This window comes from Silene latifolia, chromosome 2, assembly GCF_048544455.1.
Source record: "Silene latifolia isolate original U9 population chromosome 2, ASM4854445v1, whole genome shotgun sequence".
Lineage (NCBI taxonomy): Eukaryota > Viridiplantae > Streptophyta > Magnoliopsida > Caryophyllales > Caryophyllaceae > Silene > Silene latifolia.
In genome coordinates, this window is record NC_133527.1 from 109,627,879 (window position 1) to 109,699,967 (window position 72,089).

Here is a 72,089-nt window from a genome sequence, read left to right on the forward strand (position 1 = left end):
TCAAGGATCATCGAAGTGCAACCCTTGGTGTACCATTCCACACTCCCATCTTGAGTGTAGTTGCACCATCGGTGACTATAGAAGATGGTGTGCTCATCAATCAAAGTCCTCCCTTCAAGAGGAATATAGGCCCCTCGAGCATTGAACCCGGGACAAAGGTGTTTAGCCAAAATTGTAATTAGACCTCCCATCACGAAGGTCTTAAGTTGAGATGTCCCTTGAGCAAAGTCATGGAACCTAGTGAGTATCTCAAGTGGCGTATTGAAGTTATAACGCCTCACCGCTCGAACATTCAAATAAGACTCAAGAAAAGTTAAGTCGATGAGAGTACACCGATCTTGCTCGTACCTTCCATTGATGCACCCGGCTATAAAGCGTTCGGTGAATCGAATCACCGGATGTTGGATAGCAAATGTATAGCAACGCTTTATATTGGTAAAGTCCCTCCCGGAGATAGCTTTCCAAAGAAAATCCACATTAAAATTATCGGGCTTTTCGGTATAGGCGGTGGGTACTTGAAGACCAAAAACATAGGCAAATTCCTCAAGAGAAAGAACATGGTCTCGGTTGCATAACCTAAACTCCATGCCTAAATTGTTGCGGGCATCCGCTATAATGCGAAGGCTACTCAAGAACTCAAGGGTGAGACTAAGGTAAGTCTCTTCATGAGCATGGAAAAGGTCCTCAATGCCAAGGCCATTGAAGAACATCTCGGTAGGGTACCTTATCTTAAGGATTTCCAACACCCTAGTGTCAACAAATTGAGTAGGTTCGTATTTCTTACCTAGAAGCTCGACGAATTTTTCGCGGTGGTCGTCGGATAGGAAGATCACTTCTTGGAAGTTATTGAGTTGTTCAATACCTCCCCTCATTATCACATCTCGTGGTGTTGAAGAGGATGATCCCTTGCGCCTCTTCCCGATCGATTCAATCAATTTCTTGGCCTTTCCCTTGGAACTCATGTTGGTGATGGGGGTGATGTGGGTGTTTTTGAGGATATGAAGGTGATTTTGAGGATTGATGAGAGTGTTTTAGGGTTTGATAAGATGAGGAAATGAGGGAGAAGGGGGGTGTTTATATAGAAGAAGAAGGGAATCCGAACGGATAGGGTTGGACCTAACCCGTTTTTCTCGCGTGAACAGTGCAATCCGAGCGGATTGCAGTTGGGACGGGCGGATTCTCGATGGGGAAGACGGGCGTCTTCTGTAGAATCCGCACGGATTCTAGAACAGAGAAATCTGTTGGTTGAGAAGCAGGGAGAGGACGGGCGGATTCTGTACGGGACGCACGTCTTGATCAGGACGGGCGGCTTCTTGATAATCCGCACGGATTTTGGCACAGATTAAAATCTTGCTTTTGGACGTCATACGGGACGGGCGTCCCGTGAAGAGGACGGACGGATTGTCTGGGACGGGCGGATTTCTTTGAATCCGCTCGGATTCTTCCTCAGTTTCAACTTTTCTTTTCCGCGGGCCCTGGACGGGCGGATTTGCTTGGATCCGAGCGTCTTTGCTTCATTTTTCTTCCTCTTTCTTCTGTCGTGAAATGATAGACCCCTTTTTCACTGATTTTCTCTTTTTCCTTATCCTTTTCTGAAATTTGCTTAGGAAACATGTAAGATGACTCTCTCTCTCTTCTCTCTCATGCAAGAAATTAAATGCAAAAATAAAATGTACAATATTATACAAAATAAAAGGGTTCAAGAAATATCTTACAAATGGTGGTTTGAGGTAGGACTCCACCAAACTAGTTCAAATTGTAGAAATTCTTGTCCATAGAGCTCAAGGCTCTTAGTAGAAGATCAAAAGCTTGTGAGCAAGCTCCAAACAAGCATAAGTATGGGTTGCTCCACTTGAAGATGAAATTTGGCCAAGGAAGTTTGTCATATATCCTTTCTTTCACCTTGTCCTTGGCACTAGAGCTTTCCCGATGCTTCAAGTAAATACATCCATGATTCTTGTTAAGATTAAGCATGAAGTGTGGTTCATTTCCATCCGGGGACTTCCACTTACCAACTTCTTCTTCAATTTTGGTGATGACGATAGCATTTTGATTTTTCAATCCTTCCAAGGTGGAAGGAGAATTTTCATGATTTTGATGATCAGATACCATGGGAGTTGATATTATGGGTGCCAAATCTTCACAAGTAGCCTCACGAGCAATTTTCTCTTTGAGCTTTTTCACCAAATAACTCTTGTAAGACACTTTGGCTTTTTGAAGAAGATCTAACATATCCTCTTCAATGATCATTGGCTCCATGATAGGTGCCAAGTGGTCTTCATGAAGGATAAAGGAAGGACGTTCTTCCTCATGATATGGTATCTCAAATGTCTCAAGGATAGGCTCCTCAAGCAAGGTGATTTTGTGAATCCCTCCTCTAGGTTCATCATCATTGTTGCTATCGTCACGTAAATCATGAATGGGGGCTTCATCTAGCTCTTTTTTCAACACCTCAATGTTCACATCAAAGGACACACCCTCATACTCACAAAGGCTAAGAACATTTGGTTTGCTCAACCTCATATCTTCCTCATCAAACACAACACTCTCATAGTCACAAGTGCTCAAGGAACTTGGCTCCCCCCACTTCTCATCTTCCATATCAAAGGTCACTACTTCAAACTCACATTCATGGTCAATGTCCAAGGAGTGGTGGGGGGTGGTTTCTTGGGATTCTTTCATTTGGGCAATTTGAATCTCCAACTCCTCACATTGGGCAACAATGCCTTGAAAAATATTGTCCCTCTTTTGGCTCTCCTCTAGCATTTGTTTTATGAAGTTTTGTTGATCTCCCATCATTTGGAGAATCACATTTTCAATGGGTTCATCTTCTTGTTGTGGGTAGGTGTGCAAGTGGTTGTATTGTGGCATTTGGAATTCATTGTGAAGTGGGTATTGGGTGGGTGGTGGTTGTTGATATTGGGTGTGGTGATTTTGGTGGGAAAAATTGGGGTAGTGGTTAGAATTTTCATTGTATGAGTTGTAAGGTAGGTTTGTGTTGACTTGCTCCTCAAACTCCCCATACCCATAATCATACTCAAAAGATCCAACATATACTCCATGTATCAAATCTTGGGTCATCATAGCTAAGACAAGGAAATAACTACAAGCATAGAAACTACACAAAAATGGTAAGAACAATCCTTGAGGAACAAGTTCCTCAAGGTGAAAGCACAATTACAATAGACAAACAAATAAGAACTTAATCACATAGCACCATCCCCGGCAATGGCGCCATTTTGATAAGAGTGTCGTTGGGGCTCTCAATCAAACACATTTATAATACTCAACATACAACTAGTTAGCGGTAAGTCGAGGTCGATCCATGGGACGGTGTGCTTTGGGTTCTAAGTCTATCTATCTCAATTTATGCTAGTGTCACGATTTGTTTGGGTTTGTAGTTGTGTCTAGACTAATGCAAACGATAAGGTAAAACAAGCAATAAAGGGAAAGATGTAAACAAATGATTAAAAGTGCTAGGATATCATGGGGTCATAGGGGATTCATGGTGTTGATCATACAAACATGTTTACAAGGTTGCAAGCAATTAATGTTGTGGAGGAACCGAGTTGGGTTATATCTTACGGTCCTTAGGAAGAGTTGGGTCCCGGAGCCGAATCGATTAGATTGTACAACACCTACAAGTCGACTTACTTTCCTCCTAATCAACTTCTATGCATGGTCTAACAAGACTCGAGTTGGTTTATATCTTACAAGTCAATTTGAGTAGATAAGAGATGGTTGTAAATGCAAGGATTCATAGGCTTAGCATTTCATCAGACATAACATGTGCATAAAGTTGACATCACAACAAGCAAGCAATTTAATCATGTGAACATATTAGATTAAGCATGAATCAATCCCATGTTGGTTTCCCCTAATTACCCACTAATCCTAGCAAGAGACTACTCACTCATTATCATGGGAAACATGCCATTAATGGTGTCAATCATCACAACAAGTATAAACATGATAATAGAATGAAGAAATGAACAATAAAGATTAAAGAGTAAAGGAATTATACCAACTTAAGATGATCCAAATAATAAAGCAAAGAATAATAGAAGAACTTGATGATTGATGGAAGGTTGTCAATCTTCCAATAATAACCCAATAATCTTCAATTACCCAATAATAAACTTGAATAATAAACTTGAACAATAATTAAGGAGAGATTAATGTGTAATTTGTGGAAAGATTAAAGAGTAATCTATTCTAATCTACTCCTAATCTAATCTAAAGAAGGATTTTCTACCCAAAAACAACATACATGATTAATTACAAAGATGGGGTATTTATAGTGGAAATTAGGTGGGATGCATTAGGTTAACTAAGGGCTAAACTAGTAATTACACTTTTTAAGTTGAGCAAGGAGACTCCGGTATTTTCTGAGGAAGGGAGTCTTTCTTTGAAGCTTGGAGAAGACGAAATCATGCTGTGAAGGAATCCGTGCGTATTGGGGTCGGGACGGACGGAATCTGGCAAAGGAATACGAGCGGATTCAGGGGAATCTGGACGGATTCTAGTGAGGCAATCCGAGCGGATTAATGAGCAGGACGCTCGGATTGTTTTGTGGAGACGGGCGGATTTGAGACAATCCGCTCGGATTGTTCTTCAGCCGTGGTTCTTCTTCTTTTCTTCCCCTTTTTGCTCATTTCCATTTTTATTCTTGCGAGATTGGTCTTTAGTCCTTGCTTCCTCTTCATACTAGTCCATCTATTATCATCAATAAGCTTCCAAATGTGCACGAAAAGACGGGAATTTCCGCCTTATTATCTCCTTTTCTACAAAACATATGAAATGCGATAGAAAAGCAAATAGGAAGGTTTTGACGGATAAAATGGCCATAGAATGTTATAAAAGTATGCAAAATAGGTTCAATTAGGGGACTAAATGTGCGCAAATAATGTTCACATCAGAGCACCTAGACCAAAACATAATATATAGCTTCACAAACAACTCTACAATTAGTAAAGAGGCAAGTAAAGGTCGGATCCCATGGGACGGGAATTGAGATGAGATTTCTATTGCAACTAGTGGTGTCTTAGGGGTGTCACAATTTGGGTTGATGTAGAAGGTCACTAAACTAAATAGTAATGAAAGTAAACAAGCAAGATGAATTGAAAAAGGGTTGTAAACAATTGATAAAAAGCACTAGGATATCATGGGGTCATAGGGGATTCATGGGAATTGATCATACAAACATGTTCTCAAATTATAAGCAAGCAATTATTGTTGTGATGGATTGAGTTGGGTTGGTTTATGTCTTACAAGTCTCATTGAAAAGATAGGTGATGGGTAAAAAATGCAAGGATTCATAGGCTCGCATTTTATCAAACATAACATGTGCATGAGTTGAGATCATAACAAGCAAGCAAATAAACCATGAAAGCATATTAATTTAAGCATAAAATCATTCCCCATGTTGGTTTCCCCTAATTACCCATTAACCCTAGCTATGGAACTAGTCACTCATTATCATGTTGAACATGCTAGCAAGGTTGTCAATCATACCAACAAAGTGAAACATGATGAATAAATGAAAGTAATTAGCAATAATTAAAAAGGGATTAAGAGAATTATACCTACTAATGATTTCAATAATAAAGCAAAGAATAAAAGAAGTACTTGATGCTTGATTGAGAGGTTGTCAATCTCCCAATAATAACCCAAATAATCTTCAATTACCCAAAATAAAGGATGAACAAAAGAGAGATTAAGGAAATAAAACTTGTATTAAAACATGATTAATTGTTGATTACAAAATTAAAGAGAGATTTGATTGATATTAATTACACTAGAGATTGCTAAGAAGAACATGCTCTTCTAATTAGAATAATGGGGTATTTATAGTGGGGATTAGGTGTAGGAATTAGGGTTAACTAAGGGCTTAAATGACGATTAAGTCCCTACTTAGGGAAACGCCGGTATTTTTGGAAGGATGGGCATCTTTCTTTGAATCTTGAAGGAACGAAATTGTGCTGCCTTGAAATCCGTGCGTCTTAGGCACGGGACGGCCGGATTCGAGAGTCTCTGCCCGGGCGTCTTGGAGTAAAGAAGCTCGGATTATGGAGGTGGAGGCCGGGCGTCTTCAGGACAATCCGCACGGATTGCTGGACAGTCACACTTCTTCTTCTTTTCTTCCCTTTTCTTCATAAAATCCTTGGGGATTTCCTCGGGGATGCAAGGATCTTTCCTCATCATTGCCCATCTACTATAGTATGTACAAAGGCCTTCTAATCTTGTCTCTCCTTGATTCTTGGTCATTGAATTCAATCAATTTAGTCTCGTTTTGCCATGAAAATGCAAGGTTTGCACTCCTTTCCTACCAAGGACACAAAACCTCAAAGAAAATGCAAAACAAAGAACTAAAGACAATAAATGACTCAAATATGCACTAAAAAGCATGGGAACAAGGCTTATTCGGGGAATAAATATGCTCTAATTATGGTCACATCACTCATATCAGCTATGTTATTAGGTTAGTTTAAATAATGGTCCTAGTCTTTGTCACCTCTTTACTCGGGACGAGCAAAGGTTCGGTTTGGGGATATTTGATGTGACCATAATTAGAGCATATTTAGTCCCCGAATTAGCCTTGTTCCCATGCTTTTTAGTGCATATTTGAGTCATTTATTGTATTTAGTTCTTTGTTTTGCATATTCTCTGAGGTTTCGTGTCCTTGGTAGGAAAGGAGTGCAAACCTTGCATTTTCATGGAAAAATGAAGCTAAATTGATTGAATTCAATGACCAAGCATCAAGGAGAGACAAGATTAGAAGGCCTTTGTACATACTATAGTAGATGGGCAATGATGAGAAAAGATCCTTGCATCCCCGAGGAAATCCTCAAGGATTTTATGAAGAAAAAGGAAGAAAAGAAGAAGGAACGAGACTGCCTAACAATCCGTGCGTCTTCCCCTGAAGACGCCCGTCCACCACCCACAACCCGTGCGTCGTCCTCCACAAGACGCCCGGGCAAAAGCTCCAGAAGACGCCCATCTTTCCCTTCTGGACGCCCGTCCAGAAGCTGCCAAATCCGCCCATCCCGTGCTAAAGACGCCCGGATTCCCAGACAGTCCCATTTCGTCTTCTTCAAGCTTTAAGGAAGGATGCACATCTTGTTCTAGAGACCGGAATCTCCCTAGAGACCGGAGTCTCCCTAAGAGACCGGCGATTCCTCAACAAGGGACTTAATCGTCATTTAAGCCCTTAGTTAACCCTAATTCATGTACCTAATCCCCACTATAAATACCCCATTAGTCTAATTAGAAGAGCATATTCTTCTTAGCAATCTTTAGGGTAGTTAATATTAATCAAATCTCTCTTTAATCTTGTAATCAACATTTAATTAAGTTTTAATACAAGTTTTATTTCCTTAATCTCTCTTTTGTTCATCCTTTATTTTGGGTAATTGAAGATTATTTGTGTTATTATTGGGAGATTGACAACCTTCCAATCAAGCATCAAGTACTTCTTTTATTCTTTGCTTTATTATTGGAATCATTAGTAGGTATAATTCTCTTAATCCCTTTTTAATTATTGTTAATTACTTTCATTTATTCATCATGTTTCACTTTGTTGGTATGATTGACAACCTTGCTAGCATGTTCAACATGATAATGAGTGAGTAGTTTCCTTAGCTAGGGTTAATGGGTAATTAGGGGAAACCAACATGGGGAATGATTCATGCTTAAATTAATATGCTTTCATAGTTTATTTGCTTGCTTGTTGTGATCTCAACTTATGCACATGTTATGTTTGATGAAATGTGAGCCTATGAATCCTTGCATTTTTTACCCATCACCTATCTTTTCAATGAGACTTGTAAGACATAAACCAACTCGAGTCTCATTAGACATGCATATTGTTGAGCAGGGAAGATTAAGTCGACTTGTGGGTGTTGTACAATCTAATCGATTCGGCTCCGGGACCCAAACTTTCCTAGGATTGTAAGATATAAACCAACTCGATCCATCACAACAATAATTGCTTGCTTATAACTTGAGAATATGTTTGTATGATCAATTCCCATGAATCCCCTATGACCCCATGACACCCTAGTGCCTTTTATCAATTGTTTACATCCCTTTTAATTCATCTTGCTTGTTTACTTTCATTGCTATTTAGTTTAGTGATCTTCTAATTCAAAGCCCAATTGTGACACCCTTAAGACACCACTAGTTACAATAGAAATCTCATCTCAATTCCCGTCCCTTGGGATCCGACCTTTACTTGCCTCTTTACTAATTGTAGAGTTGTTGGTGAAGTTATAAATTGTGTTTTGGTCTAGGTGCTCCTAACGACAAGTACTGGAAGACTAAACCCCACGAGGGAACACGGCCAATTTGCTTTATTATTTGGAATCATCTTTATAGGTATAATTCTCTCTTAATCCTTTTTTAATTATTGTTAATCATCTTCATTTGTTCATCATGTTTTGCCTTGTTAGTATGATTGACAACCTCGTTAGCATGTTAAACTTGATAATGAGTGAGTAGTTTCCTTAACTAAGTTTAATGGGGAATTAGGGGAAACCAACATGGGGATTGATTCATGCTTAATCTAATATGTTTTCATAATTAATAGGCTTGCTTGTTGTGATTTCAACTTATGCACATGTTATGTTTGATGAAATGCGAGCCTATGAAAAAAACATAACATGTGCATAATGTTATTTACAATCAATGGAATATTTGTCTAGGATTCTTGCCTTCACTACTGATGTATTACCCTTCAACTTTCATTCCCTATGTAGCAAGGTTAGATTGCAGCATCTAATGTTTGCTGATGATTTGTTATTATTTTCAAGAGGAGATCAGAAGTCTGTTATGGTTCTGCTGAGGTCTTTTGTAACTTTCTCGGAAGCCTCTGGTTTGCAGATGAATAAGCAAAAATCCAACATCTATTTCTCTGGTGTTCAAAGACATATCAAAGATTTTATTATTGGTGTTTCTGGGTGTGTTGAAGGGCAAATACCTTTCAAGTACTTAGGAGTACCTATCACTGCTGGAAAATTGGGGAAAAAAGACTGCCTGGTGCAAATTGAGAAGATTATTGAAAGGATTAGGTCTTTTGGTGCCAGGAAAATCTCCTATGCGAGAAGGGTGGTGTTGGTTAAATCAGTCTTGACTTCCTTATTTACTTACTGGGCCAATATTTTCTTAATTCCAAAAGGGGTTCTGTGGAAAATTGATTGCCTTTGTAGGAACTACCTTTGGGATGGTACAAATATTTACATGAGGTCTCTCCTTGTTTCCTGGGAAAAGGTGCGCACTCCACATTCTGGGGGGGGGGGGGTTAGGAATCAGATGTAGCTTTGATTGGAATAGAGCAACTGTTAGAAAGTTAGTTTGGTGGTTGTATAGCAAGCCTGATAGCTTATGGGTCAAGTGGGTTCATCAAATTTAAATGAAAGATGGTAGCTGGGATACCCACTTACCTAAAGCTCACATGAGTGGGAATTGGAAAACTATTTGTAAGGTTAGAGATGTTTTTTAGTTTGGTTAAGTTAATGGGAAATGGCTTGCTGGGAAGGATGGTTACCCTGTTGCATTAGGGTATGAATGGATTCGTCATAAAGGGCAACATGTAGGATGGGCTAAGCTTCTGTGGAAGAGTTGGGCACTCCCAAAGCACAAATTCTTGTCTTAGTTGATTCTTAGGAATGCTCTCAATGTTAAGGCCAAGCTCTTCAAGCATGGTATATGTTCTGATGAAGTTTGTTGCATCTGTTATACTGGCCAGGAAACGATAGCACATGTTTTTCAGACTTGCAGATATTCCCGCCTGGTTATGGCAGGAGTGTGTGACTGGCTGCAGATTCCTTTACCTACTGTAAATGGCTGCATATTCCCGCCTGGTTATGGCAGGAGCTCCCTAAAGAAGAACATTTGTCTAGGTGCTCTCATAGCAGTGTATTATGTGCTGTGGCAGCAGAGGAACAAAGCAAGAATGGAAGGAGTTTTAACTAGTCCGTGTGTTGTCATTCATCAAATTAAGACAAGTATTAGGTCTATATTGACTAGTTGCAAAGTAATAGCTAATGTGGATATTGATTTGATCTCCTCATTAGTTTGATGTCCATCTAAATTATATTTCTTAGCTTGTAATAGTTGGTTTTGAGCTTAATGAGAACTTACCTTCTACCAAAAAAAAAAAGAAATGCGAGCCTATGAATCCTTGCATTTTTTTACCCATCACTTACCTTTTGAATGATACTTGTAAGACATAAACCAACTCGAGTCTCATTAGACCATGCATATAGTTGGATAGGCAGGATTATGTCGACTTTTAGGTGTTGTACAATCTAATCTATTCGTCTCCGGGACCCAAACCTTCCTAGGGATTGTAAGATATACACCAACTAGATTCCATCACAACAATAATTGCCTGCATCTAGTAGAAAATATGTTTGTATGATCAAATCCCATGAATCCCCTATGAACCCATGACACCCTAGTGCTTTTAATCAATTCTTTACATCTCATTTTAATCATCTTGCTTGCTTTCATTATTTTGTTTACATTGTTATTTAGTTTAGTTGATCTCCTACCTCAACCCAAATTGTGACACCCTTAGACACAACCATTTGCAATCAAAAATCCTACATCAATACCCATCCCTTGGGATCCGACCTTTACTTACCTCTTTACTGAGAGTAGAGTAGTTTGTGAAGTTATAAATATTGTTTTGGTCTAGGTAACTGTTAACGACAAGTAACCGAAATCCATACACCGACCAGAAACTTTTACTTGACCGCTCGTTTTAGGATGGTATCCCAAGCCTGTTCTATGTTGAATGCCATACTTTGTTAAGAGAGATGCAAGTTTCTTTTCACGGAAGTGTGTTCCACCATCACTAATAATTGCTCTAAAAACTCCAAACCTTGGGAAGATCACTTTTCTTAGGAGCTTGGTCACCGTTTTTGCATCGTCGGTTGTAGTAGCAATTGCTTCTACCCATTTCGATACATAATCAACGGCAACTAGAATGTACTTGTTGCCTTGGGACGATACAAAGGGACCTTGGTAATCAATTCCCCAAATCAAATATTTCAACCTCCCATATGCCTTGTTATGGCATCTCATTCCTCTAAGATATGTTCCCGGTTCTTTGGCAAGGATCACAATGAAGGATAAACTCTCTAGAATCTTCAAACATAGTGGGCCAATAGATGCCTGATTGTAGGACTTTCGCAACTGTCCTTCTTGCTCCATGGTGTCCTCCATATGGCGATGAGTGGCAACCTTCCAAAACTTCTTGAACTTCCCATTGTGGCACACACTTATGGTAAAGACCATCACTATATGCTTTTTAGAGATTGGGATCATCCCAAAAATACCTCTTCACTTCAAATAAGAATCTCTTTCATTGATTGTAGTTCAAATTCGGAGGAAGAACTCCTCCCACAATGTAGTTCGCAAAATCGGCAAACCACGGTGTTGTGTGTTGTTCGAGTTGTGTGCGGATGGCCATTAGAACATCATCGGGAAAGGAATCATTGATTGGCATATCTTCCCCATTGTTGTCAAACCGAATCCTTGACAAGTGATCCGCAACTACGTTCTCGGCTCCTCTCTTGTCTCTTATCTCTAAGTCAAATTCTTGGAGCAATAATATCCACCTCAACAAGCGTGGATTTGATTCTTTCTTCACCAAGACATGTCCAAGAGCATGGTGGTCCGAGAATACTATCACCATCGATCCAAGTAAGTAGGAGCGGAACTTGTCCAAAGCATACACTATAGCAAAAAGTTCCTTTTCTCTGGTACCATAGTTAACTTGTGTGGCATCAAGGGTCTTGCTTATATAATATATTGCATGTAAAGCTTTCCCAAGTCGTTGGCCAAGAACCGCGCCAACGGCATAGTTGCTTGCATCACACATTAACTCGAAGGCAACTCCTAATTCGGCAGGTGAATAAACGGTGCCGAAATTAGAGCTTCTTTGATCCTATCAAAAGCCTCAACACACTCATGAGTAAATTGGAATTGGGCATCTTTAAGCAAAAGTTTAGTGAGGGGTTTTGCAATTTTGGAAAAATCTTTTATGAATCGTCGGTAAAACCCCGCATGACCGAGAATACTCCGCACCCCTTTGACATTCACTAGTGGCGGTAATTTCTCTATCACCTCAACTTTAGCTTTATCAACCTCGATGCCCTTTTCCGAAATCAAATGACCCAAGACAATGCCTTCATTGACCATGAAATGGCACTTTTCCCAATTCAAAACAAGGCTAACATCTTCACATTTTTGGAAGATAAGAGATAAAGTATGCAAACATGACTCAAAATCTTTCCCATAGACAATAAAATCGTCCATAAAGACTGCCATTGTGGTTTCAAAGTATTCGGAAAAGACACTCATCATGCAACGTTGAAATGTGGCGGGAGCATTACATAGCCCGAAGGGCATTCTCATATAGGCAAATGTACCATAAGGGCATGTGAAGGTGGTCTTTTGTTGGTCATCCGGGTGTATCGGGATTTGGAAGAATCCCGAATACCCGTTAAGGTAGCAAAATAATTTGTTAGATGCAAGCCTCTCGAGCATTTGATCAATGAATGGGAGAGGGAAATGATCCTTTCTTGTTGCGGAATTCAACTTACGATAATCAATACACATTCGCCAACCGGTGATCTTCCTTGTGGGTATTAGCTCGTTCTTATCATTTTTTTACCATCGTGGTACCTCCGTTTTTTGGTACCACTTGAACAGGGCTATTCGTAAGGAATCCGATATGGGATAATGATTCCCGCATCAAGCAATTTCATAACCTCCGCTTATACAATTTCTTGCATATGGGGATTTAGTCTCCTTTGTCCTTGAATGGTAGGTCTATGGTCTTCCTCTAGATGAATCCTATGCATGCAAAAGTCGGGGCTTATTCCCTTAAGGTCATCTAGACTATAACCTATAGCCTTTTCATATTCATTCAACACACCAAGAAGACATTCCAATTGACATTCATCATGTTTTTCATTGACAATCAAGGGTTTAGTTTTAGACTCATCAAGGTAAGCATACTTCAAATTTGTGGGAAGGGACTTTAAAGATGGTGTTTGTACCTCAACTTCTACCTTTGATGGTTCATTGGGAATACTTTCCACCTCCATTACGCTTTGCACCTCTATTACACTTTCTACCTGATGTGATCAATATTTGAGCATATTTAGTCCCCGAATTAGCCTCGTTCCTATGCTTTTTAGTGCATATTTGGGTCATTTACTATCTTTAGTCCTTTGTTTTGCATATTCTTTTGAGGTTTTGTTTCCTTGGTAGGAGTGGAGTGCAAACCTTGCATTTTCATGGCAAAATAGAGCTAAATTGATTGAATCTAATGACCAAGCATCAAAGAGAAGACAAGACTAGAAGGCCTTTGTACATAATGTAGTAGATGGGCAATGATGAAGAAGATCCTTGCATCCCCGACAAAATCACGGGGGATTGTTGGAAGAAGAAAAGAAGAAAAGAAGCTGGACTGGGATCCAAGCGTCTCATCCCTCGGGACGCCCGTCCAGAAGCTCCACAGGACACTCGTCCAAACCGCCAGGCCGCTCGTCCAAGCCCTATACAATCCGCTCGTCCCGACCTTCTGGACGCTCGTTTTGTCCTTCAGAGATGCGCATATTTTTGAAAGACTAGCTAAAAGGATACCAGCATCTTTTCTTGAGAGGAGCGATTCCGCAAGGACTTAATCGTCATTTAAGCCCTTAGTAACCCTAATTTGTGCACCTAATCCCCACTATAAATATCCCATTAGTCTAATTAGATTATCATGTTCTTCTTATCAATCTTTAGTGTAATTTATATTATTCTAATCTCTCTTTAATCTTGTAATCAACTTCTAATCAAATTTTAATACAAATCTCATTTCTTTAATTTCTCTATTGTTCATCTTTTAATTTGGGTAATTGAAGATTATTTGGGTTTATTGGGAGATTGACAACCTTCCATCAATCATCAAGTACTTTTATTATTCATTGCATTATTATTTTGGAATCATCATTAGGTATAATTCTCTTAATCCCTTTTTAATTATTGTTACTCATCTTCATTTATTCATCATGTTTTGCTCTGTTAATATGATTGACAACCTTGTTAACATGTTAAACTTGATAATGAGTGAGTAGTTTCCTTAACTAAGGTTAATAGGGAATTAAGGGAAACCAACATGGGGGATGATTCATGCTTAATTTAATATGTTCACATAATTTATTTGCTTGCTTGTTGTGATCTCAACTTATGCACATGTTATGTTTGATGAAATGCGAGCCTATGAATCCTTGTATTTTTTACCCATCACCTACCTTTTCAATGAGACTTGTAAGACAAAAACCAACTCGAGTCTCATTAGACCATGCATATAGTTGAGTAGGGAGGACTAAGTCGACTTGTAGGTGTTGTACAATCTAATCGATTCGGCTCCGGGACCCAAACCTTCATAGGATTGTAAGATATAAACCAACTCGATCCTATCACAACAATAATTGATTGCTTATAATTTGAGAATATGTTTGTATGATCAATTCCCATGAATCCCCTATGAACCCATGACACCCTAGTGCTTTTAATCAACTGTTTGCATCTCATTTTAGTCATCTTTCTTGTTTACTTTTATTGTTATTTAGTTTAGTGATCTTCTTATCACAACCCAAATTGTGACCCCCCTCGACACCACTATTTGCAATCAAAAATCCTACATCAATACTCGTCCCTTGGGATCCAACCTTTACTTGCCTCTTTACTAGTAGTAGGGTTGTTCGTGAAGTTATAAATATTGTTTTGGTCTAGGTGCTCCTAACGACAAGTAACCGAAATCTAAGCTCAAAGCGGACCCGACCGAAAATGGCGCCGTTGCCGGGGACGGTGTTAACTTTATTTGATTTTCTTTGATTGTTATTCGTTGTGTCTTTCTTTGCCTTAGGGAAGTAAAACTCCTCAAGGTTTGTTCTAATTGTTTTCGAGTTGTTTGATATTTTGCATGTCTAGAAGATCACAAGGTAACTTGTTACCCATTGATCATGAAATTGAAAGGACTTTGCCAACCAATAGAAGACTTGCTAGAAATACTTTGAGAGGTATTGGTGAGGTTGTAGATATTCAACCAAATACTATTGAGTTCATCAACTCTTTTGCAAGATAAGGTGAGGAGAACTCAACACAAAATCAACCACACAATCAACCCACAATGCCTAAGTTTTCAGCACATTCCGTACTAACCGAGGAGAACCTACCCAATGGAACTCCCACACCACAATACTTAACCGAAAATTTCATTGCAAAATCCGCATTTATCCAATTAGTCAAAAGAAGCCAATTTGGGGGGATGCCTAGTAAAGACCCTCATTCCCACATGAAGACTTTTTGGTACTATTGTGATGCGATTTCACAAACCGGAGTGACTCAAGACCAAATTCGATGGGTCTTATTTCCTTTTTCTCTAATTGGTACCGCGAAACAATGGTTGAAGAGCCTTGATAAGGCTACTCTTGGAAGAAGTTGGCTCTATCTTTCTACAAAAAATTCTACCCTCCGGAAAAGACTAACAGGCTAAGAGCTGAAATTACGGGTTTTAAGCAGAGGGACGAAGAATCTTTGTATGAAGCTTGGGAGCGATTCAAAGGAATTTGTCGCTCATGTCCTCATCATGGACTTAGCGAGTGGTTCTTCGTACAACAATTTTGGAATGGCCCTTATGAAGACTCAAGAAACATTCTCAACATGGGATCAAATGGTATGTTCACCAAAGTTGACGATAATCAAACTTGGAACAAGATTGAGGAAATGGCGGTCCATAATTCACAATATAGTAGACCTCGCAAGGCTACTAGAGGAGGAAAGCATGATGTGGACTCTATTACTCAATTGGGTGCTCAACTTAGTGCTCATATTGATACCATTAATTTGGAGTTTGAGAAGGCTATGGCGAAGCTTGCAGAAGCCTCCAAATCGCCTAAGCAACATGTTAATGCCATGGTGGCATCTTCATCAATTCCAGGTGGAGTATGTGAGAGTTGTGGAACTTTGGGAAATGACCAAAGTGAATGTAGGGGAACAAGTGAACAAGTGAATGCTTTCCAAGCATACAAGAGTGGTACCCCTTATTCCAACTATTACAATGAAAACACCAAATTCCATCCCAACCTCTCATACAAAAGCCAAAGTGTTCAAAACCCTCAAACAACATACACCCCACCTCTAATGAGAAACCTAGCTCAAAGACCCTTTTTCAATCAAAACCAAGGTTATCAAAACCAAACTCCATACAATCAAAAAAATGACCAAGGTTTTGATGTTAAAAAAGCGGTCCTCCAAATGAAAAGAAACCAACAAGAATTTTTCACTCAAATGCAAAAGGATAGCCAAGCAAAGGACATCACCATTAACAACATACTAGCTCACACAAAGATGTTGGAGACCCAAATGTCTCAATTGGCATCTTCAAGTTCACAAAGACAAAAGGGACAATTACCACTTCAAGGTAATCCCCCAAGACAAGAATCGGTGAGTGTCATCCATTTGAGGAGTGGTACAAGGTATGAAGGGCCGAAGATGCCCGTTGATGAAGATGTTGTGAATGCTAGTGACAAGGAAAGAGTTGTTGAAAACTCTAAACAAGAAGAACCCACCATTCAAGAAGTTTCAAAGGAGAATGAAGAGAAGGCTAAAGAGAAAGAGCCTATTGTGATTCGGCTTCCACTTCCAAGTCATCAACCTAAGCCTAAGTTTGATGAACAACTTGGGAAGTTTATGGAGATTGTCAAGAATTTGGAAGTCTCAATTCCGTTTACGGAATTAATCAATCACGTTCCGGCCTATGCGAAATAAATGAAAAATATTCTTACAAAGAATAAATCCACCCGGAAACTTGAGACTATTGCTTTCACTAAGGTATGTAGTGCCATCCTACAAGGAAGTTCACCTCCAAAACTAAAAGATCCGGGAAGCTTCTCTATTCCATGTACCATTGGCGACACCACAATCAACAAAGCTTAATGTGACCTTGGAGCAAGTGTGAGTGTCATGACATATTCGGTGTGCAAAAGGTTAGGAATGGGATAGCTTAAGTGCACTAATATCACGCTTCAAATGGCGGATCGATCAACGAAGAAACCTTTAGGGGTATAGGAAGATGTGCCGGTAAGAATTGGCAAGTTCTTCATCCCGGTGGACTTTGTTATTGTTGATATGGAAGAAGATTCCAACATTCCTATCATTTTAGGAAGACCCGTCTTACACACCGCGGGAGCGGTGATTGACGTGAAACATGGAGAACTCACCCTTGAAGTGGGAGATGAAACAATCACTTTTAATCTTGACAAGATAATGAGAGCTCCCCGATTACATGAGCCATGTTTCATGGTTGATCATTATAGCCGAGAAAGTGATAGGAAAAAGTTGGCATCTCAATGTAAAGAACAAGCTATGGGTAAAAAACGACCACCCATATGGGAGAAGGAAATGGGTAATCTCCAAGATGCTCCATCCAAAGAGCAAGAATGTTTCAACAAGAATGAGAGCTTGAATAGCTCACCACCACTCATGACATGAGAAGAGGAAGGCCTCATTGGCAATAATGACAAGAAGAAAGGGGAGTTGTTCTCATCAACTCATGATACTATTGGGGAACAAGTGGACGAAGTATGCGGTCTTTGGGATGATGCGTTTGAAGGGTTATTCAATCCTTATATTGGTAATGCGATGACCCGAGACCACAATGAAGAACAACAAGTGAAAAGGTCTATTGAAGATCTTTATTATGACAATGAACAAGCTTTCGACTACTTCTTCAAGGTGTTGAGCAACATCAACACCTTGGCTATGCCCCCTTGACATCTCATTTATGGATGCCCCTTATTCCAACTATTACAATGAAAACACCAAATTTCATCCAAATCTCTCATACAAAAGCCAAAATGTTCAAAACCCTCAACCAACATACACCCCACCTCCCATGAGAAACCAAAATCAAAGACCCTTTTTCAACCAAAACCAAGGTTATCAAAATCAAACTCCATACAATCAAAAAAATGACCAAGGTTTTGATGTTAAAAAAGCGGTCCTCCAAATGCAAAAGAATCAACAAGAATTTTTCACTCAAATGCAAAAGGATTGCCAAGAAAAAGACATCACCATCAACAACATCCTAGCCCACACAAAAATGTTGGAAACTCAAATGACCCAACTAGCATCCTCAAGCTCTCCAAGACAAAAGAGGCAATTACCACCTCAAAGTAATCCCCCAAGACATGAAACAGTTAGTGCCATTCACTTGAGGAGTGGTACAAGATATGAAGGGCCTAAGAAGCAAGTTGAGGATGAAGTTGTGGAAGCTAGTGACAAGGAAAGAGTTGTGAAAAACTATAGGGAAGAAGAACCCACCAATCAAGAAGTTTCAAAGAAAAGTGAAGAAAAGGCCAAAGAGAAGGAGCCCATTGTGATTAGACTTCCATTCCCTAGTCGTCAAGCTAAGCCTAAGTTTGATGACCAACTTGGAAAATTCATGGAAATTGTGAAGAATTTAGAAGTCTCGATTCCTTTCACGGAATTGATTAATCACGTTCCGGCCTATGCGACGTACATGAAGGACATCCTTACGAAGAAGAAATCAATCCGGAAGCTTGAGACAATTGCCTTCACTAAGGTGAGTAGTGCCATCCTTCAAGGGAGTTCACCTCCAAAACTCAAGGATTCGGGAAGTTTCTCCATTCCATGCACTATTGGTGACACTACAATCAACAAAGCTTTAAGTGACCTTGGGGCAAGTGTTAGTGTCATGCCATATTTGGTTAGCAAGAGGCTAGGAATGGGATAACTCAAATGTACCAACATCACGCTTCAAATGGTGGATAGATCAACAAAGACACTTTTAGGGGTATGGGAAGATGTTCTCGAGAGAATTTAGAAAAGTCTTCATCCCGGTGGATTTCGTTAATTTTGACATGGAAGAAGACTCCAACATTCCTGTTATCTTAGGAAGACCTTTCTTGCACACCGTGGGAGCGGTGATCGATGTGAAACATGGAGAACTCACCCTTGAAGTGGGAGATGAAACCATCACTTTCAATCTTGACAAGACCATGAGAGCTCCCAGATTGCATGAGCCATGTTTTATGGTTGATCACTATAGCCGGAAGGATGATAGAAAGAAGTTGGAATTTCAATAGAAAAAAGAAAGTGGATGATGCTCCATCAAAAGAACAAGGAAATAGCAACAATGAGAGCTTGAAAAGCTCACCCATAACAAGTGAAGAAGATGGCCTCATTGGCCAAGACAACAAAGAAGGAGAGTTGTCCCCATCAACTTAAGAAATTTTTAATGATCAAGTAGACGAAGTTTGCGGTCTTTGGGATGATGAGTTTGAAGGGATATTCAATCCCTATATTGGTAATGCTATGAGCCAAGACCATCATGGAGAACAACAAGTGTAAAAATCTATTGAGGACCTTTATCATGTGATCCGGACGATGTCGTCACTCATCCAATCAAACACATTTATAATACTCAACAAACAACTAGTTAGCGGTAAGTCGAGGTTGATCCATGGGACGGTGTGCTTTGGGTTCTAAGTCTATCTATCTCAATTTATGCTAGTGTCACGATTGATGGGGTTTGTAGTTGTGTCTAGACTAATGCAAGCAATAAGGTAAAACAAGTAATAAAAGGAAAGATGTAAACAATTGATTAAAAGTGCTAGGATATCATGGGGTCATAGGGGATTCATGGTGTTGATCATACAAACATGTTTACAAGGTTGTAAGCAATTATTGTTGTGGGGGAACTGAGTTGGGTTCTGTCTTACGGTTCATAGGAAGAGTTGGGTCCCGGAGCCGAATCGATTAGATTGTACAACACCTACAAGTCGACTTACTTTCCTCCTATTCAACTTCTATGCATGGTCTAACAAGACTCGAGTTGGTTAATATCTTAAAAGTCAAGTTGAGTAGATAAGAGATGGTAAAAATGCAAGGATTCATAGGCTTAGCATTTCATCAAACATAACATGTGCATAAAGTTGACATCACAACAAGCAAGCAATTTAATCATGTGAACATATTAGATTAAGCATGAATCAATCCCATGTTGGTTTCCCATAATTACCCACTAATCCTAGCAAGAGACTACTCACTCATTATCATGGGAAACATGTCATTAATGGTGTCAATCATCACAACAAGTATAAACATGATAATAGAATGAAGAAATGAACAATAAAGATTAAAGAGTAAAGGAATTATACCAACTTAAGATGATCTAAATAATAAAGCAAAGAATAATAGAAGAACTTGATGATTGATGGAAGGTTGTCAATCTCCCAATAAAAACCCAATAATCTTCAATTACCCAATAGTAACAAACTTGAATAATAAACTTGAACAATAATTAAGGAGAGATTAATGTGTAATTTGTGGAAAGATTAAAAAGTAATCTATTCTAATCTACTCCTAATCTAATCTAAAGAAGGATTTTCTTCTAGATAAGAGAGGATTGTGTCTAATCTAATAAAACTTGATGGTTTGATTATTACAAATGGGGTATTTATAGTGGAAATTAGGTGGATGCATTAGGGTTAACTAAGGGATAAACTAGTAATTACACTTTTGAGTTGAGCAAGGAGACTCCGGTATTTCTTGAGAGAAGGGCTTCTCTTTTCGTAGCTTCAAGAAGACAATCCGTGCTGTGAAGAAATCCGTGCGGATTAGAGTCGGGACGGGCGGAATCTGGCAAAGGAATCCGAGCGGATTCAAGAGAATCCAGGCGGATTCGGGTGGAGGAATCCGAGCGGATTCAGAGCAGGACGCTCGGATTGTTTAGTGGAGACGGGCGGATTTGAGACAATCCGCTCGGATTGTTCTTCAGCAGTGGTTCTTCTTCTTTTCTTCCCTTTTTGCTCATTTCCATTTTATTCTTGCGAGATTGGTCTTTAGTCTTTGCTTCCTCTTCATACTAGTCCATCTAATATCATCAATAAGCTTCCAAATATGCACGAAAGACGGGAATTTCCGCCTTATTATCTCATTTTCTACAAAACATATGAAATGCGATAGAAAAGACAATAGGAAGGTTTTGACGGATAAAATGGCCATGAGATGCTATAATAGTATGCAAAATAGGCTCAATTAGGGGACTAAATGTGCGCTAATTATGGTCACATCAAATATCCCCAAACCGAACCTTTACTCGTCCCGAGTAAAGAGGTGACTAAAACTAGACCTTTATTTAAACTAACCTAATAATATAGCCGATATGAGACAATTAGCGGGTCTCACTCCGCCCCTTCAACTCACAACAAGACAACCATGAGGTAGGATGCCTTCTTGCAAGGCAAGGTGGGGCTTGCCAAAATGGCGACACATCCAATCATTAAGCACACAAAAACATATAATGGATGCATCTACAAAAAGAATAGCCACTCCCTCATCAAGTGGCGGAAATTATCTACAAGGGAAGCAATTCAAGGGTACACACTCCTTTATAGATGCAATTTCTTCAAACTACTAAGCCTAGAAGGATACCAATAAATCACCTCCAAGTTGTGTCAAGCTAGGGTACCTTTGTCCTCAATCGTTAAATGCTTTTGTCAAGAATAGACTCCTTATGGTGTTAGAAACACTGGAGGATCGCGGAATTCCCCCTCTTGCCTAGACAAGAAGAAGGGTCGTCCCCTCTCTACCATGCACAAAAATGGATACGTTGGATAAAGGGATCAATAGATATTTGAGTTTCACTTTGGGAGTTTGCTTTTGTTTTTGTTTTTCCCCCCAATTTCTTGTGGCATATAACATTTGAGAACACTTTCTTTGCCATTTCTTTTTTATTTTTGGCATTTCAATACTTGACAACTTTTTGCATTTCTTTTTGAATATTTTCAAAGTCACCCCATATGTAGTGAGGGTGGCTTATATTTGAAGCTTTAGGAGTTCTATTTTTGCTCCTCATTTCATTTGATGCATTTTTTGCAAACTTTCTTTCACTTTTCATTTCATTGAACTCAAATTGATTTCTTTTTGTGCCCATTCCCTTTTGTTGACAAAATGTGGTAGAACATGGATAATGGATGGATGGATGGATGGATGCATGGTTTCAAGGGTCACCTTGGAATAAACGGTAGCCAAGGAGTTATCACACCACAAGGTACTCTTGACTAGGCCTTAATCCATGGGTCAAAGGATACTAGCATGACACATCCTAGGGTGTTTTACAAGTATTCTAACAAGCAAAGTCTTAAGAATAAAAAGCATCTACTAGGGCCTATATACACTTGTCAAGCTTCCTAAATAGACGGTTTCACAAAATTTTTCTAACCATGCAAACTACATGCCATGATGCAACTAACATTTATACATCCTAATGCAAATGATTCTACCAACTAATATGCCATATAAACTAAATGCAAGTCCTAAGTTCACATTGTTTTTACCGCATCAATCAAAATAAAGCCACATAGTCATTAACATAAAGAGGAAAAAGGAGATTGGAAAGATCATACCATGCGGTCTTCAATATCCTAATGTCTCGGATGTGGCGTAGTCAATGAATGTGAACAAGGATGAACAAACACAATATATACAAAACAATATATACAAGTCTACACTACAAAGGAAATGAACTTGTTTTTGTATTTTTAAATTTTTCAAATTTTTATGGTTTTTGTTTTTATGAAATTAAAAGACATATTTTTGTGATTTTTCGAAATTTTTCAATTTTTATGCATTTTTGGAATATAAATTCCCATCCCCCACTTTATTTTGGACATTGTCCTCAATGTACATGTAGGAGTAGGAATGAAAAAGAAATACATGTTTTTGGAATTTTGATTTTATGGAAATTGAAGTACAAATGCAATGATATGATATGAATGAATGCATGCTCTAACTAAATGCAATTCTTTATATGACATATATAACAAATGAATGCAATCTAAACTATCCTATATGATGCATGCTTTAAACTATGGTCACTTATGATCAAACCTCCCCAAACCGATTTAAACACTATTTCTAGTGTAGAAAAGAATAGGATTGGTCATTAGTGACTATGCATGAATTCTAGTCTATATGCAACTATCTACATGAATTATATTACAATGCAACTATATTATATGAACTAACTAATGTAGATGCAATATGAAATATAATACAAATGCATGCAAAAGCTACACTAAATGCAATGTAAATATAAAAGAGAGAGGGAGAGATGGGTATCATACAAGTGGTAGCGGTGAAGTAGGCCTCTTTCACTCGTCATCCTCATTTTGGTCATAGCCATAACCATGAGAGCTTCCGGCTTGATCATGTCCGGGTGCTTGGCCCCAATATCCTCCTTGGTCAAAACCTCCTTCTTGACCCGAGTACCCTCCACCTTGGCTAGAATGCCCTCCATCGCCGCGACTCCAAGCTTGGTCCCCATAATTTGGGAACAAGAGCTCCGGTTGTGCCCAAGAGGGTTTAGGACCATTGGGGTCAATATACCCTTGTTGAGCCATGTTATAGTATTGGGGGTAGAGGGCTAAGTAGTTGTCTTCCCTCCCTTTATGCACCCCAAGGTCCACTCTATTCATGAGTGCCATCAAATCATTAATACCCGGGGTATTGGGGATTGCCGGCTGAAATTCGGTATATGGAGTGGGGTAAGGTGGGATAGGGACGTAGGAAGGTGGGCGCATTTGTATACCCGGCCCTTCACGGGGTGGTTGACGGTGTGGCTCTTCCCTTTGAGGGGGATTTTCAAGAATTTGGATATCAAGGAGGTAGCTTGGTGGAGGATAGTATGGACTCAATCTTGGGTCAATGCCCGGTATCTTCCATCCTTCAAGGATCATCGAAGTGCAACCCTTGGTGTACCATTCCACACTCCCATCTTGAGTGTAGTTGCACCATCGGTGACTATAGAAGATGGTGTGCTCATCAATCAAAGTCCTCCCTTCAAGAGGAATATAGGTTCCTCGGGCATTGAACCCGGGACAAAGGTGTTTAGCCAAAATTGTAATTAGACCTCCCATCACGAAGGTTTTAAGTTGAGATGTCCCTTGAGCAAAGTCATGGAACCTAGTGAGTATCTCTAGTGGCGTATTGATATTATAACGCCTCACCGCTCGAACATTCAAATAAGACTCAAGAAAAGTTAAGTCGATGAGAGTACACCGATCTTGCTCGTACCTCCCATTGATGCATCCGGCTACAAAGCGTTCGGTGAATCGAATCACCGGATGTTGGATAGCAAATGTATAGCAACGCTTTATATTGGTAAAGTCCCTCCCGGAGATAGCTTTCCAAAGAAAATCCACATTAAAATTATCGGGCTTTTCGGTATAGTTGGTGGGTATTTCAAGACCGAAAACATAGGCAAATTCCTCAAGAGAAAGAACATGGTCTCAGTTGCATAACCTAAACTCCATGCCTAAATTGTTGCGGGCATCCGCCATAATGCGAAGGCTACTCAAGAACTCGAGGGTGAGACTAAGGTAAGTCTCTTCATGAGCATGGAAAAAGTTCCCAATGCCAAGGCCATTGAAGAACATCTCGGTAGGGTACCTTATCTTAAGGATTTCCAACACCCTAGTGTCAACAAATTGAGTAGGCTCGTATTTCTTACCTAGAAGCTCGACAAATTTTTCGCGGTGGTCATCGGATAGGAAGATCACTTCTTGGAAGTTGTTGAGTTGTTCAATACCTCCCCTCATTATCACATCTCGTGGTGTTGAAGAGGTTGATCCCTTGCGCTTCTTCCCGATTGATTCAATCAATTTCTTGGCCTTTCCCTTGGAGCTCATGTTGGTGATGTAGTGTTTTTGAGGATGTGAAGGTGATTTTGAGGATTGAAGAGAGTGTTTTAGGGTTTGGTAAGATGAGGAAATGAGGGAGAAGGGGGGGTGATTATATAGAAGAAGTAGGGAATCCGAACGGATAGGGTTGGACCTAACCCGTTTTATCCGCATGAACAGTGCAATCCGAGCGGATTGCAGTCGGGACGGGCGGATTCTCGACGGGGAAGACGGGCGTCTTTGGTAGAATCCGCACGGATTCTGGAACAGAGAAATCCTTTGGTTGGGAAGCAAGGAAAAGACGGGCGGATTTTGTATGGGACGGACGTCTTTAATTAGGACGGGCGGATTCTTGATAGTCCGCACGGATTCTGGCACAGATTAAAATCTTGCTTCTGGACGTCATACGGGACGGGCGTCCCGTGAAGAAGACGGACGGATTGTCTGTGACGGGCGGATTTCTTTGAATCCGCTCGGATTCTTCTTCAGTTTCAACTTTTCTTTTCCGCGGGCCCTGGACGGGCGGATTTGCTTGGATCCGAGCGTCTTTGCTTCTTTCTCCTTCTTCTCTCTTCTTTCGTGAAATGATAAACCCCTTTTCACTGATTTTCTCTTTTTCCTTATCTTTTTCTGAAATTTGCTTAGGAAACATGTAAGATGACTCTCTCTCTCTCCTCTCTCATGCAAGAAATTAAATGCAAAAGTAAAATGTACACTATTGTACAAAATAAAAGGTTTCAAGAAATATCTTACAAATGGTGGTTTAAGGTAGGACTCCACCAAACTAGTTCAATTTGTAACAATTCTTATCCATAGAGCTCAAGGCTCTCAACAAAAGGTCAAAAGCTTGTGAACAAGCTCCAAACAAGCATAAGTATGGGTTGCTCCATTTGAAAATGAAATTTGGCCAAGGAGGCTTGTAGAATGTTCTTTTCCTTGCCTCCTCCTTAGTGTTAGGGCGTTCCCAATGCTTTAAGTAAATACATCCATGATTCTTGTTAAGATTAAGCATGAAGTGTGGTTCATTTCCATCCGGGGACTTCCACTTACCAACTTCTTCTTCAATTTGGGTGATGACGATAGCATTTTGATTTTTCAATCCTTCCAAGGTGGAAGGAGAATCTTCATGACTTTGATGATCGGATACCATGGGAGTTGAGATTATGGGTGCCAAATCTTCACAAGTAGTCTCACGAGCAATTTTCTCTTTGAGCTTTTTCACCAAATAACTCTTGTAAGACACTTTGGCTTTTTGAAGAAGATCTAACATATCCTCTTCAATGATCATTGGCTCCATGATAGGTGCTAAGTGGTCTTCATGAAGGATAAAGGAAGAACGTTCTTCTTCATGATAGGGTATCTCGAATGTCTCAAGGATAGGCTCCTCAAGCAAGGTAATATTATGAATCCCTCCTCTAGGTTCATCATCATTGTTGCTATCTTCACGTAAATCATGAATGGGGGCTTCATTTAGCTCTTTTTCTAACACCTCAATGTTCACATTAAAGGACACACCCTCATACTCACAAAGGTTAAGAACATTTGGTTTGCTCAACCTCATGTCTTCCTCATCAAACACAACACTCTCATAGTCACAAGAGCTCAAGGAACTTGGCTCCTCCCACTTCTCATCTTCCATGTCAAAAGTCATTACTTCAAACTCGCATGTATGCTCAATATCCAAGGAACGGTGGTGAGTGATTGCGTGGAATTCTTTTAATTGGGCAATTTGAATCCCCAATTCCTTTCTTTGGATAGCGATGTTTTTAAGAACATCTTCTTCTTTTCGGCTCTCTTCTAGCATTTGCTTGAAGAAGTTTTGTTGGTCTCCCATCATTTGGAGGATCATGTTTTGAATGGGTTCATTTCTTTGTTGTGGGTGGGTGCGAAAATGGTTGTATTGTGGTATTTGAAGTTCATTGTGAAATGGGTATTGGGTGGGGGGTTGTTGTTGATATTGGGTGTGGTAATTTTGGTGAGAAAAATTGGGGTAGTGGTTAGGATTTTCATTGTACAAATAGTAAGGTAGGTTTGTGTTGACTTGCTTTTCAAACTCCCCATACCCATAATTATACTCAAAAGATCTACCACATACTCCATAACTCATGTCTTGAGTCATCATAACTTAAGACAAAGAGATAACTACAAACAATGGAAACTACACAAAAATGGTAAGAACAATCCTTGAGGAACAAGTTCCTCAAGGTGAAAGCAAAATCAAAATAGACAAACAAGTAAGAACTTAATCACATAGCACCATCCCCGGCAACGGCGCCATTTTGATCCGGACGATGTCGTCACTCATCCAATCAAACACATTTATAATACTCAACAAACAACTAGTTAGCGGTAAGTCGAGGTCGATCCATGGGACGGTGTGCTTTGGGTTCTAAGTCTATCTATCTCAATTTATGCTAGTGTCACGATTGATGGGGTTTGTAGTTGTGTCTAGACTAATGCAAGCAATAAGGTAAAACAAGTAATAAAAGGAAAGATGTAAACAATTGATTAAAAGTGCTAGGATATCATGGGGTCATAGGGGATTCATGGTGTTGATCATACAAACATGTTTACAAGGTTGCAAGCAATTATTGTTGTGGGGGAACCGAGTTGGGTTATGTCTTACGGTTCATAGGAAGAGTTGGGTCCCGGAGCCGAATCGATTAGATTGTACAACACCTACAAGTCGACTTACTTTCCTCCTATTCAACTTCTATGCATGGTCTAACAAGACTCGAGTTGGTTTATATCTTACAAGTCAAGTTGAGTAGATAAGAGATGGTAAAAATGCAAGGATTCATAGGCTTAGCATTTCATCAAACATAACATGTGCATAAAGTTGACATCACAACAAGCAAGCAATTTAATCATGTGAACATATTAGATTAAGCATGAATCAATCCCATGTTGGTTTCCCCTAATTACCCACTAATCCTAGCAAGAGACTACTCACTCATTATCATGGGAAACATGTCATTAATGGTGTCAATCATCACAACACGTATAAACATGATAATAGAATGAAGAAATGAACAATAAAGATTAAAGAGTAAAGAGTAAAGGAATTATACCAACTTAAGATGATCCAAATAATAAAGCAAAGAATAATAGAAGAACTTGATTATTGATGGAAAGTTGTCAATCTCCCAATAAAAACCCAATAATCTTCAATTACCCAATAGTAACAAACTTGAATAATAAACTTGAACAATAATTAAGGAGAGATTAATGTGTAATTTGTGGAAAGATTAAAGAGTAATCTATTCTAATCTACTCCTAATCTAATCTAAAGAAGGATTTTCTTCTAGATAAGAGAGGATTGTGTCTAATCTAATAAAACTTGATGGTTTGATTATTACAAATGGGGTATTTATAGTGGAAATTAGGTGGATGCATTAGGGTTAACTAAGGGATAAACTAGTAATTACACTTTTGAGTTGAGCAAGGAGACTCCGGTATTTCTTGAGAGAAGGGCTTCTCTTTTCGTAGCTTCAAGAACACAATCCGTGCTGTGAAGAAATACGTGCGGATTAGAGTGGGGACGGGCGGAATCTGGCAAAGGAATCCGAGCGGATTCAAGAGAATCCGGGCGGATTCGGGTGGAGGAATCCGAGCGGATTCAGAGCAGGACGCTCGGATTGTTTAGTGGAGACGGGCGGATTTGAGACAATCCGCTCGGATTGTTCTTCAGCAGTGGTTCTTCTTCTTTTCTTCCCTTTTTGCTCATTTCCATTTTATTCTTGCGAGATTGGTCTTTAGTCTTTGCTTCCTCTTCATACTAGTCCATCTAATATCATCAATAAGCTTCCAAATATGCACGAAAGACGGGAATTTCCGCCTTATTATCTCCTTTTCTACAAAACATATGAAATGCGATAAAAAAGCAAATAGGAAGGTTTTGACGGATAAAATGGCCATGAGATGCTATAATAGTATGCAAAATAGGCTCAATTAGGGGACTAAATGTGCGCTAATTATGGTCACATCATCATGATAATGAGCAAGCTTTCAACTACTTCTTCAAGGTGTTGAGTAACATCAACAACACCTTGAACATGCCCCCTTGACATCTCACATTGGATGAGAGTTTGGTGGAGTCCTCCCTAAACCACCATTTGTCAAAATTCTTACTCCCTAACTTGCATTTCAATTATTATATTGCATTTTTGGATTTATACTTTTGTACCTTGATCAAGATATTCATCATTTTGAGAGAAGTGAGGGAGGGACTTATGATTTTATTGATGTGTAGTGCTTTACCTTAGTGTGGGGATAGCAATTTCCTAGGCTATTCATGCCTTTGTAGTGCCCCTACAATGAAGAACACGAGAATTGAAGAATGAAAATGACACGGGTTACGAATTACCCACGGATGGACCTGAATCCATGTGGTCAAGAGAGAATCGTAGCGGCCAAATGGACAATCCGATCATCCTGAAGAAACCCGAGCGTCCAAGTAACCAGACGCTCGTCTGGTAGAGCTGCAGAATACAAAAATCTGGTCTGACAAAGAATCCGAGCGTCTCAGCTGAGAATCCGCTCGTCTCATTCTGGACGGTCGTCCTTCATAAAAGACGCTCGTCTTTTGGCTGCAAAAAAAAATCTGGGATATTCTCTGTAAAGGAATCCGAGCGTCCAACCAGAAAGACGCTCGTCCCTCCACAAGTAATCCGCTCGTCTTTCCAGAAAGACGCTCGTCTTGTTGCGTCTTTTCCTGAGCCAAACATTGAAGAATCCAAGCGTCTCGACACCTGGTCCGCTCATCCTCCATTGCATTTTCAAATATAACGGGTATTTTAAACCCTCTTCTCCCTTTCATTCTCATTTCTTAAACCTACAAATACTACCCAAAAACCCCAAAACCCTTATCCTCTCCATCAACAAAATCAAATTTCCTCAACCAAACTCAACCAAATCAAATTCAAACTTCCTCACAACAAAAACTAATCCCTCCTTTTGCAACAACAAGTGATTCAAACACAAAAATCTTCAGGTTTTGAGTCGATTTTTAGGATACAAAACAACATTCATTCATCCTAAATCGATTTGGGTATCACTAAAAATTGAAGATTTCAATCCTTCATTGGTCTAATCAAGCAAAGGAGAATGACAAGAACTAAATGAGGCAACAAGGCACCCCAAAAGAAGACACTTTCCAAAAGGCAACTAGCTCTTCAAGGAAAACAATTGTCAAAGGCATTGGTAGTCCATGAGGCAAGGTTGGAGGTTCAACAACAAGATCCCCCTATAGAAGCTACAACATAAACAACTCCGGTCATTGAACAATTATCCCATTATCCGGAGGTAATTTTCACTTCCGACTCTCATAGGGAGAAATTCATTCTCTTTGCTAAGAAAACCATCATGTCTACTAAGTTTATTTGTGAAGATGCATTGTCAAAGTTGGGTATTCTTGAACAAACCAAAACCTTCTTTGAGTCTATGGGATTGGGTAAATTGTTTACAATGAAAGAATTGACATACCCCTCCCTCACCTTGGAATTTTTAAGTTCTTTGAAAGTCACAAGGGTGGAGACTCGGACCAACATCGAGTTTCGTCTTGAAAATGTTGATAGACGCATAACTTATGAAGAATTGGGTAAGATATTAGGCCTTAGTGATAACCCGAAATATACAAAGACTCCTATCAAGTATGACCCCGCTTCTCTTTGGATGGCAATTTCCGAAAAGAAATTCATACGCTTTCATGATTGTCGTGCTCTCTTAGTCCACCATCCGGGCATTAGAGTATGGTATAAGGTCATTGGGAATACTTTGATAGCTAGAAATGGCATAAATAATCTTACCAAGCTCGATTGTATTCTCCTTGAGTCGGCCTTGAACATTTGGAGGGAATTTACCAAGCCATACAATGCTCTAAGACTTTTGGTTGAATGATGGCTTAATGTCGATTGTGGCAAAGAGGCACTACCTTTATTGTCAATGGAGGACTAGTTACCCATTTGGCTAAGCATTTTAACTGGGATTTCAACAAAAACAACACTTAGGTGCCGGTTAAAGGAGGCCATCTTGTTGATATGGACACCATGATTCACAAGTTCAAGTGGGTCAAGCACGACACTCTTGACAACAAATATGGGTGGTTAACAAATGAAGCTAGATCCTTCACCTTGCCTTCCAAAATTTGCTGATTGAATATTCACCGACCGAACTACCTTCTCCCACTCTCCGAAGAAACCAAGTATATCATTCAACAACAAAGGGGCGAAGTTGCCGAGCCCTCCTCCTCCATTATCACCCCACCTTACCCATTTGAATACCACGAGTTCAAACCCAATGATGTCGATGTGGGAAATGATTATTTGACTCTAATCATGAGGGAAATGCATAAGCAAGCTTACAATGATAGAGTGGATGCTTACAAGGCCCAATATTCGCCCCTCCTACATCTAGCTAGGCAAGGACTTCTTGATCCGTCTTGTCCTTTGCCTAGTTGGGCGGATAGGGAAGTATTCTTTCCTAGCATTCCTAGTGGTGGTAGACCGGGTGGAGAGGAGATGGTTGTTGAAGAGGGTGGTGACCAAGAAGGAGAAGAAGAAGAGGTTCAAGAAGGAGAAGAAGAAGAAGTCCAAGAAGAGGAAGAGGAAAGTGAGGAAGAACAAGCAAGTGAAAGTGAGAGTGGACATGATTCCACATCTACGGAGGTTGATGATGCCTCAAGAGATGATGATGATGATGATGATGATGATACAATCGGTGAGGATTAGCAAACTTTGGAGGCTCCTACATTCTTACACCTCCCTTATGGTTTGTCTATTTCTCTTGTTTTTATTTTATCTTGATCATATTTTATTGGAGTCCTAGCAACATTGGAGGACTAACACCTTGGCTTCATTAAGGTGTTATTTATTATTGTTCCTGACTTGTAAAATCCAAAATGACAATCTTTAGTTTCATGCATTGCATTCCATGTGCATAAACTCCCCCGAAATTCATGATATTAGAAATAATGTCTATTTTGGTTTGGGGAAGTCCATGCATATGCATTGGGAGCTAATTTAAATTTTGCTCTCCGCCATAACAAAAACACATGCATCATGTAGTTTAGTTTAGTCTACTTTGCATTTAGTTTAGAAATCATGCATATTCGTTGCATAATTTCTTATCGTATTGGCCATTGAGGACAATGCTCATTCTAGTGTGGGGATGGGAAATTCTAACTTGACTTTTATACAAAATTCAAAAAAAATTTCGAAAAATCCAAAAATATTGAAAAATTGGAAATCCAAAAACAAGTTCATTTCCTTTGTAGTATAATTTTGTATATATTGTGTTTGTTCACCCTTGTTCACATTGATGGACTACGCCACATCCGAGACATGAGGATATTGAAGACCGCATGGTATGATCTTTCCAATCTCGTTTTTCCTCTTTATGTTAATGACTATATGGCTTTATTTTGATTGATGCGGTATAAACAATGTGAATTTAGGACTTGCATTTATATTATTTGGCATATTAGTTGGTAGAAGCATATGCATTAGGATGTATATATGTTAGTTGCATCATGGCATATAGTTGCATCTAGGAAAATTTTTGTGAAACCGTCTATTTGGGAGACTTTGCTTGTTAAGACTTTGCTTGTTAGAATACTTGTTAAGACTTTGCTTGTTAACATAGGCCCTAGTAGATGAATTTTCTTCTTAAGACTTTGCTTGTTAGAATACTTGTCAAACACCCTAGGATGTGTCATGCTATTATCCTTTGACCCATGGATTAAGGCCTAGTCAAGAGTACCTTGTGGTGTGATAACTCATTGGCTACCATTTATTCCAAGGTGACCCTTGAAACCATGCAACCATCATCCATCCATGTTCTACCATACATCTTGTCATCAAAGGGAATGGGCACAAATATTATTCAAAAATTTGAATTCAAGAATTGAAATGAAAAGCCAAAAAGTTTGCAAATGCATCAAAAGAAAAGAGGAGTAACAAAAAATGAAAACTCCTATGCTTCAAAAATAAGGCACCCTCGTTACTAATTGGGGTGACTTTGAAAATGTTCAAAAGAAAATGCAAAAAGTTTAAAGTTGTTGATGCGTGTCTTTTATATGATGTTTTACATCCCTTTTTACACGCATTTCAGAGCTCATTCATGTAGTTTATGCTGCATTTCTCCCTATTTCCGTCTACTTCGTATTTTGTACATTATTGCGTAAATGTGAAGAATCCAAATGAAATCAAGCTAAATCCGTCCCCGAGTATCCTGCATTGCATGTGACGAGAAGTATTTGCTTAAGGAACGAGCTTGGTGCGCATTTCAAGGCCCAAAAGACAAATCCACGAGTCTATAGAAGTCAAGTAGCAGCTCAAGCAGCCGATCGACCATCAATCGATCGATCGACCAATGTTCGGTTCCGAAGCTACATTTCATCGCTAAGCGATCGATCGACCAGTTATATCAGTCGATCGACCAGATTGCTATTTCAGACGTGAATTAAAAGACCGTGAATCTTGAAGCCCATGAAGTTTAGGTTTTGGAATAATTGTTACGCTTATTTACTATATATAACGTAACACAAACTTTCAGTTTAGGGATCTGAATTTTTATTCAAGCTTTATTATCAGAAATTAGATTTGGTTTTAGTTTACTAATTAGGGTTTGGAATATTGTGAGCATCGGAATTTTGTTCTTGTTCTTAATCGTTCCTCTGCAATCTTGGTATTACTCTGCCCTATTTCAATTTACTTTTATTTCCGTTCATCTTTATTGCATTCGTACAGATAGATTTGCTAGTTAGTTTCCCGAAAGCCGTAATTATCATCTTATGCAATTTCTTTATATCGTCAATTCAAGCATAAATTCCTTAGTCTTAATCTTTAATGTTGTTATAGTTTTCATCATTGCCATGAGTAGCTAAATAGTTTGTGCTAGGATGTAGGCGAGTTGTAGCATAGGCGGCATTAGATTAGACACGGCCTGAACCCGCGTGTTGGTCGATCAACCACCTTACCCGGTCGATCGACTGACCTCGTGAGCTTATTTCGGTTTAATTGATTTTAATTGTTGTATTTAACGAATCGAATGCATGCGACAAGTAAGGTACCTATTTTGTGACTGACCCATTAGATCGAAAGATAGGGAAAGTTGTTAGACCATCAATTGAATCGACTAAACTGTGCTAAGATCGAAAGATAGGTATAGTTTAGACCATTAGTCACTTTTCAGAACGAGAGTTAGTATTAGTGATATTAGGGACCTATAGCGAGATCGAAAGATGTTATTTGTTAAGAGTGGACTGAGAGGACCTCTTTATTTCCCGCCTCACCTGTGTTAATTCAGACCGACTTAGTTTGCTGCCGCCGAAGCTATAATGAACCGATCATCCTAGTACCCCTTCTTTATCTGTTTAATCCATCTTTTTAGTTTATTATCTTTGTTTACTGTTAGCTGTAGACCAACTCAAATCAACCCCCACAATTGCTACCTTAGACTGAATATAGATCAACTAGAATTTACAACTGCCTCCTTGTGGTTCGACCACATTACCACTAGCCTAGGTTAGTCTTAATAGGAGATTATAAATATTATCTTTGGTACTCACAACGACGGGTATCAAATTTTGGCGCCGTTGCCGGGGAGGCAATAGTCCTAATTTTAGTTGTTCTTATTTTTAGTCTTTCTTAGTTTAAGGGACTTCTGTTCCTTAAACTCTTCTTATATTCTTTTTGTAGTTTCTTCTTATGCGCAGGTCACAGAGTGGTGAACTAGTACCATTTGACCCTGAGATAGAGAAATCTTTGCACGAGTTGAGGCGAGCACGAAGGATACTATCAACAGAGGAAGAGCTGAGTACTCTGTCAAGCTATCTCGAGCACGATCTGTTCGAGGAAGACCAACAGTCTTCACCCGTCTCCACCTCTTCGGCCGAGACAGTTATTTTCCCAGAAATTTCGATCATGGCTGAGGAAGCGAGTATAGCTAGTCATTCTGAGCCGACAGCTGACAATTTATACAAGGGGTTCGAATTACCAGGAGATGCCAGGAAGTTCGAACCGAAGCCTTCTTACATCAACATGGTTGAAAGAAACCAGTTTGGGGGAGCTGCAAATGAAGATGCAGCTAAACACATGGAGACCTTTATTGATTACTGCTGCTCCATTCCCCCACCAGCCGGTGTGACCCAGGACCAGATCAAGGAGACCATGTTCATCTTCTCCCTTCGCGATGCTGCAAGGGAGTGGTATAGAGATCTGACCGAGCCGTTCATGGGATTACTGACTGGAATTCATTGGCATTGGCGTTCTACAAGAAGTACTTCTCTGCTTCAAGGACGATCGCTATTAGAGTTCAAATCACGGGCTTTAAACAAGGGCCAGATGAGAATTTCCACGAAGCATGGGTCCGATTCAAGAAGTTGGTGCGAACCATACCGCACCATGGGTTCGAAAAGTGGAGCTTGTGCAATCATTTCTACAATGGGTTGTACGACAATCAGAGGGCCATTTTGGATGCTGCAGCCAATGGAAGATTCGCTGAAAATTTGGGAGCAACCAAGGGGTGGAAGATCATTGACGATCTAGCTACTCACAAGGTCGAGTATGGAAATTCTAGAGGGAACCAGAGGAGAGCTGTTGAATCTTCCTCTGTTGCTGCACTTGAGGCTCTTACTGCGAGATTTGACAAGTATGAGCTAGGAGGAGCCTCTAAAGGTGGGATGTACCAGGTAAATGCTATGTCAGACGGTCCTTTCGTCTGTGAAAGGTGTGGAGGTGAGGGCCATGTCTCGAAAAACTACCCTAGTCCCTTTGAATCTTGTGCTGCCTTTCAACACTATAGGCAGACCAACACCTACTATAAGCCGAATACCCATCCGAACTTGAGTTGGAGGAGCCAAAATGTCCTAAACCCAACTCAAGCTCCGCCGCAGCAACAACCTTATATACCCCCTCATCAAAAGCAACAACAATATCAGAAACCTCCCTATGTGCCGCAGCAGCAACAATCACAGAATTCTGAATTCTCCGAGCTGAAGAACTTGTTGCTAAAGGAGTCCCAAGCAAGAGAGGCCGGGATGAAGCTACTAGAGAGCCAGATTGACCAATTGGCTAGCAAAAGCAACACTCGAGCTCCCGGACACTTGCCGACTCAAACCGACCAAAAGGAGACCTTAAATGTCATCACTTTGAGGAGTGGGTCCACTCTGGAGGGACCTGCCATGGTCGAGGACACTGTTGAAAAAGATGAGCCGGAAACAAGTCAAGAGAAAGCTTCAACGAACAAATCAAAGAAAAAGGCGTCTACCAGGTATTTCAGTCGATCGACTGAAGAACCTGGTCGATCGACTGAAGCACGAGTTACAGGAGCTTCTGGAACTGTACATCTCAGTCGATCGACTGGAGGCAGTGGTCGATCGACCAAGATCGCTGCTGATGTTGAGGAATTTCGTCCTTTAATGCCAAATAATCTGCGAGACCACTTGTTTCGGGGTACCACAGTCCCGAAGACTTTAGGACCAGACCCGAGTGCTGATGGGTCAGTCCCGGTCCCGAAGTTCGACCCAATGACGGTCAATGGTTCTTATTTGAGATGGTCTGAGGAGGGGTCTAGCTTTAACAAAGAGAAGGTGACGGACTTTCAGCCTAAGTCCACGGATGCCGGTGCGCGTGATTTGGAGGAGAGGGCCAAGGTACTTCTTACAGCCCCTTACCCGGAGAGGCTAGTGCCGACTAAGGAACAGGTATCTTTCAGCAAATTTGAAAAAGTTATCCGTAGTCTGAATGTACAGGTTCCTTTTCTCGAGTTAGTTAACCAAGTGCCCGCTTATACTAAATTTATGAAACAACTTTTGTCCAAAAAGCGGTCACTTGAAACAGTGCACACTATCGCACTTACTAATGAGTCTTGCTCTTATCTGTCTCACGCTGCACCCCTTAAGTTAGAGGACCCGGGCAGTTTTTCTGTTCCTTGCAACATAGGTACCTTCTCAATTGAGAAGGCATTGTGTGATTTAGGGGCTAGTATAAGCGTCATGCCCTTGAGTCTAGTTAGGAAGCTTAAGTTGACCCGGTTTGCTATCACAGACATGACAGTTCAGATGGCCGACCGATCTGCGGTCGAGCCTACAGGAGTCCTAGAGGACATACCCGTCCAAATAGGGAAGTTTTTCTTCCCTGTTGACTTTGTTGTCCTTGACATGCCTGAGGATGCCCATATACCAATCATCCTAGGTAGGCCGTTTCTGCACACTGCTGGTGCAGTTATTGACGTTGGCTCTGGAACTTTGACCTTCAAAGTTGGGAAACATTCTATCATTTTTGTCCAACCTGCTAAAAATAAGGACCCCATGTGGCCTGTTACATGTAATACGGTTTCTGAAAAGAAATCGTACTTTGTGCTTCCTGAATTGCCTGTCTCTATTACTACTCATGTGCTAACCCCTCCGCCCCAGATTGGGAGCAGAAAGGAGGAAGAATCTGTTGTTTTAGACATTGCAGGAGCTGGTTTGGGGAAGGATGAGCTGCAGGTCACTCTAGCTGCGACAAAGCCTATCATTCAAAGAGGAGGTCTTGGTTGCCTGAGCTATGGAACCGATGAGGAAGTTGATGATGAGCCGGTCAAGGCCATAGAGTCTGATTTGGATTCCGATGAGCCCAAAGAGATCCTTGATTGGGGAGATGACGAAGTTGATCCGTTGAGCTCTCCGACTGTTGAAGCTAAGAAGGGTGCAGCCGATAAACTGAGCACCATTGAGGCTACCTCTAGTAGCCAGAAGCCGACGAAGTGGGCCATACCGTGGTCCTTCTTGATCAACTATTAGTTGATCGAGCTCGTTATAAACTTCATTTTATTTGCTTTTGTTAAAACAATTTTTTATTGCTTTTTTGTGTGCGCGAAAACTTCGCATTTTATTTCGCTTGTTTAGGATTCTTAAGTACTTTAGACTTTATTCTGGGTTTTGCGCAATTTTGGGCGCGTATTATTGTGTACTTGCAGGTATTTAGAGCTTGTTAGCTCAAATCATTGAGCAATTACGAAGAAATAAGGAGTACAGTAGTACTTTCAGTCGATCGACTGGCCATCATGGTCGATCGACTGAGTTGCGCTTTCCAGGAGCTTCTGTTCCTGTTCATCTAGTCGATCGACTGCCCCTATAGGTCGATCGACCGTAGGCACTGATGTACCTGATCACGACCTCTCCCCTGCTGTGTTTAGTCGATTTGCGGACTTGAGGAAGTTTTCTACTCCACTTTATCTTCCGTCGTTTTATTTATTTCTTCTGATTTTCTCATTTGTACACAATTTTACCGCTTCATTATTGTCTTTCTCGGTTTTTTGCGTGGTTTTTGTCTGTCTTTCAGGTACTTATTGGTAGCACTGCTGGCTACTAAAACCTCCTAGCTCACGCTGGTTTGGGGAGGTTTCCTTTGCGCTTAAAGTCTTGTGAGTTCCTGATTTCTTTACTTCATGTCATATTTATTTCCTTTCTCGCAAATTCCCATTTCTCTTTTCTTCACTACATGATTTTGCACAATGGGGACATTGTGCGATTTGGTTTGGGGAAGGGTTTTGCGTCGCATATCATTTGCTTGCATTCACGTTTAATTTTGTTTTGCATTGTTTCATTTCATTTCTCTTATATATACAAAATTCCAAAAAACTTGAAAATTTCAAAAAAATTCCCATAAAATGCACGTTTATTTTAGCATAAAGGTCGAGTCGGAACGGTAGTATTTCAATGATGACATTGCATTTGCATCTGTTTACGCCTGAGCCTTGCTAAATTAACATGTTATTAGTAGAATCGTTTATGCATATCTACGAGTTTTCGGTAATTATCTGCTGGACTTGAGACTTGACTTTAATAATTGGCAAGCTACATCATATTTCTGAGTTATTAGAGCCTATAACTGGTGACATCTATGACCGGTTTATTTAGGAATGTGAGTAGTACTCCTTATGAGACATGTTTCCTTAATTTGCATAAATATGAACTTCATCTACTTAATACCTGTATGCATTCGGTTTGTGGTTTGTTGACACATGTGGTAGAGGTTTCCTTTTCTCATTTTTGCCCATAAACTCCACACTGCCAAAAATATCCTTTTTTGTCCCATTTACTACATCCTACATTTAGCCTGTCCTTTGTCAACTAGTAGTCTGTGTTCTTGGGGTTGTTACTCGTTTTTGGTGGCATATGCTTTATTTGAGATTATGTTGGGAAGATGAAATAAAGGAAAGGAAGAAATAGAAAAGAAAAAAGAAAAAAAATGATTCGAAAAAGTGAAAAAAGAGGTTCTGTACTGTTCAAAGCAGTCGATCGACTGCCATATATAGTCGATCGACTGAAGTTCGAAAGAAAGAAAAAAGAAAAAAAATCAATTCGCATAATTTAATCCTTATCTTTTGGCGATTTTTGCTCCCATGATTCATTCGTATCCTATGGGGAGTTTATCGATTTAGTATTTTCGAGACTGTGAGATTTGTGCTTGTTATAGCACCGTTTCGTTTGTTTATGAGCAAGAAGTTGGATGTTGCCATTTGGTTCCGTTTTGGTACTAGCTTGATCACCTGTACCTCCACTTTACCATAAAATGTTTTGCCTCTTCTTACCCATACCTCACATATCCCATATATACCTCGGCATGTGTCTTTGGTCATCTGTTTGGTTGGAATGCATATGTACGGTCATAGAGATTTCTTTCATATTTCATTGCTGGCATGTCTTCATAGGTCGTAGTTAGGTGAGAGTCACTACAAAATTAATTCTTTCTATCTTACATATATTCACCTGTACTTATTGAGTGATTTGAGCGACCCGTGAGAGTCCAATTTGATAAGTCTCTACAGTTGGCGGTTCAGCATGTCTTTGACGACTCCATAACTCGTTTGCATGATTCACATTACTAATTGATTGTTGGTTGTGCATTAAATTGATTTAGGCTTAACAGTTTGCATTTCGCTCTGAGATTGAACTCGTTCCATTAGGTCATTAGATCGAGTCTAGTTCTTGCTTGGGGACAAGCAAGGGTTTGGTTTGGGGAAGTTTGATGCGTGTCTTTTATATGATGTTTTACATTCCTTTTAACACGCATTTCAGAGCTCATTCATGTAGTTTATGCTGCATTTCTCCCTATTTCCGTCTACTTCCGTATTTTGTACATTATTGCAGAAATATGAAGAATCCAGCGGAAATCAAGCTAAATCCGTCCCCGAGTATCCTGTATTGCATGTGACGAGAAGTATTTGCTTAAGGAACGAGCTTGGTGCGCATTTCAAGGCCCAAAAGACAAATCCACGAGTCTATAGAAGTCAAGTAGCAGCTCAAGCAGCCGATCGACCAGTCCAATCAGTCGATCGACCAATGTTCGGGTTCCAGAAGCTACTGTTCACTGCCAAGCAGTCGATCGACCAGTTATATCAGTCGATCGACCAGATTGCTATTTCAGACATGAATTAAAAGACCGTGAATCTTGAAGCCTGTGAAGTTTAGGTTTTGGAATAATTGTTACGCTTATTTGCTATATAACGTAACACAAACTTTCAGTTTAGGGATCTGAATTTTTATTCAAGCTTTATTATCAGAAATTAGATTTGGTTTTAGTTTACTAATTAGGGTTTGGAATATTGTGAGCATCGGAATTTTGTTCTTGTTCTTAATCGTTCCTCTGCAATCTTGGTATTACTCTGCCCTATTTCAATTTACTTTTATTTCAGTTCATCTTTATTGCATTCGTAGAGATAGATTTGCTAGTTAGTTTCCCGAAAGCCGTAATTATCATCTTATGCAATTTCTTTATATCGTCAATTCAAGCATGAATTCCTTTGTCTTAATCTTTAATGTTGTTATAGTTTTCATCATTGCCATGAGTAGCTAAATAGTTTGTGCTAGGATGTAGGCGAGTTGTAGCATAGGCGGCATTAGATTAGACACGGCCTGAACCCGCGTGTTGGTCGATCGACCACCTTACCCGGTCGATCGACTGACCTCGTGAGCTTATTTCGGTTTAATTGATTTTAATTGTTGTATTTAACGAATCGAATGCATGCGACAAGTAAGGTACCTATTTTGTGACTGACCCATTAGATCGAAAGATAGGGAAAGTTGTTAGACCATCAATTGAATCGACTAAACTGTGCTAAGATCGAAAGATAGGTATAGTTTAGACCATTAGTCACTTTTCAGAACGAGAGTTAGTATTAGTGATATTAGGGACCTATAGCGAGATCGAAAGATGCTATTTGTTAAGAGTGGACCGAGAGGACCTCTTTATTTCCCGCCTCACCTGTGTTAATTCAGACCGACTTAGTTTGCTGCCGCCGAAGCTATAATGAACCGATCATCCTAGTACCCCTTCTTTATCTGTTTAATCCATCTTTTTAGTTTATTATCTTTGTTTACTGTTAGCTGTAGACCAACTCAAATCAACCCCCACAATTGCTACCTTAGACTGAATATAGATCAACTAGAATTTACAACTGCCTCCTTGTGGTTCGACCCTGTTACCACTAGCCTAGGTTAGTCTTAATAGGAGATTATAAATATTATCTTTGGTACTCACAACGACGGGTATCAAATTTTGGCGCCGTTGCCGGGGAGGCAATAGTCCTAATTTTAGTTGTTCTTATTTTTAGTCTTTCTTAGTTTAAGGGACTTCTGTTCCTTAAACTCTTCTTATATTCTTTTTGTAGTTTCTTCTTATGCGCAGGTCACAGAGTGGTGAACTAGTACCATTTGACCCTGAGATAGAGAAATCTTTGCGCGAGTTGAGGCGAGCACGAAGGATACTATCAACAGAGGAAGAGCTGAGTACTCTGTCAAGCTATCTCGAGCACGATCTGTTCGAGGAAGACCAACAGTCTTCACCCGTCTCCACCTCTTCAGCCGAGACAGTTATTTTCCCAGAAATTCCGATCATGGCTGAGGAAGCGAGTATAGCTAGTCATTCTGAGCCGACAGCTGACAACTTATACAAGGGGTTCGAATTACCAGGAGATGCCAGGAAGTTCGAACCGAAGCCTTCTTACATCAACATGGTTGAAAGAAACCAGTTTGGGGGAGCTGCAAATGAAGATGCAGCTAAACACATGGAGACCTTTATTGATTATTGCTGCTCCATTCCCCCACCAGCCGGTGTGACCCAGGACCAGATCAAGGAGATCATGTTCATCTTCTCCCTTCGCGATGCTGCAAGGGAGTGGTATAGAGATCTGGACCGAGCCGTTCATGGGATTACTGACTGGAATTCATTGGCATTGGCGTTCTACAAGAAGTACTTCTCTACTTCAAGGACGATCGCTATTAGAGCTCAAATCACGGGCTTTAAACAAGGGCCAGATGAGAATTTCCACGAAGCATGGGTCCGATTCAAGAAGTTGGTGCGAACCATACCGCACCATGGGTTCGAAAAGTGGAGCTTGTGCCATCATTTCTACAATGGGTTGTATGACGATCAGAGGGCCATTTTGGATGCTGCAGCCAAAGGAAGATTCGCTGAAAATTTTGGAGCAACCAAGGGGTGGAAGATCATTGACGATCTAGCTACTCACAAGGCCGAGTATGGAAATTCTAGAGGGAACCAGAGGAGAGCTGCTGAATCTTCCTCTGTTGCTGCACTTGAGGCTCTTACTGCGAGATTTGACATGTATGAGCTAGGAGGAGCCTCTAAAGGTGGGATGTACCAGGTAAATGGTGTGTCAGACGGTCCTTTCGTCTGTGAAAGGTGTGGAGGTGAGGGCCATGTCTCGAAAAACTGCCCTAGTCCCTTTGAATCTTGTGCTGCCTTTCAACACTATAGGCAGACCAACACCTACTATGAGCCGAATACCCATCCGAACTTGAGTTGGAGGAGCCAAAATGTCCTAAACCCAACTCAAGCTCCGCCGCAGCAACAACCTTATATACCCCCTCATCAAAAGCAACAACAATATCAGAAACCTCCCTATGTGCCGCAGCAGCAACAATCACAGAATTCTAAATTCTCCGAGCTGAAGAACTTGTTGCTAAAGGAGTCCCAAGCAAGAGAGGCCGGGATAAAGCTACTAGAGAGCCAGATTGCCCAATTGGCTAGCAAAAGCAACACTCGAGCTCCCGGACACTTGCCGATTCAAACTGACCAAAAGGAGACCTTAAATGCCATCACTTTGAGGAGTGTGTCCACTCTGGAGGGACCTGCCATGGTCGAGGACACTGTTGCAAAAGATGAGCCGGAAACAAGTCAAGAGAAAGCTTCAACGAACAAATCAAAGAAAAAGGCGTCTACCAGGTATTTCAGTCGATCGACTGAAGAACCTGGTCGATCGACTGAAGCACGGGTTACAGGAGCTTCTGGACCTGTACATCTCAGTCGATCGACTGGAGGCAGTGGTCGATCGACCGAGATCGCTGCTGATGCTGAGGAATTTCGTCCTTTAATGCCAAATAATCTGCGAGACCACTTGTTTCGGGGTACCACAGTCCCGAAGACTTTAGGACCAGACCCGAGTGCTGATGGGTCAGTCCCGGTCCCGAAGTTCGACCCAATGACGGTCAATGGTTCTCATTTGAGACGGTCTGAGGAGGGGTCTAGCTTCAACAAAGAGAAGGTGACGGACTTTCAGCCTAAGTCCAAGGATGCCGGTACGCGTGATTAGGAGGAGAGGGCCAAGGTACTTCTTACAGCCCCTTACCCGGAGAGGCTAGTGCCGACCAAGGAACATGTATCTTTCAGCAAATTTGAAAAAGTTATCCGTAGTCTGAATGTACAGGTTCCTTTTCTCGAGTTAGTTAACCAAGTGCCCGCTTATACTAAATTTATGAAACAACTTTTGTCCAAAAAGCGGTCACTTGAAACAGTGCACACTGTCGCACTTACTAAGGAGTCTTGCTCTTATCTGTCTCACACTGCACCCCTTAAGTTAGAGGACCCGGGCAGTTTTTCTGTTCCTTGCAACATAGGTACCTTCTCAATTGAGAAGGCATTGTGTGATTTAGGGGCTAGTATAAGCGTCATGCCCTTGAGTCTAGCTAGGAAGCTTAAGTTGACCCGGTTTGCTATCACAGATATGACAGTTCAGATGGCCGACCGATCTGCGGTCGACCCTACAGGAGTCCTACAGGACATACCCGTCCAAATAGGGAAGTTTTTCTTCCCTGTTGACTTTGTTGTCCTTGACATGCCTGAGGATGCCCATATACCAATCATCCTAGGTAGGCCGTTTCTGCACACTACTGGTGCAGTTATTGACGTTGGCTCTGGAACTTTGACCTTCAAAGTTGGGAAACATTCTATCATTTTTGCCCAACCTGCTAAAAAGAAGGACCCCATGTGGCCTGTTACATGTAATACGGTTTCTGAAAAGAAATCGTACTTTGTGCTTCCTGAATTGCCTGTCTCTTTTACTACTCCTGTGCTAACCCCTCCGCCCCAGATTGGGAGCATAAAGGAGGAAGAATCTGTTGTTTTAGACATTGCAGGAGCTGGTTTGGGGAAGGATGAGCTGCAGGTCACTCTAGCTGCGACAAAGCCTATCATTCAAAGAGGAGGTCTTGGTTGCCTGAGCTATGGAACCGATGAGGATGTTGATGATGAGCCGGTCAAGGTCATAGAGTCTGATTTGGATTCCGATGAGCCCAAAGAGATCCTTGATTGGGGAGATGACGAAGTTGATCCGTTGAGCTCTCCGACTGTTGAAGCTGAGAATGGTGCAGCCGATAAACTGAGCACCATTGAGGCTACCTCTAGTAGCCGTGTTTCCGACGAAGTGGGCCATACCGTGGTCCTTCTTGATCAACTATTAGTTGATCGAGCTCGTTATAAACTTCATTTTATTTGCTTTTGTTAAAACAATTTTTTATTGCTTTTTTGTGTGCGCGAAAACTTCGCATTTTATTTCGCTTGTTTAGGATTCTTAAGTACTTTAGACTTTATTCTGGGTTTTGCGCAATTTTGGGCCCGTATTATTGTGTACTTGCAGGTATTTAGAGCTTGTTAGCTCAAATCATTGAGCAATTACGAAGAAATAAGGAGTACAAAGAAGATTTCTTTCATCGATCGACCGCCATCATGGTCGATCGACCGAGTTGCGCTTTCCAGAGCTTCGTTCTGTTCATCTAGTCGATCGACTGCCCCTATAGGTCGATCGACCGTAGACACTGATGTACCTGATCACGACCTCTCCCCTGCTGTGTTTGGTCGATTTGCGGACTTGAGGGAGTTTTCTACTCCACTTTATCTTCCGTCGTTTTATTTATTTCTTCTGATTTTCTCATTTGTACACAAATTTACCGCTTCATTATTGTCTTTCTCGGTTTTATGCGTGGTTTTTGTCTGTCTTTCAGGTACTTATTGGTAGCACTGCTGGCTACTGAAACCTCCTAGCTCACGCAGGTTTGGGGAGGTTTCTTTTGCGCTTAAAGTCTTGTGAGTTCCTGATTTCTTTACTTCATGTCATATTTATTTCCTTTCTCGCAAACTCACATTTCTCTTTTCTTCACTACATGATTTTGCACAATGGGGACATTGTGCGATTTGGTTTTGGGAAGGGTTTTGCGTCGCATATCATTTGCTTGCATTCACGTTTAATTTTGTTTTTCATTGTTTCATTTCATTTCTCTTATATATACAAAATTCCAAAAAACTTGAAAATTTCAAAAAAATTCCCATAAAATGCACGTTTATTTTAGCATATAGGTCGAGTCGGAACGGTAGTATTTCAATGATGACATTGCATTTGCATCTGTTTACGCCTGAGCCTTGCTAAATTAACATGTTATTAGTAGAATCGTTTATGCATATCTACGAGTTTTCGTTAATTATCTGCTGGACTTGAGACTTGACTTTAATAATTGGCAAGCTACATCATATTTCTGAGTTATTAGAGCCTATAACTGGTGACATCTATGACCGGTTTATTTAGGAATGTGAGTAGTACTCCTTATGAGACATGTTTCCTTAATTTGCATAAATATGAACTTGATCTACTTAATACCTGTATGCATTCGGTTTGTGGTTTGTTGACACATGTGGTAGAGGTTTCCTTTTCTCATTTTTGCCCATAAACTCCACACTGCCAAAAATATCCTTTTTTGTCCCATTTACTACATCCTACATTTAGCATGTCCTTTGTCAAGCTAGTAGTCTGTGTTCTTGGGGTTGTTACTCGTTTTTGGTGGCATATGCTTTATTTGAGATTATGTTGGGAAGATGAAATAAAGGAAAGGAAGAAATAGAAAAGAAAAAAGAAAAAAAATGATTCGAAAAAGTGAAAAAAAATTGATTTAGTATTTTCGAGACTGTGAGATTTGTGCTTGTTATAGCACCGTTTCGTTTGTTTATGAGCAAGAAGTTGGATGTTGCCATTTGGTTCCGTTTTGGTACTAGCTTGATCACCTGTACCTCCACTTTACCATAAAATGTTTTGCCTCTTCTTACCCATACCTCACATATCCCATATATACCTCGGCATGTGTCTTTGGTCATCTGTTTGGTTGGAATGCATATGTACGGTCATAGAGATTTCTTTCATATTTCATTGTTGGCATGTCTTCATAGGTCGTAGTTAGGTGAGAGTCACTACAAAATTAATTCTTTCTATCTTACATATATTCACCTGTACTTATTGAGTGATTTGAGCGACCCGTGAGAGTCCAATTTGATAAGTCTCTACAGTTGGCAGTTCAGCATGTCTTTGACGACTCCATAACTCGTTTGCATGATTCACATTACTAATTGATTGTTGGTTGTGCATTAAATTGATTTAGGCTTAACAGTTTGCATTTCGCTCTGAGATTGAACTCGTTCCATTAGGTCATTAGATCGAGTCTAGTTCTTGCTTGGGGACAAGTAAGGGTTTGGTTTGGGGAAGTTTGATGCGTGTCTTTTATATGATGTTTTACATCCCTTTTTACACGCATTTCAGAGCTCATTCATGTAGTTTATGCTGCATTTCTCCCTATTTCCGTCTACTTCCGTATTTTGTACATTATTGCAGAAATGTGAAGAATCCAGCGGAAATTAAGCTAAATCCGTCCCCGAGTATCCTGCATTGCATGTGACGAGAAGTATTTGCTTAAGGACGAGCTTGGTGCGCATTTCAAGGCCCAAAAGACAAATCCACGAGTCTATAGAAGTCAAGTAGCAGCTCAAGCAGCCGATCGACCAGTCCAATCAGTCGATAGACCAATGTTCGGGTTCCAGAAGCTACTGTTCACTGCCAAGCAGTCGATCGACCAGTTATATCAGTCGATCGACCAGATTGCTATTTCAGACGTGTATTAAAAGACCGTGAATCTTGAAACCCGTGAAGTTTAGGTTTTGGAATAATTGTTACGCTTATTTGCTATATAACGTAACACAAACTTTCAGTTTAGGGATCTGAATTTTTATTCAAGCTTTATTATCAGAAATTAGATTTGGTTTTAGTTTACTAATTAGGGTTTGGAATATTGTGAGCATCGGAATTTGGTTCTTGTTCTTAATCGTTCCTCTGCAATCTTGGTATTACTCTGCCCTATTTCAATTTACTTTTATTTCAGTTCATCTTTATTGCATTCGTAGAGATAGATTTGCTAGTTAGTTTCCCGAAAGCCGTAATTATCATCTTATGCAATTTCTTTATATCGTCAATTCAAGCATGAATTCCTTAGTCTTAATCTTTAATGTTGTTATAGTTTTCATCATTGCCATGAGTAGCTAAATAGTTTGTGCTAGGATGTAGGCGAGTTGTAGCATAGGCGGCATTAGATTAGACACGGCCTGAACCCGCGTGTTGGTCGATCGACCACCTTACCCGGTCGATCGACTGACCTCGTGAGCTTATTTCGTTTTAATTGATTTTAATTGTTGTATTTAACGAATCGAATGCATGCGACCAGTTAGGTACCTATTTTGTGACTGACCCATTAGATCGAAAGATAGGGAAAGTTGTTAGACCATCAATTGAATCGACTAAACTGTGCTAAGATCGAAAGATAGGTATAGTTTAGACCATTAATCACTTTTCAGAACGAGAGTTAGTATTAGTGATATTAGGGACCTATAGCGAGATCGAAAGATGCTATTTGTTAAGAGTGGACCGAGAGGACCTCTTTATTTCCCGACTCACCTGTGTTAATTCAGACCGACTTAGTTTGCTGCCGCCGAAGCTATAATAAACCGATCATCCTAGTACCCCTTCTTTATCTGTATAATCCATCTTTTTAGTTTATTATCTTTGTTTACTGTTAGCTGTAGACCAACTCAAATCAACCCCCACAATTGCTACCTTAGACTGATTATAGATCAACTAGAATTTACAACTGCCTCCTTGTGGTTCGACCCTGTTACCACTAGCCTAGGTTAGTCTTAATAGGAGATTATAAATATTATCTTTGGTACTCACAACGACGGGTATCAGTTGTCAAGTATTGAAATGCCAAAAATCAAAAGAAGTGGCTAAAAGAATGTGTTCTCAAATGTTAATGCCACAAGAAATTGGGTGGAAAAAAAACAACAAAAAGCAAACTCCCATATGAATCTCAAATACTATTGATCCCTTTATCCATCGTATCCATTTTTGTACATGGTAGAGAGGGGACGACCCTTCTTCTTGTCTAGGCAAGAAGGGGAATTCCGCGATCCTCCAGTGTTTCTAACACCATAGGGAGTCAACTCTTAACGAAAGCATTTAACGATTGAGGACAAAGGTACCCTAGCTTGACACAACTTGGAGGTGATTTATTGGTATCCTTCTAGGCTTAGTAGTTTGAAGAAACCATATCTATGAAGGAGTGTGTACCCTTGAATTGCTTCACCTTTAGATAATTACCGCCACTTAGATGAGGAAAGTGGCTATTCTTTTTGTAGATGTATCCATTACTTGATTTTGTGTGCTTTAATGATTGGATGTGTCGCCATTTTGGCAAGACCCACCTTGCCTTGCAAGAAGGCATCCTACCTCATGGTTGTCTTGTTGTGAGTTGAAGGGGCGGAGTGAGACCGCTAATTGTTTCATATCGGCTATATTAGGAGGATAGTTTAAATAAGGGTCCTAGTTTTGTCACCTCTTTACTCGGGACGAGCAAAGGTTCGGTTTGGGGATATTTGATGTGATCAATATTTGAGCGTATTTAGTCCCCGAATTAGCCTCGTTTCTATGCTTTTTAGTGCATATTTGGGTCATTTACTATCTTTTGTCCTTTGTTTTGCATTTTCATGGCAAAATAGAGCTAAATTAATCGAATCTAATGACCAAGCATCAAAGAGAAGACAAGACTAGAAGGCCTTTGTACAGAATGTAGTAGATGGGCAATGATGAAGAAGATCCTTGCATCCCCGACAAAATCCCGGAGGATTGGTGGAAGAAGAAAAGAAGAAAAGAAGCTGGACTGGGATCTGAGCGTCTCACCCCTTGGGACGCCCGTCCAGAAGCTCCACAGGACGCTCGTCCAAACCGTCAGGCCGCTCGTCCAATCCCTATACAATCCGCTCGTCCCGACTTTCTGGACGCTCGGATTGTCCTCCAGAGAAACACGCCCCCTTCTTTCTTCATTCGAGATGCGCATATTTTTGAAAGACTAGCTAAAAGGAGACCCGCATCTTTTCTTGAGAGGAGCGATTCCTCAAGGACTTAATCGTCATTTAAGACCTTAGTAACCCTAATTTCTGCACCTAATCCCCACTATAAATACCCCATTAGACTAATTAGATTATCATGTTCTTCTTATCAATCTTTACTGTCGTTTATATTATTCTAATCTCTCTTTAATCTTGTAATCAACTTGTAATCAAATATTAATACAAATCTCTTTTCCTTAATTTCTCTATTGTTCATCTTTTATTTTGGATAATTGAAGATTATTTGGGTTTATTGGGAGATTGACAACCTTCCATCAATCAGGAAGTACTTTTATTATTCTTTGCATTATTATTTTGGAATCATCATTAGGTATAATTCTCTTAATCCCTTTTTAATTATTGTTAATCATCTTCATTTATTCATCATGTTTTGCTTTGTTAATATGATTGACAACCTTGTAAACATGTTAAACTTGATAATGAGTGAGTAGTTTCCTTAACTAGGGTTAATGGGGTATTAATTGAAACCAACATGGGGGATGATTCATGCTTAATTTAATATGTTCACATAATTTATTTGCTTGCTTGTTGTGATCTCAACTTATGCACATGTTATGTTTGATGAAATGCGAGCCTATGAATCCTTGCATTTTTTACCCATCACTTACCTTTTCAATGAGACTTGTAAGACATAAACCAACTCGAGTCTCATTAGACCATGCATATAGTTGAGTAGGAAGGATTAAGTCGACTTGTAGGTGTTGTACAATCTAATCGATTCGGCTCCGGGACCCAAACCTTCCTAGGATTGCAAGATATAAACCAACTCGATCCTATCACAACAATAATTGCTTGCTTATAATTTGAGAATATGTTTGTATGATCAATTCCCATGAATCCCCTATGAACCCATGACACCCTAGTGTTTTTAATCAATTGTTTACATCTCGTTTTAGTCATCTTGCTTGTTTACTTTTATTGTTATTTAGTTTTGTGATCTTCTTATCTCAACCCAAATTGTGACACCCCTAGACAACACTATTTGCAATCGAAAATCCTACATCAATACCGGTCCCTTGGGATCCGACCTTTACTTGCCTCTTTACTAGTTCTAGAGTTGTTTGTGAAGTTATAAATATTGTTTTGGTCTAGGTGCTCTAAACGACAAGTAACCGAAATCTAAGCTCAAAGCGGACCCAACCACTACCCTCATTGCTTGTTCCACCTTGATGGGTTGTGATTATTATTTGACGATGCCATCTATCCTCATGGATTGCTCATAGGTGAGCACTTTGGTGGCTGGAGCTGCCTCAAGGAGAACTACTTCCAACGCTCAATGTTTACCATTGGCCTCACTTGCTTACAAGGCCTCCAATGCTTCCAAAGGGTCTTTGATGAGAGTAGAACTCACATGGTCCTCTACACAACAATCTATAAGGTCCATCTTGCAATGTAAACTAAGAGAAAAAGGTGAGAAGTACCTTGAGGAAATGTTTTTTTCCCAAGGAAAAGAAAGACACAACTAAAACCAAGATTGATAACAATTCAATTGAACACTGTCCCCGGCAACGTCGCCATTTTGATAGCGGTAAGTAAAGATCGGGTCCCAAGGGGCGGATATTAGATTAAGCTATCAAATGCAAGTAGTCACAATTTAGTTTGGATTGAGTTGGTTATCTAAACTACTAGGCAAGGTAAATGTAAACAAATGGAAAGCAAAGCAAGTAAAGTAAATGGGAATGTAAACAATTGATAAAAGGCACTATGGTATCATGGGTTCATAAGGGAATCATGGTGAGATCACATAAACGAGTTTCATAGATGCAAGCAAATTATTATTTTAGTGGAATCGAGTTAGTTTATATCATACAATTTCTAGGAAGTTTTGGGTCTCAGAGCCGAGTCGGTCAAGACTTTACAACTCCTACAAGTCGACTTAATTATCCCTATTCAACTATATACATGGTCTAACAAGCCTTGAGTTAGTTTATTTCTTACAAGTCTTGTTGAATGGATAAGAGATTCATGCTAGGTTGTCAATCAAGCATTTCATCAAGCATAACATGTGCATAAGTTGAAACTACAACAAGCAAGCAATCATATGAACTTATTAAGTAAATATATACCCCATTCTTAACTCCCTTAATCCCCCACTAATCCTAGTTAGGGGACTACTCACTCATGATCATGAAGACGTGTTAATAATGGTGTCAATCATCTTAACAAATGTAAACATGATGGACGAGCAAAAACAATAATTAAGTAAAGAGTAAAGAAATTGTACCAAACTTATGATGAACAAATGGAAAGGAAAGAATAATAGAATAGAACTTGATTGATGAATGAAGAGTTGTCAATTTTTCAATAAACCCAAATAATCTTCAAATTACCTAACTAGATCTAAGATATCTTCAACAATTATTAAGGAAGGATTAAGATGTAATTAAGCTAATTGATCTCTAATCTACTCTAATGAATTCCCTTAATCATTTATTACAAGGCAGTACTTATGCTAAGTACAAGTATTAGGTTAACTAAGGGCTTAAAATAACGATTAAGTCCCTAAAATGAAGATAAACGCCTTGCAAGTCCTCCATGGAGATGCCCGAATTGCACTTGTTGGACGCTCATGTTGCATGGAAAACGCCCGTCCTGCTCAAAGGACGCTTGGGCTGTGCTTTGGGACGCCCATGCTCTGCTTTGAGACGCTCGGGCCATGCTCGGGATGCCCGTCTCTCCTAGCAGAATTCCTTCTTCTTTATTTGGCTGCCTCATCATCCGTGGGGATCATAGAGGAGCCTTGGGAGTCCTTCATCATTCCCCATTTATTTGTTCTATCTACTTAAGCCTTTAGTATCAGTCTCCTCTTTGATGCTTGGTCGTTAGATGCGATCAATTTAGCTCCATTTTGCTCCATACACGCAACGCTAGCACTCCTTCCCTACCAAGGGCACAAAACCTCATAGAATATGAAAAGTCGGAAGCTTAATATAGAAACGACCCTAATACATGCAAGAAAGCATAATAACGAGGCTAGTTCAGGGACTAAATGTGTGTAAATATGAGTCACATCACTGACTGAATCTCAGAATCGCTAAATATTCCCTAGTAACTGCATCTGGAAGGATTTAGGGGTATGAATGACTGCTGATGGCACTACCTGACCATTTTGGCTTCGCCTATTGAACTTCGATCAACATTTCGACATTTCTTTTTCTTTGCTCTTCTTTCCTTTTCTTTTTCTTTTCTTTTTTTCTCTTTTTTTTTCTTTTTTTTCGTCTTTTTTTTTTCGTCTTTTTCTTTTTAAAAATGATCTTCTACTCATACTCCTTGTTACCATTGAATTCACACTAAAAACTGGGCTTCGCCAACTAATTTTGGTTAGAACTAACAATTCCTTATTAAAACGGGTTGGTCTCTTCTCTCTTAGAGAGGGGATGATTTTGTGGTAATGGGCTTGCCTTCCATCATCAATAGGGGAAACAAGGAGCTAGTCCGGGTTCGTCATAGAATCATCTAAAAGCCTGTCTTGAGCATTGGTTTTGATGGAGGTTTTCTACCGCCAGACATAGAATAGGTAAAGGAATCAAACACGGGATCCTATGTACCTTACATTTTGAAACAGGACATATTTCTACCCCAGGGATGCCTTTTAGTGTGTTGTGAATTTTATCATGTTTTCGGACTGATTGAGGATTGAAAACAAGACAGATTTGGAAACGAAAATACAACTTTATATTGGAATGGCAAATGCTGAACAGACATGAAGAAATGATTTCTAGGACACACCCTTGGTCATCACGGAACAAACGACTAAACTTCAAGAAAAGAAAGTCCAAGACTCGACTCAACTAAGATACGAAAACAGATCCTGACTCATAATTTTCAAATCTAGTCTTGAGCTTTGCCTTGTTTAGCTGTCAGCTTGGATGCTCGGCTCTGGTCCTTGATCCCTTTGACGGTCTGCCTCCATCCTGAGGCATTCCTCTGAGGATCTACACCAGTGATGAAGGTTGGTGAATCGAATTGTCTTTTTTTAACTTCGTTAATGATAGGAGTATATTCTAGATCAAGACTCTCATCATGAATTTCATTCTTTGGGTTTGGCAAGAATTTAGAGCAATCCACAAATATTTTCCCAATAAACACCCCTTTTAAGTGACATGGGCGGATATGATGGGAATAATCGACATTGTTTTTTACAGAAACAAAGTTGGCGTGATCGCCAAATCTGTTGGTGATGTTATAGGGTTTAGCAGTTGGGATTGGGACTGTTACATTTTCAATCATGTCCTTGATTTCGTGCTTCATTCGATAGCACCTTTCAGTATCATGGCTTTTCCCTTGATGAAAGGCACAGTAGGCATTTGGTTTATACCATTTACCTTGTTGATTAGTAGAAGGGTCCGGAGTTGGACCAATAGGATTCAGCTTTCCTTGGGCCATCAGCTTTTGGAGAGCATAAGCATACGTGCACCCAATATCAGTGAATACCCTAGGTGTTTGGCGCTGCAGTTTCTTCGATTTCCCTTCTAAGAGATTGATGGATTCATCAAAATGGGTCGTTGCTGGGTCCTTTGCCTTTCGGGTTTTCACCTTCTGCCATTCTGACATCATCTTTTACCTTTATTCCAATTCTTATCAATTCTTTGAAAGAGCCAAAATTCTGTTATTTCAGAGCATTACGGTAGACAGGTCGTAGATTCTTTACGAACTTATCTACCATTTCAACTTCATCAGGCTTCTTGGCTAACTTCACACTTTCAGCACGCCACCTTGTAAGGAATTCAGTAAAGCCTTCTTTGTCTTTTTGCGTCATCACCTCTAATGTTCGTAAGCTGGTTTGAATCTCGACATTGTTGGCATTATAACACCCCCATCTACCAAGGAGCCTTAACCAGACCTTCCCTAGCAGATAAGGGCGTTACCATCTCGATTGCCCGAGGACAGTAATAATCAAATGTCGATAATAGAAAGTTTATATTATATTACAAGTGATTTAAACCAAACAAATGATATAAAAGACACCACTCGTGATAACTACCAACTAGGTGGAACTATCTCTGTCAAGACGCGTGATAGACTCGTCCCTCCAAGAACCCAGCTAAGCTTCATACATCAACCTGCTAAGACTGACTTCTCACCATAGTGGATCACGGCAGACACACAAGAAGGCAACACAACCAAAAGCACACAAGGTCAGTAACCAAGGTAACAAGTACCAAAGCAGACACAACACAATTATCGTAACACACACACCTTGCCTCCTCCAACCATTCACACATCTCTGACTGCCCGAAGGTCCAGTCCTGCCAGTGGGGGACCGCAGCGGTTCCCACCTAAGCCCCGCTCATCTAATCCGAGCGATAAACCAATGTTCCTTAACGTGCACATCCCCTCTATGGTGGGTTCCATAGTGGGCGAATCAAGGGCGTGAAGCCACTCCCGCAAGTGACTCCACTCAGCTGAGGCCGCATGTCGAGAACCACAGACAAACAATCACAACCAACTGAACAATCAACAATCACCAACTCCTATTCCAATACATTGTTAATCAACCAATCATCAACAAAGACACTAAACCAACTATACAACAACAGTAGACACTCTAGACAACCAACAGCACTGAGAAGGTGAACCTACCTTTAGAAAACTGCAGCGATTCCGCGCCCGATGACAAGATAACAATAAACCATCGAAACCACCTATAACAACCATCATAACCATCTATAACTGAAATTAGAGGGGACGATGATGATGATGACAACATAGCTATACAAAGCAATACGGCGTCAAGACCGCTACCTGACGCACGCATCCTACCCCTATGGTGTAACCACTCTCAAAGGCCTCAAGGAGAGGAACTATGGTGGATGAGAAGTGGAATGACGGCATTTAGGTTTAGGAAGAAAGGAGAAATGATTTGGGTTTCACGACTATACGATTTATAATTCCTCGCTGAAAAGCCGTTACTCGATCGAGTACCTCACTTACTCGATCGAGTGGCCTCTATTGGATCGTGTTCCCAAGATACTCGATCGAGTTGTCCCCGCTAGATCGAGTAACATGAACTCAAATACTCACAACGTCACAAGGTTTCACTCGTAAGGTTTCCGAAGGTCTAGATAGGCGTCCCTGGTCAGTCAACGTCGGTCAACGGGTCTCTAAACGGACGGGTATTACAGTCTTCCCCCCTTAAAAAGAATTCGTCCCCGAAGTTCAACTTATCCTCCCCCCCCCCCCCATGAAACAAAGAACAAGGAACCAAGGCAACCTACCTCTATCCATCCTGACACGGGCCAACACAACCGTTCATGAATACCACCCCGATATGAATGTTCATCAACCATCATCGTCATCTACCTTAGCACACATTACACAACACGACCTCCTATCAAATCACCAAACTTACATTACAAAAAAGGATAACCAACTCGACTATCACTAGCACTTATCTCATGTCATTACCCAAATTAACCAACACGACTATCTATTTATTCCTCCATCAGCTACTTGTCAACAGTCAGCTACTCATTCAAATCAATTACTTGTCAACAATCGTTTGTTATCAAATACCCAAAAGCAGATCACTTACACACAACAACATACCATTCCTTTACATTAATTCCTTTAAATTATTTCTATTACTCAATCATGCAACAACGATTCAATTATTTAACAGCTACCATTTAACCATATAACAACATGATTATTTAATCAACAATTTCCAAAAATTATTTAATTACCACTACTAACTACTCAAACAACTACTTAAAATACTATAATATTGTCATAATTAAGTCATTTTCCCATGTGACATTACTCTTCCCCCTCTTAAAAAGAACTTCATCCCCGAAGTTCACCATCAAAACAACTTGAAATATTACACAAGGCGATAAGTTTGTATTCCACATTGATATTATGAACAAATCATATCAGACATTGGGACTCACAATGACCACTATATGTCTTTGACATTACATAAATATGATACCACTTTGTAACACCTCCATCTACCAAGGAGCCTTAACCAGACCTTCCCTAGCAGATAAAGGTGTTACCATCTCGGTTGCCCGAGGACAGTAATAATCAGATGTTGATAATAGAACGTTTATATTATATTACGAGTGATTTAAACCAAACAAACGATACAAAAGACACAACTTGTGATAACTACCAACTAGGTGAAACTATCTCTGTCAAGACGCATGATAGACTCGTCCCTCCAAGAACCCGGCTAAGCTCCATACATCAACCTGCTAAGACTGACTTCTCACCATGTGGATCACGGCAGACACACAAGAAGGCAACACAACCAAAACCACACAAGGTCAGTAACCGAGGTAACAAGTACAAAAGCAAACACAACACAATTACTGTAACACACACACACACCTTGCCTCCTCTAATCATCCACACATCTCTGACTGCCCGAAGGTCCAGTCCTGCCAGTGGGGGACCGCAGCCGTTCCCACCTAAGCCCCGCTCATCTAATCCAAGCGATAAACCTATGTTCCTTAATGTGCATATCCCCTCTGTGGCGGGTTCCACAGAGGGTGAATCAAGGGCGGTAAGCCACTCCCGCAAGTGACTCCACTCAGCCGAGGACACTCCTCGAGAACCACAGACAAACAATCACAACCAACTGAACAATCAACAATCACTAACTCCTATTCCAATACAATGTTAATCAACCAATCATCAAAAAAGACACTAACCCAACTATACAAAAACAATAGACACTCTAGACAACCAAAAAAAGTGAGTAGGCGAACCTACCTTTAGCAAACCGCAGCGATTTCGCGCCCAATGACAAGATAACAATCAATCATCGAAACCACATATAACAACCATCATAACCATCTATTACTAACACCGTAACCATAACTGAAATTAGAGGAGACGATGATAATGATGACAACATACCTATACAAAGCAATCCGGTGTCAAGCCGCTACTCGACTCAAACATCCTATCCCTATGGTGTAACCACTTTCAAAGGCCTCAAGGAGAGGAACTATGGTGCAGGAGAAGTGGAATGACGACATTTAAGCTTAGGAATAAAGGAGAAATGATTTGGGTTTCACGGCTATACGTGTAATACTCCGTATTTATGAGTCTTTGGGTAATCTATCGAGTAGGCCTTACTCTGTCGAGTAAGGGTAAGTTGTGTTTTAGAAAAGTTTCTGACCTGTTGGTTACTCGATCGAGTAACTAGGGTACTCGATCGAGTAAGGGGGTACTCGATCGAGTACCTTGGGTACTCGATCGAGTAGCCGGTTTTACGGGGAGTTTTCTCGGGTTTTGTTAATTATGCGATTAAGATATATAACCTTTGTCGTCATTATTCTAAACACTTTTGCAAAACCTAAATTACTGTTTAAGAGAAAAAGCAAGTACGTTCTTAATCCTAATCGCATTGTTAGCAATTCCCGGAGTTTGGAAGGTCGGTTCTCATCGTTGGTTATACCGTTGAGATCCTTGCGTCGAGGGTAAGATCTATGTACCCTTTTTGTTGTCTTTCCTTTGATTTGGTTAAACCCTAATATAGGGATTTGGGGGTTTTTGAGTAGTATGTGATTTGGTAGCATTTGTATGTTGTATGATAGGAGGAGGTTTCATAGAGGAAGCTTTTTGATACAACAGTAGAGACCGTCTGATTGTGTGCTTTCCAGGTAGGATTTCCTACTCAGTATTAGTCCCATAATGGGATGATTGTTGATCTGTTGAGATTGATTGTTTGATATAGTAATTGTATTGTGACGGTTCTGATTCTCGGCTGAGTGGGGTCACTTGCGGGAGTGGCTTCACGCCCTAGTTTCGCCTTCTGTGGAACCCGCCACAGAAGTGATGTGCACATTAATGGACAGGGTTATCGCTCACTATGTGGAGCGGGGATTTGGTGGGTATGGCTGCGGTCCACCACCGGCGGGTGGTCCAAAGGACGATCGATGATTGAGATGATTGGAATTGGCGTGATCGTGTGTGTGTGTGTGATTAAAATTAAGTCAGTCTGTTTATCTTATTATTGATATATATTGAGTTGTGTGATTAGTACTGACCCCGGTTGTTGTTTTGTAAACTTGGGGTGATCCATTCGGAGATGGTGAGCAGATATTAAGCAGGTATGAGATGAGTACTGGGATAGCTGGGATTGCCACGATATGATGATAGAAGTCTTCCGCTGTAGCTTAGTAGTTTCTTTATATTTCGATTAGAACAAGAAATGTGATCAGGTTTGAGAACATGTATTATACTTTTGGTTTGGTTTTGAGAATTGTAACCCTTCACTAAGTATTTATATTTAAACGTTGTTTCTTTATTGTTTATTTGATTATCATTGCCTCGGGTAACCGAGATGGTAATGTCTTCATACCTGAGTGGTCCTGGTAAGGCACTTGGAGTATGAGGGTGTTACAAATGGTATCAGAGCGACGATCCTGAAACCTGTAACCAATGAACCTAATGAACATAGGGAGTCAATTAAAATGAACCCGGGGTAAAAGTTGTAGGAGCTAATGCAAAGGCTTGGGAGACGTCCTAAAGTCGCGAACTTGCCCTACAATTTTGAACCGGTCACATGGGGGGTGTAGGTCAAGGTCGTATGTGTTGTTTGGTTCGCTTGTGTAAGAATGTGATGAAGTGTGTGTAATTGCTGGATGTTTGAAGTAGAAAGTTGAGAATGTGAAAGAAAGGTTAATGATATATGTAGACTTGTTGTTGGAATGAAAACATGTTGGATGTTTACAATGTGGCGTTTAATAACATGATATAATGATTTCGTGAATCGTATGAAAAGATAAGTAGCATTATATGATTAGTTATGATACAATGTTGGTTTTATAAAGTTTTAGCATGTTAGCATATGATATAGCATGCGGGTAGTGTTTCTGAGTTAGCTTGACTCGATCGAGTGGGACTGACTTGATCGGGTGGGTTTTTGACGATTTTGAGTCCAGAATCGTGTTTTTGGGCACTCGATCGAGTACCTCGGGCACTCGATCGAGTAGGGGGTCACTCGGTCGAGTATGTTAGAGATCAGAAGGTCTGTTTGGGGTCTGATGTTGGGGCACTCGATCGAGTATGGTGGGCACTCGATCGAGTAGCCCGTTACTCGATCGAGTATGTTTGGGAACTCGATCGAGTAGGGGTCTGGGCAGCGTGTTTTCTTGTTTTGAGGTTTTGGCGCGTATGTTTATATCCACCCCTTTTTCTGATATAGTTTCAAGATGCCTGATACCCGTCGTTGTGAGTACCAAAGATAAAATTTATAATCTCCTATTAAGACTAACCTAGGCTAGTGGTAACAGGGTCGAACCACAAGGAGGCAGATGTAAATTTTAGTTGATTTATGTTCAGTCTGAGGTAACTGTTGTGGGAGTTGGATTGAATTGGTCTATAGCTAAAAGTGAACAAAGGTAATAAACTAAATAAACGATTTAAACAGATAAAAGAAGGGTACTAGGATGGTCGGGTCATTATAGCTTCGGCGGCAGCAAACTAAGTCGGTCTGAATCAAACACAGGTAAGGCGGGAAATAGAGAGGTCCTCTCGGTCCACTCTTAACAAATAGCATCTTTCGATCTCGCTATAGGTCCCTAATGTCACTAATACTAACTTTCGTCCTGAAAAGTGACTAACGGTCTAAACAATACTTATCTCTCGATCTTAGCACAGTCTAGTCGATTTAATTGATGGTCTAATAACTTCCCCTATCTTTCGATCTAATGGGTCGGTCACAAAATACGTATCTAACTGGTCGCATGCATTCGATTCGTTAAATACAAGATTAAATTCAATTAAAACGAAGGAAAACCCTACGAGGTCAGTCGATCGACCGACAATGTCAGTCGATCGACCAACACGCGAGACAAACTGTGTCTAATCTAATGCCGCCTCTGCCATAAATCGCCTACATCCTAGCACTAAAGAATTAGCTACTCATGATGAAAGTGATAACAACAATAAAACTAATAGCAATTACTGAATTCATGCTTAAAGTAAATAACAAAAAAATGATAATACGATAATTGGCTTTCGGGATACTAACTAGCAAATCTATACTAATGAAGAAAGTAAAACAATAAAATGGAATTAGGGCAGAAGGAATACCGAGATTTCAGAGGAAAGATTAAGAACAAGAGCAGAATTCCAATGCTAAAACGATGTTTCAAACCCTAATTACTCGAATGAATAAAACTGAAAGTTACTGTATGAAATTGTGATAAAACTTGGATCTAAAACTGAGATAAAAGCTTGATGCCAAACTGACTGTTTTATGTTACGTTATATAGCAAATAACGTAACATCTTATTTCCTAAACCTAGCATCATGGGCTTGCACTTTCTCGGTCTTCTAATTCTCGTCTGGAATAGAAATCTGGTCGATCGACTGATAAGGCTGGTCGATCGACTGCTCCTCAAAGAAACAAGAGCTTCGAACCCGAACATTGGTCGATCGACTGAGGATTATGGTCGATCGACTAATGGAGCTGCTACATGACTTCTTTTAACTCGTGGACTTGTCTTTTGGGCCTTGTATTGCGCACTAAGCTCGTTCCTTAAGTGATTCCTTTACGTCATTTGTAATGCAAATTACTCGGGGACGGATTTAGCTTGATTTCCCATTGAATTCTCCACATTTCTGCAATAATGTACAAAATACGGAAGTAGACGGAAATAGGGAGAAATGTAGCATAAACTACGTGAATGAGCTCTGAAATGCGTGTAAAATGGGATGTAAAACATCATATAAAAGACACGCATCAAACTTCCCCAAACCAAACCCTTGCTTGTCCCCAAGCAAGAACTAGACTCGATCTAATGACCTAATGGAACGAGTTCAATCTCAGAGCGAAATGCAAACTGTTAAACCTAAACCAATTTAATGCAAAACCAACAATCAATTAGTAATGCGAATCATGCAAATGAATTATAAAGTCGTTAAAGATTGCTGAACCGTCAACTGTAGTGTAATACTCCGTATTTATAAGTCTTGGGGTACTCTATCGAGTAGCCCTTACTCTGTCGAGTAAGGGCAAGTTGCGAAATAAAATAGTTTCTGACCTGTTGGGTACTCGATCGAGTAGCTGGGGTACTCGATCGAGTAGGGGGGGTACTCGATCGAGTACCTTGGGTACTCGATCGAGTGTCCGGTTTTACGGGGGAGTTTTCTCGGGTTTTGTTAATTACGCGATTAAGGTATTTAAACCAATTCGTCTTTGTTCTAAATCACTTTTTACAAAACCTAAAACCTGTTTAAGAGAGAAAGCAACTTGTCTTCTTCCTAATCGCGTTCTTGACAATTCCCGGAGTTCAGACGGTCGGTTTGCATCGTAGTTTGTGTCGTTGGATTCCTTGCGTCGAGGGTAAGCTTTTAATGTAATTTATATAATGTTTTGTTAAGATTAGTGAAACCCTAATTTAGGAATTGGGGGTTTTTATGAATAGTATTTGAATAGTAGTATCTATGTGTTGTATGGTAGGAGGAGAGTTCATAGAAGAGGCGTTTTGAGACAACTGTAGATACCGTCTGCGTGTTGTGCTATCCAGGTAGGATTTCCTACTCTGTATTAGTCCCATAATGGGATATTGGTGATGTGTTGTAGTTAGTTGATTGATATGGTGATTGTAATTGTAATTGTGATTGTGATTGTGGTTGTGTTTGTGATGGTTCTCGAGATGCGTTCTCGGCTGAGTGGGGTCACTTGCGGGGGTGATCTCACGCCCTAGTTTCGCCCTTCGTGGAACCCGCCACGAAAGGGGATGTGCACATTAATGGACGGGGTTATCGCTCGGTATGATGAGCGGGGCTTAGGTGGGAACGGCTGCGGTCCCCCATCGGGCGGGTCGGTCCAAAGGGGACGATCGAGATTGAGACGATGGGAGTTGGTGGTGTGTGTGTGTGTGTGTGACAGGTTCACTTTTACTGTTTATCTTATTGTGGATATATATATTGAATTGTGTGATTAGTACTTGACCCCGTTTAAATGTTTTAAAAACTGTGGTGATCCATTCGGGGTGGTGAGCAGTTATTGAGCAGGTGTGATATGACGCGTATGGGATAGCCGGGATGAGTCATCACGTGGCGCTTAGAAGTCTTCCATTTGTGTCCGACGAGTCTAGTAGCTTTGATAGTTTTAGTCAGTAGACCGTATGAGAACCTTGTAATTCCTTTTGTTAGCTTTGGTTTTATAATGTAATCACTTAACTTATTTAATAAAGTATGTTTCTTCATTGTCTTATGATTATCATGCCTCGGGTAACCGAGATGGTGGCATCCTTATACCTGAGTGGTCCTGGTAAGGCACTTGGAGTATGGGGGTGTTACAAATGGTATCAGAGCGACGATTTTGGAACCTGTAACAAATGAACATAATGAACATAGGGAGTCTAATAAAATGAACCCGGTGTATGTGTAATGGGAGCCCCGACCGATGCTAGGTTTTGGGTGAGTAGGCGCCCTCACTTCAAAATCTTGGCCCCATGATACTTAAGCCACCACATGGTATGGGAACGTGGAGTCCGTGGGTATATGTGTGACGTGTATGTTAATTGTGTTGTATATGGTTTGTTGAAAGTATGTTGCATGATAGTTGGTTGACATGTTGGTTGGAATCGTTGAAAAAGTATATGGGAATTATGAATGATATGGTAGAAAAAGAAAGTAGTTCGTATATGATGATGTGTGATGAAGTGGATTTGTAATGTTGTTGTATTAGCAACATGGAAATAGGATTTGTAGTGTATGGGTGTGGTTTGTGTTATGAAAAGTTATGAAAATTTAAAACATGCGAGTAATACATGATTGAAAGTTGAATGTTATATGAGCATGATAGATGGTAATGTTTGACTTTTGGTAAGTAGTAACATGAAGAATAGAGGTTCAATGATATGTGTTTTGTATAACGAATTGGATGAAAAGCATGATGGTCGTTTATAACGTGGCACTTGATAACACGAAGTAGATTATTTTGTTGATTGTATGAGGAGTCGCCAGATTTGAATGCGTAGTTGTAATCATAATGTTGAAATAATAACGAATGCATAGTACGTTGGGGTATGTGAGATAACATGCGGGTAGTATTCACGAGTCTGCATGACTCGATCGAGTGGGGTTGATTCGATCGAGTGGGTACTTGTCGTTATTTTGACCCGAATCGTGTTTTTGGGCACTCGATCGAGTACCTCGGGCACTCGATCGAGTATGGGGTCACTCGATCGAGTAGCCGGGCTACTCGGTCGAGTATGTCGAGATCGAAGGTCTATTTGGGTTCTCGAGTCGGGGCACTCGATCGAGCATGTTGGGCACTCGATCGAGTAGCCTCAACTCGATCGAAGTAGGTTCTGTACTCGATCGAGTGGGGTCTGTGCAGGTCATATGCGTATTTCGGGTCATATGTTTGTCTTTTGACATTCGTTGCATATTACGTTTAATTCAAAGGTGTTGTATTACTTCTTTATGCATTGTTTTACGTATGTGTTGGTCCTGAAGCGTAAGTTACCCAATCTTATGATGTAAAGAGTGGCACTATGATGAGTATGAGTTCGGTGGGGAGGACATGAGTTATATGTGATTATGATAGATGGTGGAAAAAGAAAAGGAAGATTGGTATAGTTTATTGAGGCATGGCGCACGTTTTGCGAGACGGGATGAGTGATATGATTGTATGTTGAGTAATGTAAAAATAAGTGAATATAGACAAGGGATGATGTGAGTATAATGAACGTGAGAATGAAAAGATTGAAAGTAAGAATGTGGATAGTGGCAGCTTGAGATGTGTAAAGAGTTAAGGAGGGAAATGGTTAGGAGTCGTGTGGGTTATGGATTGAGGTAGGGAAAGTTCGTTTAAAGGGGTTGAGAAGAGTAATATATAGTGAACTTTGTGGAGACATGTCGCGAGGTGTATTTATAGACAGTGAGTGAGTTTGGGAGGTTTATTAAAAGATGAAACTACTGTGTGAGTTCCTTGGGTAATTGGCGGTATGAAAGGAATTTTGATTTCTAGAGATGTAAGAAGGAGATGCAATTGTTGAACAAAGAAATGTTGATTCTATGGATGTATTAGTGGCAAGGGTGATGGATGACATAATAAGAGAATATTTGTGGTAAGAAAGAGGGAGATGATATCGATATAAAATAATGGGATTTGAGTTTTGGAGCGATGAGAAGGTAATTGGTGCACAAAAGGGTTAGATAGAAGTAATAAGGAGTTGAGCTATTAAATTGGTATTATTGAGTGTAAAGAGAAAAGAAGGATAAAAGTAAGCTGAGGAAAATGTTCACCGGAGTTATGTGATGTAAAGGTAAGGAATCATCGAAATGTGTGATAGTATCACGAAGATGTTAGTCAAGGTTATATAGGAGTTTCAGGACAACATGAATGATAATGAGTTTCGAGGAATTAAGGAAAGTAAGAAGTTAGAAGAATATCCGCATGATATGAGATTTTGGTGGAGAAATGGATGATGATTCAATTAAGGAAAATATTGGGAAGAATGTTGAGATAATTTTGTTCATGGATTCGATGTTCGTTGTTTGGGATGTTAACCAAAGATAGAAAAGAAATCATGATATTTAGAGATGAGTGAAGAGGTTTGATGTCCTGACAAAGGTAGTGTTATGGTCTTTGACTAGTGGTTAAGGAAAAGTGTATATTAGAAAAGTGGCAATTCTAAAGAGGCGATTTTGTAAAGACCGAATTGATAAAAGTATGGTTGTCAGGAAGTATAAGACATAGTCTTAGGAGGTGGTTTCTCATAATGAGTGTTAGTCTGTATGGTTATGTATGGCGAAGGTCTTTGGTGATGCGAAGGGAAGAATGTGATGAGGGGCATGCGAGTTAAGCTCGGGCAAAGAAGTAACCTTTGTTGAGTGGTAACTTACGTGGTCGATTGATTGATTGGTTGTGATTACGGGTCTATGATATGTGTAAATGTTTGTGTGAGGTTCTGACCTCACAAGAAGTGGTACGTTGTGATAATTATAAAGCTATTTTATGAATGTTCGGTAATATATATGTTGGACACGGTAATTTAATTGAATGATATCCAAAAAGGTAATAATTTGATTAATTTGACATGGCTAGTTATAATTTTATGTGTATTAATAACACACGTGTATTCCGTGAAATGGTAGAGATGATGTTCATGAGATGCTTATCTGTTATTTCATATAATATGTTGCGTTGTGATAGAGTAAAGTGGATTGGAGTAAGTTTCCTTGTCCGAAAGGTTATTTCCGAGTCAGTATTTATGGAATCGTATGTAGTTGTGATGTCTATCGATGTGGTTGTGGTGCCTCGGGTGGTGATCCGGGCTCGATATTTAGTGTTGTGATGCGGGTATTTTTGCACTACGGTGTGGCTGTTGGTGGCGGTGTTGTGATGCCGTCACCGGTTGTGGTGGAGTAGGCGGGATGATTATGATTCGAGTTTCGAAAGTACATACCAGTTATACATGGATTGTTGTTTTGTTTGATGTTGCTCTCTACGAGTTTCAGTTTGTGCTGATAGACAGTTGTCTTGCTTATTTATGTTTTCGTTACTAGGTTAAGTTGGGAATGAGGTAGAGTATGATGTGAAATAGAGTTGTATATGTTTCGTTGTGGTCATGGGAAAGTGATAATCTGTTGATGGGACACGGTTGTGAGAGGTTGTTACAGTAATTTTGATCTTGTTTTCAGGTGAGACATCGTTAGACATGGTAATGGAAAATGATTCGTGGATCATGTGTTGTAATGATCTGAAAGCGGCAGGTAGTTCATAATCTTTTGATGAGACAGTGAGGGTAGGGTGTTGGGGAAATTAGTGTCATGTTAAGTTGTGTATGAATTTTGCGGTAATGAAAGAAAGAACTTGAGGATCTAGTGTGCGTTTACGTAACGAGTGCGGATCGTGAGTTATGCTTCTGGAAGATAAGTGCTTTACATAGCGAGGTATGCTGGTTTGCAGTGATAATGGAGAGTTAGTATGGTGATTTTGCTACGAGCCTTATGGTATAGGTTAGGGGTGTGCAGATTGATTTGAAGTATGAGAACTGTTGAAGTAAGAGAGCCTTGAGAAATAGGAGTGGTTATGGAAATGAGGTTATAGGCAGTTATCTTTGACATAGGGTGGTGATGAGGATAATGAGATAATATAGCTAAGGGTTTAGTATTAGCGAGTTACGAGGACGTAACATTTGTCTTAAGAGGAGTAGGATGCAATAAAAGAGAGTTTCATGGTGGTGCATGCGGTAATATAATTGGAAGTAGAGTGTTAGCGTAGCGTAAAGGAGGGATTTGTTTTGTGGACAATACTTATAAAAGGGCCATGGCCGTGCTCGTAGTAGTGTGATGCTTCAGAGTGTGGGAATATTTTATATAATGTTGACAGTTGGATGATGAGGTTACGAGTGTGAGTAAACTTCGAGGACGAAGTTCCTTTTTAAGGGTGGTAGAATGTAACATCCCGTTTGATGTCTATGAGTGTCTTGGTATTAGGTTTGATAGTCGATGTTGATAGTTGATGATATTATGGAGCTAGCAGCATTAGAGGATGGTAGTTGATTATGTGTGGAGTTGGTGTCGTGAGAGATATATATGTGGTAGATACGATATAGTGAGTCATGTTGTGGAAGTAAACATAGTTGGTAGAATGGGGGTTAAGAGTTCATGTTCTATGTTCGGTCGAGTTCTCGAGTCCTTAGCTAAGTTGTTGTGTCTTGGTCGAGTCGAGTCGCATGGTTGTTTTTATGTATGGGTTGAACTTCGGGGACGAAGTTCCTTTTAAGGAGGGAAGACTGTAATACTCCGTATTTATAAGTCTTGGGGTACTCTATCGAGTAGCCCTTACTCTGTCGAGTAAGGGCAAGTTGCGAAATAAAATAGTTTCTGACCTGTTGGGTACTCGATCGAGTAGCTGGGGTACTCGATCGAGTAGGGGTACTCGATCGAGTACCTTGGGTACTCGATCGAGTGTCCTATTTACGGGGGAGTTTTCTCGGGTTTTGTTAATTACGCGATTAAGGTATTTAAACCAATTCGTCTTTGTTCTAAATCACTTTTTACAAAACCTAAAACCTGTTTAAGAGAGAAAGCAACTTGTCTTCTTCCTAATCGCGTTCTTGACAATTCCCGAGTTCGACGGTCGGTTTGCATCGTAGTTTGTGTCGTTGGATTCCTTGCGTCGAGGGTAAGCTTTTAATGTAATTTATATAATGTTTTGTTAAGATTAGTGAAACCCTAATTTAGGAATTGGGGGTTTTTATGAATAGTATTTGAATAGTAGTATCTATGTGTTGTATGGTAGGAGGAGAGTTCATAGAAGAGGCGTTTTGAGACAACCGTAGATACCGTCACGTGTTGTGCTATCCAGGTAGGATTTCCTACTCTGTATTAGTCCCATAATGGGATATTGGTGATGTGTTGTAGTTAGTTGATTGATATGGTGATTGTAATTGTAATTGTGATTGTGATTGTGGTTGTGTTTGTGATGGTTCTCGAGATGCGTTCTCGGCTGAGTGGGGTCACTTGCGGGAGTGATCTCACGCCCTAGTTTCGCCCTTCGTGGAACCCGCCACGAAAGGGGATGTGCACATTAATGGACAGGGTTATCGCTCGGTATGATGAGCGGGGCTTAGGTGGAACGGCTGCGGTCCCCATCGGCGTGGTGGTCCAAAGGGGACAACAAGATTGAGACGATGGGAGTTGGTGGTGTGTGTGTGTGTGTGTGACACAAATTGCTGTTTATCTTATTGTTGATATATGTATTGAATTGTGTGATTAGTACTGACCCGTTTAAATGTTTTAAAAACTGTGGTGATCCATTCGGGGTGGTGAGCGATTATTGAGCAGTGTGTGATATGACGCGTATGGGATAGCCGGGATGAGTCATCACGTGGCGCTTAGAAGTCTTCCATTTGTGTCCGACGAGTCTAGTAGCTTTGATAGTTTTAGCTGTAGACCGTATGAGAACCTTGTAATTCCTTTTGTTAGCTTTGGTTTTATAATGTAATCACTTAACTTATTTAATAAAGTATGTTTCTTCATTGTCTTATGATTATCATGCCTCGGGTAACCGAGATGGTGGCATCCTTATACCTGAGTGGTCCTGGTAAAGCACTTGGAGTATGGGGGTGTTACATGTAGAGACTTATCAAATTGGACTCTCACGGGTCGCTCAAATCAATCAAATAAGCACAGGTGAATAATTTATAAGATAGAAAGAAGTAATTTTGTAGTGACTCTCACCTAACTACGACCTATGAAAACATGCCAGCAATAAAATATGAAAATGACCTCTACGACCGTACATACGCATTCCAACCAAACAGATGACCAATGACACATGCCGAGGTATATATGGGATATGTGAGGTATGGGTATGAAGAGGCAAAACATTTTATGGTAAAGTGGAGGTACAGGTGATCAAGCTAGTACCAAAACGGAACCAAGTGGCAACATCCAGCTTCTTCCTCATAAACAAACGAAACGGTGCTATAGCAAGCACAAAACTCACAATCTCCAAACTATCAAATCAATAAACTCCCCATAGGATATAAATGAAACATGGGAGCAAAAATCGCCAAAAGATAAGGATTAAATTATGCGAATTGATTTCTTTTCCTCGAATCTCAGTCGATCGACCATATGTGGCAGTCGATCGACTCATTTGAACAGTACTGAACCTCTTTTTTCATTTCTTTTTCGAATCATTTTTTTTTCATCATTTTTTTTCTTTTGTTTCTTTGTTTCTTTTTTTTTTTCATTTTCCAATCATCATCTCAACAGACCAAATGCCACCAAAAATGAGTAACAACCCCAAAAACACAGACTACTAGCTTGAGAAGGGACAGCTAAATGTAGGATGTAGTAATGGGACAAAAAGGGGTATTTTTGGCAGTGTGAAGCTTATGGGTAAAATGAGAAAAGGAAACCTCTACCACATGTGTCAACAAACCACAGATCGAATTCATACAGGTATTAAGTAGATCAAATTCATATTCATGCAAATTAAGGAAACATGTCTCATAAGGAGTACTACTCACATTCCTAAATAAACCGGTCAAGAATGTCACCAGTTATAGGCTCTAGTTCTCGGAAAGTATAAGTAGTTTGCCAATTATTAAAGTCTAGTCTCAAGTCCAGCAAGATAATTAACGAAAACTCGTAGATATGCATTTACGATTCTACTAATAACATGTTAATCTAGCAAGGCTCAGGCGAAACAGGCGCAAATGCAAAATCATCATAGAAATACTACCGTTCCGACTCGACCTATATGCTAAAAATAAACGTGCATTTTATGAAATTTTTTGAATTTTTTTGAATTTTTTTTTTGAATTTTGATGTATATGAAGAAATAAACAACAATAATGCAAAACAAAAAATAAACGTGAATGCAAGCAAATATGCGACGCAAAACCCTTCCCCAAACCAAATCGCACAATGTCCCCATTGTGCAAAATCATATAGTGAAGAAAAGAGAAATGGGAATTTGCGAGAAAATAAATAAACAAGACACAAAGGAGAGATATGGAACTCACAAGACTTTAAGCGCAAAGAGGAAACCTCCCCAAACCAGCGTGAGCTAGGAGGTTTCAGTAGCTAGCAGTGCTACCAATAAGAGTGCCTTAGGTCCGCATATCGACCAAACACAGCAGGGGAGAGGTCGTGAACGAATATAGCAGCAGCAGTGGTCGATCGACCACTGAGATCAGTCGATCGACCAGGTGGGCATGAACAGTAGCTCCTGTAAACCTGCAAATCAGTCGATCGACCATAAAGACCAGTCGGTCGACTGAAAACACTGCTGTAACGTCTTATTTCTTCGTATTAGCTCAATAATTTGAGCTAACAAGCTCTAAAAACCGGCAAATACACAATAAAACGCGCCCAAAATTGCGCAAAACCCAGAATAAAGCCTAAAGTACTTAAAAATCCTAAGCAAATAAAATAAAAGCGAAGTTTTCGCGCACACAAAAGGCAATAAAAAAAAAAGTTCGAGAGCAATAAAATGTTTGTAAAGCTTTTGATCAACTAGTAGTTGATCAGGAAAGGCCACGGTATGGCCCACTTCATCGGCTTCTGGCTACTAGAGGTAGCCTCAATGGTGCTCATCTTATCAGTTGCACCCTTCTTAGCTTCTACAGTTGGGGGGGTCAACGGATCAACTTTGTCAGCTCCCCAATCAAGGATTTATTTGGGTTCAACGGGATCCAAGTCAGACCGTCTCACCTTGGCTGGCTCATCATCCACTTCCTCATCAGTCCCATAGCTTAAGCATCCAAGGCCTCCTCTTTGAATGATAGGCTTCTTTACAGTTGGCACAACTTGTAGCACTTCCTTCCCCAAACCAGCTCCTGCATTATTTAAAACAACAGATTCTTCCTCCTTCTTGCTCCCAATGGGGCGGAGGGGTTAACACAAAGAAAGAGAGTAGAGACAGGTAATTCAGGAAGCACAAAGTACAATTTCTTTTCAGAGACCGTATTACAAGTAACAGGCCACATGGGATCCTTCTTTTTAGCAGGTTGGGCAAAAATGATAAAATGTTTCCCAACTTTGAAGGTCAAAGTTCCAGAGCCTACGTCAATAACTGCACCAGCAGTGTGCAGAAATGGCCTTCCTAAGATGATAGGTATATGTGCATCCTCAGGCATGTCAAGAACAACAAAGTCAGCAGGGAAGAAAAACTTCCCTATTTGGACGGGTATGTCCTCTAGGACTCCTATAGGCTCGACCGCAGATCGCCACCATCCGAATCGTCATGTCTGTGATAGCAAATCAAGGTCAACTTGAGTTTCCTAGCTAAACTCAAGGGCATGACACTTATACTAGCCCCTAGGTCACATAATGCCTTCTCAATTGAGAAGGTACCTATTTTGCAAGGAACAGAAAAGCTACCCGGGTCCTCTAACTTATGGGGGGCAGTGTGAGACAGATAGGAGCAAGACTCCTTGGTGAGTGCGACGGTATGCACTGTTTCAAGTGACCGCATTTTGGACAACAATTGTTTCATAAATTTAGTATAAGCGGGCACTTGGTTAACTAACTCAAGGAAGGGGACTTGTACATTCAGACTACGGATAACTTTCTCAAACTTACTGAAAGATACCTGTTCCTTGGTCGGCACGAGTCTCTCTGGATATGGGGTCCGTGAGGAGTACCTTAGCCCTCTCCTCCGATTCACGCGCGCCGCATCCTTGGACTTAGGCCGAAAGTCCGTCACCTTCTCTTTGTTGAAGCTAGACCCCTCCTCGACCGTCTCAAATGAGAACCATTAATCGTCATCGATCGAACTGAATCGGGACCGACCCATCAAAGACACTGGTCCCGCCCTAACATCTTCGGGACCGTGGTACCCCGAAACAAATGGTCTCGTAGGTTATTTGGCATCAAAGGACGAAATTCTTCAGCATCAGCAGTGATCTCAGTCGATCGACCACTCTCCTTAGTCGATCGACTGAGATGTATAGTTCCAGAAGCTCCTGTAACCCGTGCTTCAGTCGATCGACTTGGTATATCAGTCGATCGACTGTAGTACCTGGCAGACGGCTTTTTCTTTGATTTGTTCGTTGAAGCTTTCTCTTGACTTGTTTCCGGCTCATCTTTTTCAACAGCGTCCTCGACCATGGCAGGACCATCAAGGGTGGACCCACTCCTCAAAGTGATGGCATTTAGGGTCTCCTTTTGTTCCGGTTGAGTAGGTAAGTGTCCGGGAGCTCGAGTGTTATTTTTGCTAGCCAATTGAGCAATTTGGCTTTCTAGTATCTTCATCCCGGCCTCTCTTGCTTGGGACTCATTTAGCAACAGATTCTTGAGCTCGGAAAATTCAGAA

The 72,089-nt window shown here is 40.3% G+C and overlaps 1 non-coding gene across 1 annotated transcript; it reads right to left on the reverse strand.

The window, feature by feature from the left end:
• Nucleotides 1-15,552: 15,552 nt before the first annotated feature.
• On the reverse strand, nucleotides 15,553-15,659 carry LOC141645506 (small nucleolar RNA R71). The gene has a single exon (XR_012544987.1). It is a non-coding gene; the product is annotated as a small nucleolar RNA R71 (small nucleolar RNA).
• Nucleotides 15,660-72,089: the final 56,430 nt, after the last annotated feature.